The 54,336-nt window shown below is 39.4% G+C and overlaps 1 protein-coding gene across 2 annotated transcripts; it reads left to right on the top strand.

Moving 5' to 3' along the window:
• The first annotated feature begins 1,278 nt into the window (after positions 1 to 1,278).
• Positions 1,279 to 47,764, top strand: ttc12 (tetratricopeptide repeat domain 12). 2 transcript variants are annotated; one of them, XM_063038784.1, is made up of 21 exons: positions 1,279 to 1,991; positions 3,030 to 3,229; positions 4,938 to 4,968; positions 5,475 to 5,552; positions 5,989 to 6,110; positions 8,545 to 8,604; positions 13,349 to 13,420; positions 14,753 to 14,813; positions 15,172 to 15,360; positions 17,725 to 17,794; positions 18,653 to 18,741; positions 19,884 to 20,052; positions 26,297 to 26,389; positions 33,763 to 33,826; positions 34,034 to 34,168; positions 36,820 to 36,924; positions 38,672 to 38,740; positions 38,874 to 38,975; positions 44,501 to 44,600; positions 45,251 to 45,476; positions 46,533 to 47,764. In XM_063038784.1, the coding sequence occupies exons 1-21, from the start codon at positions 1,934 to 1,936 to the stop codon at positions 46,600 to 46,602; spliced, it is 2,163 nt and encodes a 720-aa protein (XP_062894854.1). In that variant the 5' UTR covers positions 1,279 to 1,933; the 3' UTR covers positions 46,603 to 47,764. The 2 variants fall into 2 exon arrangements, with proteins under 2 accessions (XP_062894854.1, XP_062894855.1); XM_063038785.1 differs by lacking the exon at positions 34,034 to 34,168.
• The last annotated feature ends 6,572 nt before the right edge of the window (positions 47,765 to 54,336 follow it).

The following is a 54,336-nucleotide window of genomic DNA, read 5'->3' on the forward strand; positions in this document are numbered from 1 at the left end:
CATTGCTGCTGCTTCATGCACCCATGCTGAGCTCGTCAATTTCATCAACTTCGCCTCCAACTTCCACCCTGACCTTAAATTCACTTGGTCCATTTCTGACACTACCCTCCCCATTTTTGATCTCTCTGTCTCTATCTCTGGAGATAAACTATCTACCAACATCATTTATAAACCTGCTGATTCTCACGGCTATCTTGACTCTACCTCTTTCACCCTGTTCCCTGTAAAAAAAAAAAGCCTCTCCCTTTTCCAAGTTCCTTCATTTCTGCCACATCTGTACCCCGGATGAGACTTTCCTTTCCAGGACATCAGAGATGTCCTCCTCCTTCAAAGAATGGGGTTTCCCTTCCTCCACCATTGATGCTGCCCTCACCTGTATCTCCTCCATTTCCCAGATATCTACCATCACTCCATATTTCTGATGTCTTAACAAGAGTACCTACTACTGTACCCCCTTAGCCTCTGTATCTGGCACGTCGTTCTCTGAAACTTCCGCCCTCATCAACTGGACTCTGGCACCAAACACATCTTTACCTCCCGCCCTTTCTCTGCTTTCCACAGGGATTGCACCCACTGTCATTCTCCTGCCCATTCATCCCTCCCCACTAATCTCCCTCTGCAAGTGGAAAAAGTGGTATACCTGCCATTCACCTCCTCCCTTACCTCTATTCAGGGACCCAAACAGTCTTTCCAGGTGAGACAACACTTCAATTACAAATCTGTTGTGGTCATCTGCTGTATCGCGTGCTCGGTGGGACCCGATGTAGATGGGGGGACTGCTTTGTTCAGTACCTTTGCTCCATCAACAAAAAGTGGTATTTCTCATTGGCCAACCATTTGAATTCTGATTCCCATTCCTGTTCTGATTTGTTGGTCCATGGCATTCTGCATAGGTATGCTCCAATGAGACAGGGAAAGGATGGTAGGGTACAGGAACTGTGGTGCACAAAGGCTGTTGAAAATCTAGTCAAAGAGGAAAAGAAAAGCTTACGAAAGGCTAAAAAAAAACTAGGTAATGATAGAGATTTAGAAGATTATAAGGCTAGCAGGAAGGAGTTTAAGAATGAAATTAGGAATGGGAAAGAAGTACGGAGGCTCCTTACAGAATGGTGCCAGAATTGAACTCTGAACTCTGGAACAACCCAATCTGTAATAGCGTTGTGCTAACCACTATGCAACCGTGGTGCCCAGTAGGATAAACCTTTAACAAAATACTTTGAAATAAAAGCTTAATCCCTCAACTAATTAGACAGCACCTGTGGAGAAACAAAGAAAAAATATAACAAGGCTATTTATTTAACTTTTAGGGCTAAACCTGAAAAAAATTATTTTTTCATCAGTTCTGAAAGATTAACACTAGTTTGTTTCCTCACAGGTGCCGTCTAATCTGCTGAGGGTTTACAGCATTTAAGCTTTTATTTGAAAGTATTTTGTTGTTGTCCTTTTCTGTACCTCCTCTCCCCCGGTTGTAAATCCATCTTGGGCACTAGCCTACAAAGTACTCAGGACATCTTCAGGGAGCGGTGTCTCAGAAAGACAGCATCCATTATTAAGGACCTCCAGCACCCAGGGAATGTCCTTTTCTCACTGTTACTATCAGGTAGGAGATGCATTAGTCTGAAAGCACACACTCAGTAACTCAGGAACAGCTTCTTCCCCTCTGCCATCCCATTCCTAAATGGACATTGAACCCATGAACACTACCTCACTTTTTAAAAATTTTTATTATTTTGCACTACTTATTTTAACGTAACTATTTAAATATTTATGAAAATATCTGGTTCATTGGTACTTGGGGTAACCAGGAGTAATCGCGTGCCCGTTGCTTAGTGACTGCATGCCCAATAGGCGCTGGAAGAACTCCGCGGTGCGTAACAGCGACACGAGCTATTGGCTGACTGTCTGAGGTAGTTTGGTAGCAGTGTTAGGAGACATGGCTGGAAAGGTGGACCCGGAGTTGGAGCGGTTTTTGCAGGAGGTGGATGAGATCAGTAAGTGAGATCTCCGAGTGGTAAACGATGGGCACAGGTTACACATTCCCAGTTATAAAGCCGCACAAGCGGCTAACATAACCTGAAGCATCGATTCCCCCCCCCCCATTTTGTGAAGGGGTGGGTACATCAAATTCAATAGAATTTACATAGGGAAGCGTACTTTCATTCTAAATTTTGACAGGATAAATTCTGTAGTTTATAGTAGGGAACATACATCTAATTATGGAGTTTAGATAAGGGGGTGCAGTTCTAATTTTAAGGAGTTTATAGAAGAAGCACACATTTAATTCTTAAGAGTTTATAAAGGGCAAAACTCATCTGATTTTACACACAAAATACTCTGCAGATGCTGGGGGTCAACGCAACACTCGCAACGTTGACTGATCGTTTCCACTGCTGAGTTCCTTCACAACACGGTGGAAACGATGCGTCGACGTTTCTGGAAAGATCTGGCGTTTCAGTGAAACGACCGGTAATTTGAAAGACAAAGGGGGCGGGGAAGCTCTGACGTCATAGCCCTGAAAACAATGGAGAGGCGGGCCGCGCGGGAGCTGGGGGCGGGGCAGAATGACACCTGGTTGATCGGTGCCGCGACGCCGTCCTCCCGCAACGTCAGTAAACTGGGCCCAGTCCAAAAAAATTATAACTATGAAAGTCTACTTTCTTAAGAGGTTATTTTGCAGTTTGGAGATTGTTTGGGTGTTTCAGCGCTCTGCAGTCTCTGAGGGAATTCTGGGAGACAGGCAGCGGCAGCGTGCGGGAACCTTGTGGAGAAAGCTGTGAGCCGATGTTCCATTCCGTTTTGCTGATTACAGCTTCTGTTGTTTGCCCATTATGCCACTCATGTGTATGTCCTACACTGGTTTGTCCACCCAAAGTGCAACACCTCACACTTGTCTGCATTAAATTCCATCTTTCATTTTTCCAGCTGATCCAGATCCCACTGCAAGCTTTGAGAGCCTTCCTCGCTGTCACTACATGGTACAACCAAGTTGCTTTAACACTCACTTTCTCTACTTGCTCCTTTACGTTTAGCGGATCTAGTTGAAGGAATTAGGTCTGATGATCCTGCAGTAAGAGACGAGGCTTTTCAGAAAGCAGATGAGAAGTTGGTGAAAGACTCTGAACAATCTGACGTCCTAGAAGGGTGCAGAGTAAAGACGAACCGGACACTGATCAGCAAAAACCCTTTCTCCAGTGCACCACCCGGATATTCCAACCTGCCAGGAAAATATGTGAGTCTTCAGTTAGTTTTATCATTTGAAATATCATTAAATGCTTGTTTACTTGTGGCACAGTGCTTCAAAGAATATAAGTCCCTGATATTCAACTATTGGACGATATTACTGCTTGCCTCACTTTGAACATTATAGATATGAGATCAGTATCAGTGTAAAAATACAGTACATTTTGTGAAGTTTAGGGCATAAGATGTCACAAATTGTTATCTTTATGGATACTGAACAACCTGTATTGTGTTTTGTTATTTTTGAATTTTGTAGCTCTTTGTTTTAAACTTAGGGACACTTGTGAAGAATTCATTATGCAGGACATTATGTAAGTCGAATGAGGTGACAGAGACAAAGTTAAAAATATGATGTTAAGTTGGCAGTAAGCTTAGTCTTGAAATCTGATGCAAGTTGGATTAAGAAACACAAGTCTTGCAGTTTGGGAGGTGTTGGGAATCAGCCATGTTCATCTGTGTGAATTCTGGGGACAAAGAGTGTACACAACTACGGGTATGAATGCACATCTGTATATATATATATATCCATGTACTGTATGTGTATTAAGTCGATAAGACATAGGTGCAGATATAGGTTATTAGGCCCATTGAATCTGCTCCACCATTCCATCATGGTTGATTTATTATCCCTCTCAACCCCATGCTCCTGCCTTTTCCCCATAACCTTTAACACCCTGACTAATCAGGAACTTATCAACTTCTGCTTTAAATATACCCAATGACTTAGACTTCACAGCCATCTGTGATAATGAATTCCACAGATCACCATCCTCTGGTTCAATGCATTTCCCCTCATCTCTGTTTTAAATGGATGTTCTTCTACTCTAAGGTTGTGCCCTCTGGTCCTAGACTCCCCCAATATAGGAAACATCCTTGCCATATCCACTCTATCTTGGCCTTTCATTATTTGATAGGTATCAATGAGATTCCCCGTCCCTTTATTCTTCTAAAGTCCAGTAAGTACAGGCTCAAAGCCATCAAACACTGCTCATATGTAAACCCTTTCATTCCCGGAATTTTTCTTGTGAACCTCCTTTGGACCCTCTCCAATGCCAGCATATCTTTTCTTAGACAAGGTGGCCAAAACTGCTCACAATACTCTGAATGTGGTCTGACCACATTAGGCCTTAGTCCATGTAACAAAGCCTGCTTTCCAGTCATCTTGGACATGAATATTGTTGGACAAAAACCTCAAACGACCCATATTGTGGAAGCTACCATGCAATAGCCATCCCACATTCAAAGAATTTTCACACAGCCTCCTGGCCTATGAAAAAACAGGTCATATTTGACTTTGGGAGACTGTCTAATAAGGGAATATATGAAATAGTTTGAGGTTTCAGGTTGTTTTAGGGAAAAGTAAACTGGACAAATATTACATAACAGGAAGTCTGTAGTCATATTAAATCTAAAAATCGCCATAAGGACAGTAGTAATACCTGGGAACATTTTCAATGTTCTATTAAAACTAAGCAAGATATTATTTTAAACCAAGTGTCGTTATGCATTCCTGGATGTTGATTTCAGCAATATCTTTGGTTCATTATGGTTGAATTGAAGCAAATGAGGGACCGGCTACAGTCTAGTTTACCTAAATGGTGACTATGTTACTGGGTTTCAGTTATCTGGCATCACTTAATTATTCTACTGATCGTTGTCTATTCATGGCAGCTAACTTCAAAATCTGTTTCTCATAGGAAATGCAAGGGAATGAAGGAATGAGTCAAGGTAAGATTTATTTTTGTTAAATGTAATTTCTGACAAGTTTTTGTGTAGCTCCAAGGTGGCCTTTTATTATATGCAAATAAGCAGAGTGGTCTGTACTCTATAAAGAACTAGCCCTAGAATTTGATGGTATAGCACTGTCTGTTTGTTATGTATAATGTGATCTTGGTCAAAATTTTGGTTGTAATTTGCAATTGCAGTAATGTGTAGCATGCATTATACTGTTTCTATGTTGGCACCATATGCCTTGCATATTGAAAATGTGGTAAATCAGCACTGAGGAAACTACTCTTCATAACTATGGGCCAGCTATACCACAGCAGATACTATTTTCTGAGTTCGGCAATAGGGGCTTTATCAATTCCAGTGTAGTTGGCACTGTGCCCAAATAGAAAATGTTCATTCATTAATATTAATACTTCAATGTGTCATAAAATCTTGATGTAACCCAGTAAAAGGAAGCTTAAAAATTTTTTTTCATTGCTGAATATCTTTTTGTGGCATTTCAGAGAAATTCTTATCAATTCTTGAGAGGGACGCAGAGGAGAGAGGAAAAAGAAGAAAGGAAAGTGAAAAGCTAGCCAATGGTAAGCAATTTATCCATAAACCCTTGTAGGAGCCATTTGTTCTGTGTTGTGCGTTTATTGTGTTTATTATGGTAACCAGCATTGGAAAAACGAAGGGAATAAGGTACGTATTCTTGCTTATTTCATGGCAGTTTGTGGCTGGGGACCAGAGGAAGTTGTATCTTTTGCTGACTGTTGAGATAACGCTGAACAATGCTAAATATTGTTTAATTTACATTTTGGTATGCTTCAAGATTGTATGTTTGCTAATTGCTAATAAAGGATTGAATAAAGGATTCGACTCAATGGAATAATTCTTTCATTGGAGCTGAGGGCAGTCATGCAAGTATAACAGAGAATGGATTCCAGAAGATAAGTCATAGCATAGATGTATTTTTCCCTCTGTTTCCCCTTTCATCTTTTTTTATGTTTCTATTCTCACTGTAATCTTCTGCAGCATTAAAAGAGAAGGGGAATGCAGCATTCAAAAAGGAGGACTATGTTACTGCTGTGCAATACTACACAGAAGGCCTGGAAAAACTTCGAGATTTTCAAGTCCTGTACACCAATCGAGCACAGGTATGCATATCCATTTATCTACCTCCTTTTCTGATACCCCGGCCAGCTCCTCTCCAACATGCCGGCCGGTCCCTTCAATGACTCGGCTGGTTCTGCCGCTGACACCGGTCCAGCTGCTGTGATCAATGAGCAGCTCACTGATGGAGTAGCCCTGTAGAATACAAAGTTCTTGGAGTAGAATTGTCTTTGGATTGTAAAAAACAAATTTTACAAAGAAAAAAGCACCTTTGGTTGGCCCCCATGAGGCCTCTGAGTTTGCATGTACTGCCATCTTACTGGAAGTTTCAGTTGGCCAGGATATATTCACGAAATAATTTCAAGGATCTTTACGATCAATCAAAATTGTCAAAAGAATAATTTATGGATAGAATTTATATTGTGCAGTACTGTATATTCTAGTATTGGAATATCTGCAGACAGTCCAGTAATTTAACAGTTAAAATTCCTAGTTCTGGCCTTGGCAACTGACTGAACCAAACAGACTAACGTGTACATATTGTGGTAGCTGTCAACCATAATAGAAGTGCTCCCTTAAAGTCAGAGTCATACAGTATGGAAATGAAGTCTACAGTCTATTTGGTCCATGCTAATCAAGATCCCCATTTGCCTGTGTTTAGCTCATATTCCTCTAAATGTTTCCTATCCATGTATCGATCAGAGTAACTTTTAATGTTGTCAATATTCCTCCTTCAACCATATCCTCTGGCAGTCATATACCGACTACTCTCTGGGTGAAAAAGTTGACCATTGGGTTCTGATTTAAATCATTCCCCTTGCACCTAAAATTCATGCTCATTAGTTCTTGATTCTCCAGCCTTGGGGGAAAAGGAAGTGTGTATTGGCTCTGTCTATGCACCACAAGATTTTATACACCTCTATAAACCCACCCTTTATTCTCCTACCCTCCAGTGAAAAATGTACCAATCTGCTCAAACTTGCTTCACAACTCAGTCCCTCAAGTCCTGGGAACATCCTGGTAAATCTTTCTACTCTTTCCAGCATAATGACATCCTTCCTATAGCAGAGTGTTCAAAACTGAATGCAATATTTCCATTGTGGCCTCACCAGTTATCTTGTACAAATGCTATGTAAGATCCCTACTTCTATATAAATGCCCTGACTGATGAAGGCCAATGTGCCAAAAGTCTTCTTCAATTGCCACCTTTTTGACCTGTGATGCCACTTTAAGGAACCTTGTACCTGCATTCCATGGTCCCTTTAACCTACAACATCTTCTTGAAAGTTCTACCTTCACTTATCTTCCCAAGTTGCAACACCTCACACTTATCCAAATTCAGCTCCATTTGCTGTTCTTTAGATCACTTACCCAATTGATCAAGATCCTTCTATAAATCCTAAAAAAACATGATCACTGTCAATGACATCACCTCTTTTAGTGTCATCTACAAAATTACTGACCGTGCCTTATACATTCTCATCAGAATCATTGATACAGATGACAAATAGCAATCGGTCTGGCACCAAGTCCTGGGGATACACTAGTAGTCATGGGCCTCAATCTGAGAATCAACCTTCCATGTTCACCTTCAGCTTCCTATCATTTACTTAGCTAACTCTCCCTGGATCCTATGCAACCTGTCACGTGGAACCTTATCAGAGGTCTTACTGAAATCCAAAAGACTTATGTCTGCCATTCTACCCTCATTGACCTTGTTTACTTCAAAAAAACAATCAAATTTGTGAGATATGATTTTCCTATGCACAAAGCCATAGCGATTATCCGCGATCAACCCCAGTCTTTCCAAATGTATGAATGTCTTAACCATCATAATCCCCTCTATTAATTTAACACAAATATTAGACTTACTTGCCAATAATTCCCAGTGTTCCAAATACTCCCTTTTGCAGCTGGAATTTAGGGTCAAAGCATATTTTGCAGACAGAGTAGAGAAACTGGATTAAAAAAAATAGAAAATGTTAAAATGTCTAACAAAACTCAGGCTCAATAAACTAATTCAGGCAAAACATTAAAAAATTCAGCTTTTGTAAAGATGAAAGGTTGCAGCATGAATTACAAAGGTTAATGGTTTGAGGATTGTTTTCTCTACAGCATCACTGTTGATTGGAAATTGTGGAAGAATATATTATCCATTGTCATTAGTATGTAATGATTTTCTTCTAAAATAGCCTGAGGCGAGTGGTGGTACAGAATACAGATTATCTAGAAAGTAAGAATGTTTACAAATGGAAAATAGAACCCACAATGTCTTTGCTTTGTTTATTTTACTTCTCTATCAAAAAAAGCACTATATAATTTGTTTCATTATCTGTTTTATTGGCTTTTCTGGTGATGTATTTCAGAGCTTTATTTATTTGAATGAAAATGTCTGTCTAGCTTCACTACTGTTGATTTGCCTAATTTCTGATTTTCTGTGGTACATTTGCGACTACCAGACATGTTTTCTATTTCCAGGCTTACAATAAACTAGGAAAATATGAAGAGGCAATCACTGATTGTAAATGGGCCTTAAAGGTGAGGATAATTACATTTAAGGTTATGAACATGACTCTGCATTTCTTAAGTCAAAATATTGGTCAGCTGTATCAATTTTAGCCACTTCCATATCTTTCTTTTCCCCCTGAAAAGATACTGGTCTAAATGCAGGATCTTTTCTCTTTTAAGTCCTTTGAGTATGAAAGGTAACAATTAGAAATCCAAGAAACTGCTGATTCTTACATCTAAAGCAAAAAAACAACTGTTGGAGGAATTCAGTGGGTTAATCAGTAGGAATGTCAACATTTCAAATTAAGATCCTGTATGTGGACTGAGTGGAGAGGGAGGATAGCTGGTATTTAGAAGAGAGGGTAAGGGATGAGATCAGGGCTGGTGGGACCAAGAGGGCAGAGGGATCCAGATGGGAGAGTGGGGAAGTGTGGAATTGGGAGACAGACAGCTGGGTGATAGGTGGAAGCAGACAAGGAGTACAAAAGGCAAATGTAATCAGGTGCACAAGCTAACAGTGCTTGTATGTGATATAAAGAAAGTGATAATGGAAGCTATTAGAGGAGAAATGAAATGCTAGAAACCAGATGGGTGAGGGAATCCAGTGGGTCAAATGTGTGGATGGTAGGTGGGTGCATCTAGGTGGGGAAAGGGGAGCAAAGGAGTGATGGGCTGGAGGGAGTTACAGGAAGGGGAGGACTGAAGATGTTGCTCAGCCTTCTAAGTGCCTCCATCAGTTTGTGTTTTGCCTCTGCAGGCTCTTGTGTCTCAATTGCAAATGAAACATAGCATGCTGTAGGCATGAGCATAGAATGTGCATAGGAATGTGCTCTTCAGCTTACAATGCCTGTGCTGAACATGACACTGAATTAAACTAAATCTCTTATACTTGTACTTGTTCTATATCCTTGCAGCCCTGCATATTCATGGTTATCTAACAGCTTTTTATCTACAACATTGTATCTGCCTTCTCTACTATCACTCACAGTCTGCGTAAAAAAAACATGACTCGCAGATCTTGAAACTCTCCCCTCCTCTCACTTTAAATGCATGTCCTCTAGTACTTTTCTACCCTGGGAGAAAGATTGTGATGTTTACCCCATCCAGGCCTCTCATAATTTTTTAAACTTTCATCAGGTTTCCCCTCAGGCTAGTTTGTCTAACCTCTCCTCATAGCTTTAAGACAGGCAGCATCCTGGTAAATCTTATCTGCACTCTTAAAACTGCCACATCCTTCCTGTAATGGGGTGATCAGAGTTGCATACAATATTCCCAAGGGTTTATACAGCTGCAAGATAACTTCCTTACACTTAAACTCAATGTTGTCTGTAAAGTAAAATAATACATTGGGCACATCCTTTCATAAAATGAAGGTACATTTTCGAGTTCCATGTCAAAAATTATTAAGGCAGGACATTCATTTCAAGATTTTAATATTATTTTGAAAGTAAGTGCTAATAATTTGGAATGAGCTTGAGTCCGTTAATTACCCATGGTTGGAATCATTAATGTTTTGTATATTTGTCTTCCAGTCAAGATGGCGCCAAGCTGTGGTTTCCATCGAGGTTGTGGTTCAGACTTAGTTTTTTTTTTAGGCTTGTAGGAATGGTTTTGACAGAGAGTGGTTAAGGTCAGATTAGGGTTTAGGGGTAGGGATATGGGGGAATTCAAGGTCAAGTTGAGGCCTCTGCTTCACGTTCAAAGGCCAGCGATGTGGACTTGTAATGAAGGACATCCACGGATGGATATTGGACTGGCAACCGCTGTGGAAGAAGACCAGTGAGGATGCAGGCTGGTATCTTCCCAGGTCAGCGAGTCCTCCCAGGTCGGTGGGTACTGGGATCAGAGGTCCATGTGTGCAGGGGGCACAAGGGCCAGTGACCCTCCAAGTATGCGAGTTGGCAAATATGGAGTTCAAGGTCTGGTGTTCAGGGTCCCACCATCAGCAAATCCTGGGGTTGATACCAAAGATCAAACCCTGAAAGTTTGGAGGTTGAGGTCTGATGTTCAAAGCCCTGGGTCTAAGAGTCCACTGGAGGCCCAGAGGTGGCCTGTCCAGGAGTTGGAGGCCCGTCTGCATTTATCTGTGTGAGTGGATGGGTGGGAGGGTGGAAGGGGGTTGTTCTGCTATTGTTGTTTTGTTGCTGTTCTTGCTTGTATTGTTCTTTTGAACATTGTGGGCATGCTATGCTGGCGCCAGAACGTGGGGCAACACCTACAGGGCTGCCCCAACACATTATCAGGTTGTGTTGGTTGTTACACAAACAATGTATTTCACTGTATGTTTTGATGTACATGTAATGAATAAATGAATCTGAATTTGAATATCAAGGGTAAAAGGTTACATAATAACGTTCACTGTGTATCAGAAATATCTTGATGTGGCTTCTGCACAATAATTACTACAAATTGTAATTGCTGATGTTTAACTAAATGAGGTACTCATATTTCACAGAGTCCGACAAGTATTCAAGATGAACAATCGCTACATCTGTTTTTGCATTGTGTTGTTTGAGGGTGGAATGCTGAAATCATACTTAAGTATCTAGAAATCAGATCATGTCTAGACATTAGCCTTTGATTTAGGTGCCATTTATATGGAATTGGGTTTTACTCGCACTCACAAATTTCTAGGCAGCATCATGCCAATTGAGAAGTTGGATTGGCCACTTCCATACTTACGATCTTTATCCAGTAACTCATGTAGCACCTTTTTCCACCTGCACTGACAAAGAAAATTGGTGCTCAGTGTTCTAATCCGCTACTCTGTTGGCATCGGCAGAGTTGCAAGGCCAATTTCAGACTGATTGCAGGCTGCTGAGACACCTGCCAAAGGTCATGTGTGCATCAAATAACGGAGTATAACAAGGTTTACAGTATGTGCTGAGGTAGTTATTCTACAGGTTCCTCAGTGTGACACTGTTGGCAGTACTCCATTACTGGAGGCTTCATAATGGACTTAGTTGTCAAGTTGGATTAGGACACTTGGGTCAGGAAGCATAGATATGCCCATTAGCAGAGAACCTATTCCTACAGTCCTCAGAGATGCTGCATCCTGTCTAGAGCACTCTGATTAATGAACAATGCGTTTTCAAGCTTGTGTTTTCAAAGTCTGGCGTCATTGAGAAATGGGTACTGTACTGTTATACTTTTGCCTGAACTCTCTATGAAAGTTAAAGATACATTAATTCACGACTTCTTTACAATAACATTTTTTTGCAAGCAGCCACATCAGCAGAGAAATAATTTGTCTACTTTGGTTTTAGTTAGGGACAGGTGACACCTGGGTAATGAGGAACTGCAGTTGCTTATATTGCTGCTGTCCTATGAATGCTGACAGGCTTGACTATAGTCCAGACTATCTGTATTCGTAGGAAAGCAACAGTATGGTAGAAATCATCTCTCATCCCTCAGTGTGAAGATCACTGTATTATAAGAAAGCTACTCACTAATGAATGCCTTATTTCCAGCAATTACGCATGAATCTTCCATCTGGAGGAAGATCACACTGCTAGATGTTTTCCATGAGGAATGGATCCAGGAAGACAAGGGTCACTTTCTCTTCTTCGGATGTGAATACTCCAACATGGCAGCTGAATGTAAATGCAATGTTAGCTATAGAAATACCAGAATAGGAATGGGAAATAATGAACTCCTGAAGTACATCCCTTTAGATTCTCAGTCTTCATAATCATATGCAACATTTTAACAGCCTAGCAAATATCAAGAGCTCAAAGAAACCTATACCTTGAGAACCATGAGATGTATCCTAAAGAGCGCAGGATCAAGAAGGTGTAGAGACTGAAGTGTTATTGCAAAGATTTCAGCATCCATAGCCTCAACAATTATTAGAATGGAGATGCATTGTTGCCGTGAACTGTGATATACTCTCTGATAAAGAGGTACTTCTAGGGAATGAGAAAAATCATATTTCCTAATGCAAGCTAAGTGACTCACTCTACACTCCATTTGTTTACCATTTATTACGTGAAGAATTGTAAAAGACACCCAAAAATTAATTGAATGTTGTTTTGCAAGTTTAGATGCACTGATTGCTACATATGAATTCCTTTTCTCTTGCCTTGTGTAGCTAGTTAGCAATGTTTTCTGACAGGTAGCACCTTTAAGAACTCGTATCTTAGCTTGTAATGTACTTTTCATGATGATCTTCACTCTGCACATAAAACATTGGTGTGAAGGTCATGGCATATTTTGTGAGGATATGAATTTTTAGTACTGCTTTGATTTGCAGAGATTGTCACTTGGGGGAGCCTACCGTTCTCATATTGACCATGGCAGGTCTTCTGTTCCTTCCTATCACATAGGTTCTTCTTTGTATGTATTTCATTGACCCTTCGAATATATGGTTTATGATTCTGTTTCAGTAATTGCATCTAACTGCTGTTTCATTGCTTTTATTTAATGTATTTTGCAAGGGAACCAGTTTGGGTATTAATGCTAAGTTGAACAGAAAAAATGTGCAATGCAATTTCTAAGCAAGGCAAGGAAGAATTATTTTCTTTTCTATTTTACTGTGAACTTTAATGTTTGCTACTATTCTGACAATTGAATGGGACCTAATTTGATTGAACCACTGATGGTGCAGCGCACCCTTTATGCTGTACTAGATATCAGTCTAATATTTGTACTTGGATCCTAAAATTTGCTGCAACCTACAATTTATTGGATAACTAGCAATCACGCATGTTTATGTAGAGTACAGTTACGTTAGTTTTGGTCATTTAATTTGCTACTCTTTATTTTATGATTTCAGTGCAATGAAAATTGTGTAAAAGCTTATGTTCATATGGCAAAAGCCAACGTAGGTTTAAAGAAGTATGAGAAGGTAAGATTTCTTTTAGATATTTAGTCTGACGGGTCTGGTTTCAAAAGCTGATTGCTTTAAATTGCTGAAATGTCATATATTACAGTTGGCTGAATAAGCTCTTGAACTAATTAAATGTAAATCATTGCAGATAATGCTAATAATTTGCTATTGCTCTTTCCATTTTCTTCACTTGGTCATGTAGAGTTTGGGTTTGGATAGATTAAAGCTAGTTAGCCATTCATATTCATTTCCACTTTTGAGTTCCTATGAAATCATCATACTTTGCAGAAACAACAGGAATTCTGCAGATGCTGGAAATTCAAGCAACATACATCAAAGTTGCTGGTGAACGCAGCAGGCCAGGCAGCATCTATAGGAAGAGGCGCAGTCGACGTTTCAGGCCGAGACCCTTCGTCAGGACGAAGGGTCTCGGCCTGAAACGTCGACTGCGCCTCTTCCTATAGATGCTGCCTGGCCTGCTGCGTTCACCAGCAACTTTGATGTATGATACTTTGCAGAAGTTTAAATCCTGAATCAAAGAGGTAAAACACAAGAGATTCTGCAGATGCTGGAAATCTTGAGCAATACATAAAATGCTGGAGGAACGCAGCAGGTGTGGTGGTATCTATAGAGGGGAATAAACAGTGGATATTTTGGGCCGAGATCTGATACGTCGACCGTTTATTCCCTTCCCTAGATGCTGCCTGACTTGCTGAGTTGCCCCAGCATTTTATGTCTGTTGCTCAAAGGGATAGAAGTTAGTTTCTAAGCTGAGTTATAAATGAAATCGGGCTTGTAGGGCAAATAAAGTTTTAATTTAAACTACAGATTATTAAAATTTTGTAAAGATTCCAGACGTGATTGAAGTTTCATCCAAGCCTTTGGTGAATGTCTTTATCTTTTTACATCATAGCGTGAGTGACCTTTAATGTCACAACTTTAAAAAAAATGACAGGGAAGGATTTGTGATTGAGGAGCAACCAAATTCAAATGCAAGCAGTGTTTATGTAACAACAGATAGACTTTGCAGTACTTAAAGTGTAACTTCATCTTAATAGCAGAATAGTATATTGTCTACAACACGATATATTATTTCTGCTGTTATAAAACAGAATATTATTTTGCATGAGAAGTACCTGTTTGATTTGCTAATTTTCATACGTGTAAAAAGATGTTTTCAGGGTCATGTGTGATTTTTGAGGTTCGGACAACTGCATTATCCTTGCTATTTTAGTTGCTGATTCTCAGTAAGCTCTTCCACTGGAGTGATCAATGAAGTCATCAGGATAATTAAGTCTGTTTTGCTGAAGTGGGAAAACCTCTGAGCCAAATGTTTATGTTCTCTACCAGGCTCGAAAGTGTTATCAGGAGATAATCACGATCGATCCAAACCTAGAAAAGATGGTTAAAGGTAGGAGAAATATTGGGTTTAAGAAGCACCAAACAATCCAATGTAAAGAATTATACACATGTGCTTACTTGTGTTCTAATTAACCTGTTCTTATTTAAGTTCTGCTTTTGAGTTTCCAGTTAGGGTTTTCCCATGAGTATGTTTATGACTTCTAATACCTGAAGTACTGAATACAATTTTATTCCACTTAGTTAAAATAGAAATTGGGCCTGGCATTTTTTTAGTCTTTCTAAGCTGATGTTGCAATGTGGGAAATGACAGACACAACTATCATTGTGGTTATAATAAGATTCTAATAATGTTTATAATTTATTATACTTTTGTTCTTAATGCTGACAAATGTGTAATTTATATTTAGAATATATAACTTTACTGGAACTAGACCAAAAAAAGGAACAGCAAGAGAAAAGAGTCATGGAAGTACTTGAACTGGGGAATGTGACTACAAAAGCTGCCCGTGAAGCACTAAAGAAATTATCCAGTCCCAATAAGATCCCCTTTTTCTATCTTGGTGGTCTGAAGTTTCTGACTGAACTTATGAAGGAGTGTAAGTAGATTTAACAAAAGCAGTGCTTTTAATCAGAGCTATCAAGAGGTATGAATTTTCGAGATGATATTTTATCACAGTTGTGCTAGTGTTAGATCCAATGGTATGTCTGTGCGTCTAAGTTGAAATAGAAATTTGTTTAAGCAGAAATGCCTAATATACATAACAGACTTAACAGAACTGGACCCTCATGTGTTAAAAGAAGTTTGTTCTAATCTCTCATTGTGCTAATAGGAATACTAGAATCAGCATCTGCTGAACGAGATGCCAAGCTATTCAATTTATGAATAGTTAAAATGACCAGAACTTTATTGTATTATGCAGAGGCATACAGAAAAATAGGAATAAGCTTTTTGGCCCTTTGACTGTACTCCATAATGATTCCATCTCATTAATGTATTCCCACATTTTCCACACTCTTAGATGCCTTATATGTCCAAAAATATTTCCCTCTTAAGCATATGCAGTGGCTTGGCTTCCAAACACATTTTTGATAGTGGACTCTACAGATTCACTATTCTTATAGGCTGGGCATTGGATTGGAGAAGAATATTTGCATCTGTTTTTTTGTGTATATCTAGCATATCAGATACAGTTTTAGGAATATTGATATTTATGATCTTTTCTTATGAAGCCCTTTCCTACTAATCCAGGAAATTACACTGGGTAATTACTTCTTCCCATAGACCATATTAATGCTAATGAATCAGAATCAGGTTTAATATCACTGACATATGTTGTGAAATGTGTTGTTTTGCAGCAGCAGTGCAGTGCAATTCATAAAATATTATAAATTACAATAAGAAATATATTTAAAGTATAAAATTAAATAAGTACTGCAAAAATAGTGAGGTAGTGTTCATGGGTTGGTTTGTTGTCCATTCAGAAATCTGATGGCCAAGGGAAGAAACTGTTCCTAAAATGTTGAGTGTGTATCTGCAGGCTCCTGTACCTCCTCTGTGATGGTAGTAATAAGAGAGCATGTCCTGGGTGATGGGGGTCCTTAATGATGGATGCTGCCTTTTTGAGGCATCGCCTTTTGAAGGTGTCCTCAATTTTGGGAAGGCTAGTGTCCGTGATGAAGCTGGATGAGTTTACAACTTCATGCAGCTTTTTCCAATCCTGTGCAGTAACCCCTCCATATCGGACAGTGATGCAGTTAGAATGCTCTCCATGGTATATCTGTAAAAATTCACAAGAAATGCAAAATTCACAGGAAATTGTATATCTGATGACATCAATAGCATGCATGGCATCCCCTAAACACTGAGAAAATAGATCAAAAGGTCATGACAAATAACCTTCAATATCAACACTCAGTTCAACAAGCCATATCACATTTGAGAGTAATCAGACTTGAATGATGTAAACTGTCTGCAGGGACATGTGATAAAAAGCATCCACTACAATTTGCATATATTTGAAAACTTCTTGGTGTCAGTCTTTTATGTATATTGAGGCTTCTTTGAACTGATAACAACAGTTCATTGTTGTCTTGGTCTTGGCCCAGGTGCTACTGCTGACCAAGGGAATTTGGCATCACCTGCAGCTATAGGGTCATTAATGTTGGGACTCTTAGGAGTTCTACTCAAGTGAGATTATCAATTGATGTAAAAATCAAAAAATGCTGGGGGAAAAAACTCAGCAAGACAGGCAGCATCTGCTGAAAATGAGACACTTAATGTTCCAAGTATGAGACCTTTCATTAGAACAGAGAAAGAGAGATTTTAGTTTAAGTTGCAGAGAAGATTCTCTGCTTGGGTGAAATTATATGGCTGTTGAAAGGCTGCTCATGTAATGTGTTACTAATGTTGTGAAGTTTGTGTAATGTTATTTATGAACAGAGAATTTGTCTCTGTCTCCGTTGCACATGCTCAGATGTTGACAATTCACACAGAGGCCTCTGAAATGTCACTCCTCTTTATCCGTGGCTTTCTCTTTCCATGGATGCTGCCTGACCTGTGAAGTTTTTACAGCATTTTATGTTTTTATTTCAGATTTCCAGCATTTTCAGTTTTATTTTAAATTTTAATAACAGTTTAATTTAGTGGATTAACAACACCCTCACTACTGAATCTGAAGATTGAGGTTTTAAGTCACCTGGGACTTTGTATCTTCCTGAAAACTATTCAGAATCTTTGTTTTTTGTCAGCCTGATTGAACTAGTTTGCTTGTCTCATTGTTTCTGGTGGTTATAAATTTGAAACATTAATTCAACTTTCATTTATGAGCATTGATATATCTATATGGTATTTCTATATGGGATTTCTTTATCGATTTGTTCTGTTATTATCTGTAGTGAAAGCTGATAAGCTGAATATATTTACAAACTTCAACATAATTGACATTTGCCTATTGTTGCAGGTACTGAGCAGACATTATTTAGAATAAATGGTGGATTCAGCATTATCAATGACAATGTGATTCTAAGAAGGTAAGATTGTTTGTTTCAGATGATACCGATTTTGACACCAGCTGAAGGTTTGGAAAACAAGGATAACATACCGATGTATTGAAATGGATTTTGTATCCATTAACCTTTATGGCAGATACTTGAGTAGACACAATAATTCCTGGACAAGCTGGTGTTTCATCCAGGAGTAAATAAATGACAGCTCAAATATACCTGGGTAGTAGTCTGTATCTTGAGTTGCACTGGCAAAAAGCAAAATAAGTATTTATTTGACACAGGGTCACATTCTGCCAGATGTTATAGGCTATCTTGAGAGGTATCTATATGCTTCACAGCAGCCACAGTATAATTGCTACAGGAACAAGAACTTTCCATCTCCAGCAGTCATTGCATCAGGGATACGTACACATTAGATTCGGTTTCCACTAATGGATGGACTAACTGTAAACTACCTAACATGGACAAAAAATATTTCATTACCTGTATGTACTTTACAAGTAAATGCTCATTGACTATCTACAAAAGTTTATTCATAATGTACAAACCTGTTGATAATAGATTTCATAAATACAAGAGGTTTTGCAGATGCAGGAAATCTTGAGCAATGCACACAAAATGATGGAAAGCTCAGCAGATCAGGCAGCATTTTTGGAGTGGAATAAACAGTCACTATTTTGAGCTGAGACCTTTCATCAGGACTGTTAATATATATTTCAAACATCTATTTCTTTAATTAAAACAGTACATTGTTGGATTCTTTATGGAACTATTCCTTTTGGAAAATGTTTGGATAACCACTCTTTTTACAAAGGTGTTTTAATAGTTTGTATAATTTTGCAAGAACCAACAATAATTTATTGACGGGCATGTCTTTAACAGGAGTCTTGTCAAGTCACAGAAGGAACCATGTGAGGTGGAACTTTGTGTCTCTGTCCTTGCGCTATGGAAGGCCGTCTGTCATGAAAACGGTAGATAGATGTATTCTACTTTTTGGTCATTCTTTTATTACTGTTCATTGTAGTTCTTTAATTTGTCTAGTGCGCATGGCAGAGAAGAGAAAATGACAAAAAACTTTTTCAGTTGCAACTATTGGGTAATGTTCTGTGGATGGGCAACCAATTAGTATGAATAAAGTAGGGCTAGAGGATTAAATTAAAAAGTAGGAATAAATTTAAACCTAATGAATCAGATAAATAAGTTTGTGGACAATGCTTTAAACTAATTAGTATGGGGAGGGGCTAGTACTCTAGTGAGAAAATGTTTAAAATATCAAAAAGAAATGAGGATTGTGGGGGAGGGAGGGATAAGACATTGAAAGTAGTAGAAAATATAAGCAGAAGTATGCTGCAGAAATGGAATCTGCAGTAAGAATTGCAAATAAAAATTCAAAGCTTAAGACTTTGAATACATATTAGCATTTGTAATAAGTAGATGATTTGTGAAGTTGACGGCACAAATAGTAATAAGGAGTATAATCTAATAGTTCTTTTGGTGACATGGTTGCAGAATATCCAGGACCATGTGCTCAGTGTTGTGGGTTGTACAATATTCTAAAAGGATTAGCAGGTGGGATAATGTTGTTTATCAAGGAAGATTCAGAACATTGAGGCTATGATGTCCAATATTAACCTGAAATGGTAATTCTGTTTTTCTGTCCACAGGTACTGCCTTATCTGCTTGAATATCTTTAGCGTTTTCCATTTTATTTCACATTGTGATTATTTGCAGGTTTTGTTTTGCTTTTCATTTCCTTCCCTTGGAAGCTGCTAAATATTTGGAATGATTTGCTTGATGATGATATAGAAATTAATGTATTTAGCAAGTAATTGGATACATGACCAGCTGAGTTACGATATGAAATAAATGTTAATAACATTTCAATTCCTTTGTTGGTTTCATATTATGTAATAAACAGCATATTTAAATTGCAGGCCTCTCTGAGGACAAGGTATGATTAGAAATTGATTATTCCAGTAAACAGTGTATGAAAATAAAACCTAGTGCCAATCCTTTATGCAAAAAGAGATCTCAAGTAATTCATCTCAAGAATTTTTATTTGGATCAATAAAATGTCTAATTTGTTTCTTTCTCTAAACTTTTCTGTTTATAGAGGAAAATCAGCGAACTCTTATCACTTCTTCTGATACAAGTGAACTAGTACTGAATCTGTTGTTATGCAAGGAGAGTGAGATCTATAAGGAGTGTCTAGCTCTACTGTCTACTTTCCTTTCGACAGAATATGGCAGAGATCTTCTGCTATGTAATCTCAATTTAACCAGGTAATCTCTCTATCACATATGTAAATAGGAGTCTTACTTTGTGCTAACATTTGAAATAGAGTTTGAAATATCTATATGCAAGCCCAGTTCAGATAAAGTTTAGTGAGAAAACATTGCACTAGAAATAATCAGAAAAAAATATTGTTTACGTAAACATCTACTGTATGGCAAAGCAGATTGATTGGTGTTTTCATTTGTTCTCGAGTCTTCAGAGCATCACAATTAAAGAATTGTGTTGATAAAGTTAGCTGAGCTGCTTTCATTCTGATTGAAGATTTTTATGGAATTTATTGATATTCTTTTTACTACTACTGAAAAGAAATATTAATTTAGCATGCCTTTGCAGCAGATATCAAGAATGTTGGGTGTGGGGATGTGGCTATAGCTCATAAATTTGCCAGATGCTCTCATGGGATAATTTTGTTGTCTTAGAGGGGGTAGAAAGCACAGAAGATAATTTGCCCCATCAACTTCATATTTACTCTGGAATAACAAATCCGCTGTCATAGTTGTCTTTCCTGTCAAGGCACCTTTTCAGCTTTTAAATGCTGTAATTAAATTTTCCCTGGTATCCAGTACTGCACTGCGATCTGACCAGTGTTTTAAAAAGATTCATTAGGATTTCTCTGGGACTTTATTCCCGTCGTCAAGCTCATGGATCTTTATGTTTTTCTTAACTATGTACAGTCACTTCTATGAGCAATAAATAACATTTTAAAATTGCCTGTAGATCCTGAGATCTTCATCTTCTTGTACATTTTATTTAGAATCAGGTCCTCTTGTTGATACTTTACTCATTTCCCTTGCAAAATGGAAATCTTAACATTTCTTTAAATCTGCCATCTAATTATCTATCCTACCTTTGCCATCTCATATCGATGTCAACTGCTGCCTTCCTCACGGTTCATGTTTAGTGTCATTGGTAACTTTGGAAATTATGCCCTGTCTATTAAGAAAGGCAATAGTTATGCATCAACTCCTGTAAGATCTCCACTGTGTCGTGCCTTTCAGGCCAAGAATATTCTCCATTCATGAGTATTCTTAATTCCTATTAATTAACCAATTTTATATCCTTGTCGCTATAGTCTTTTATTCTATGGCCTTTAATCCTGATGACATGCCTATCATTTGGCACTTTATCAGAACTATTTTGGAAGTTTATATGTACAACACCAATTGCATTTTCTTCATTGATTCTGCATAATACACCATCAAATTACTCTATTATCAGTTAGATGTGATTTGTCTTTAGTATGCCTATGTATACTTTCTAATCCACAGTTAATTCTCAAGTAACTGCTAATTCGGCCCTTGATTATTAACTTAGAATTTTTCCTACCACCAAGGTTAGACTGATTGGCCTAAAGTACTGGGTTTATTTCCACAGCCTGTTTTGAACAAGGTTATAATATTTTCATTTTTCCAGTTCTCTGCTACCATCTCTGAATATGTTAAAAAGATATATTAAAAAGATGGTGGCCACTCCTTTTGCTTTTTCCTCCTTTAATTATCTCAGAAACCCATGATGAATCCCATCTGGACCAGGTGATTGAATAACATTAACCGCAAGTGGCCTCATTAGTCCATCTACTATTTTTTATCTGGCACTAAACTCAGTTACATTTATTGAGACTCCAACAACAATATGTCCTTAGTGAAGGCTGATGTAAAGTACTTACTTTGTATATCTGTCTTCATAAGCACTTTTCCTCTTTGATCTCTATTTGGCACCATCTCTCGTCTTATGATTCTCTTTCTGATCACACACCTAAGTAATATTTTTTGGGTTTCATTTTGTATTTCCTATCAATCTTTGTACATGCACTCTTTTTGCTTCCCTCATTTTTTAAAATACTTTCAGTATTTTGTAATCAACCAGTTTTTTATGTGTATTAACAACCTGGCATCTGCCTTATGCCTTTATGTTTCTGCTCCATTTTATTCTCCATCTTTTTAGTCGGCCAGGGAATTGTATGTCTTTATTCCCCTAATCTTCTCCCTCGAGGGAATATACTTCATCTCTAGCTGAAACAGTATATCCTAGGTGCTTCCCTTTATTCAATTTTAATTTTTTCTGCAAGGCTTTGTTTCTGGGACAAACTCGTTTTCATTGAAATTTAGTTCTTCTCCAGTTGACATTTTTTTTTTATCTTAGAGAGGTTCACATATCTTTCCATTGCTGTTTTAAAATTTATGATATGATCACTATTTTCTGAATGTTGATCCATTAATATTTGTTTCACTTAGTATGTTTCATTTCAAAGAGCCAAGTCCAGCCATCCCCATTTAATGGGAAATGTACTGGTCACAACATCTTGAACACATTTTCCCTTTTGGTATTTGCTTTGTTGATCCCCCATTATCATTGCTCTAGAATTTCTGCACATTTCTGCAATTTTTCTATAAATCTTCTCCACAATATACCGCTCACTAGGTGATAACCTATAGTATAATCCTAATCAGATAATAGGACATTTATTGTTTCTTAACTCTAAAGAGATTGATTCTGTCTTCAATTTTGTTTTTCAGGAAATCACTTTTCAGCACTACAGTATTCCCCTTAATTAATTCAGCCAGTCCACTTTCCTTTCCCATGTTTCCTAAATGCATTGAATGCAATGATATTTAGAGCCTGTTTAACCCCTTTTCTTTAAAGTCAGTTTTCTCATATTGCTAAAGCATCATACTTCCATGTGATTCATTGCACCTGGATTTTACTAACCTTAATACAATACCTTGCTTACATACATGTATTGGAGGTGTGGGACAAGTTGAGAGTTTTGTATGTATTCTAGTGACACATGGATTGCAAATACGTGTGGTTAGGTAATTAAAGTAGGATGTACTGTACTGTTTTGTATTTTCAGAACCAAGCTAGGACCTGCTCAGGGAGAAGGCCTTTAAATCATGCTGCTCCAGAGAAAGCAATGCTATCAAAATCTTTCTACTCCAAGACTACCAAACAACAGGGGTGCAGTAACTAAGTTAAAAAAAATCACAAGAATAGAATAATTATGTTGATATCTAATCTGGAAATGAGTTTGGTAGTGCAAGTACAATTTGTGATCAGATATACCTGATCAAATTTCTGGAGTGACATGATATGGCAGAGAAATTACACTAATCAGATTCCACTTAGAACAAATGTCGACTTCCCTATTCTGCACATCTGAATTTTTTGGCCACAGTATTATTAATTATAAGGGCTAAGAGAGTTGTAAAAGAGCGCCTGAAGGCTTTATGTGTCAATGCAAGGAGCATTCGTAATAAGGTGGATGAATTGAAAGTGCAGATTGTTATTAATGATTATGATATAGTTGGGATCACAGAGACATGGCTCCAGGGTGACCAGAGATGGGAGCTCAACGTTCAGGGATATTCAATATTCAGGAGGGATAGACATGAAGGAAGGGGAGGTGGGGTGGCGTTGCTGGTTAAAGAAGAGATTAACGCAATAGAAAGGAAGGACATAAGCCGGGAAGATGTGGAATCGATATGGGTGGAGCTGCGTAACACTAAGGGGCAGAAGACGCTGGTGGGAGTTGTGTACAGGCCACCTAACAGTAGTAGTGAGGTCGGAGACGGTATTAAACAGGAAATTAGAAATGTGTGCAATAAAGGAACAGCAGTTATAATGGGTGACTTCAATCTACATGTAGATTGGGTGAACCAAATTGGTAAAGGTGCTGAGGAAGAGGATTTCTTGGAATGTATGCGGGATGGTTTTTTGAACCAACATGTCGAGGAACCAACTAGAGAGCAGGCTATTCTGGACTGGGTTTTGAGCAATGAGGAAGGGTTAATTAGCAATCTTGTCGTGAGAGGCCCCTTGGGTAAGAGTGACCATAATATGGTGGAATTCTTCATTAAGATGGAGAGTGACATAGTTAATTCAGAAACAAAGGTTCTGAACTTAAAGAGGGGTAACTTTGAAGTTATGAGACGTGAATTAGCTAAGATAGACTGGCAAATGACACTTAAAGGATTGACGGTGGATATGCAATGGCAAGCATTTAAAGGTTGCATGGATGAACTACAACAATTGTTCATCCCAGTTTGGCAAAAGAATAAATCAAGGAAGGTAGTGCACCCGTGGCTGACAAGAGAAATTAGGGATAGTATCAATTCCAAAGAAGAAGCATACAAATTAGCCAGGGAAAGTGGCTCACCTGAGGACTGGGAGAAATTCAGAGTTCAGCAGAGGAGGACAAAAGGCTTAATTAGGAAGGGGAAAAAAGATTATGAGAGAAAACCGGCAGGGAACATAAAAACGGACTGTAAAAGCTTTTATAGATATGTAAAAAGGAAAAGACTGGTAAAGACAAATGTAGGTCCCCTGCAGACAGAAACAGGTGAATTGATTATGGGGAGCAAGGACATGGCAGACCAATTGAATAATTACTTTGGTTCTGTCTTCACTAAGGAGGACATAAATAATCTTCCAGAAATATTAGGGGACAGAGGGTCCAGTGAGATGGAGGAACTGAGCGAAATACATGTTAGTAGGGAAGTGGTGTTAGGTAAATTGAAGGGACTGAAGGCAGATAAATCCCCAGGGCCAGATGGTCTGCATCCTAGAGTGCTTAAGGAAGTAGCCCAAGAAATAGTGGATGCATTAGTGATAATTTTTCAAAACTCATTAGATTCTGGACTAGTTCCTGAGGATTGGAGGGTGGCTAATGTAACTCCACTTTTTAAAAAAGGAGGGAAAGAGAAACCAGGGAATTATAGACCGGTTAGCCTAACGTCGGTGGTGGGGAAACTGCTAGAGTCAGTTATCAAAGATGTGATAACAGCACATTTGGAAAGTGGTGAAATCATTGGACAAAGTCAGCATGGATTTGTGAAAGGAAAATCATGTCTGATGAATCTCATAGAATTTTTTGAGGATGTAACTAGTGGAGTGGATAGGGGAGAACCAGTGGATGTGGTATATTTGGATTTTCAAAAGGCTTTTGACAAGGTCCCACACAGGAGATTAGTGTGCAAACTTAAAGCACACGGTATTGGGGGTAAGGTATTGATGTGGATAGAGAATTGGTTAGCAGACAGGAAGCAAAGAGTGGGAATAAACGGGACCTTTTCAGAATGGCAGGCAATGACTAGTGGGGTACCGCAAGGCTCAGTGCTGGGACCCCAGTTGTTTACAATATATATTAATGACTTGGATGAGGGAATTAAATGCAGCATCTCCAAGTTTGCGGATGACACGAAGCTGGGTGGCAGTGTTAGCTGTGAGGAGGATGCTAAGAGGATGCAGGGTGACTTGGATAGGTTGGGTGAGTGGACAAATTCATGGCAGATGCAATTTAATGTGGATAAATGTGAAGTTATCCACTTTGGTGGCAAAAATAGGAAAACAGATTATTATCTGAATGGTGGCCGATTAGGAAAAGGGGAGGTGCAACGAGACCTGGGTGTCATTATACACCAGTCATTGAAAGTGGGCATGCAGGTACAGCAGGCGGTGAAAAAGGCGAATGGTATGCTGGCATTTATAGCGAGAGGATTCGAGTACAGGAGCAGGGAGGTACTACTGCAGTTGTACAAAGCCTTGGTGAGACCACACCTGGAGTATTGTGTGCAGTTTTGGTCCCCTAATCTGAGGAAAGACATCCTTGCCATAGAGGGAGTACAAAGAAGGTTCACCAGATTGATTTCTGGGATGGCAGGACTTTCATATGAAGAAAGACTGGATGAACTGGGCTTGTACTCGTTGGAATTTAGAAGATTGAGGGGGGATCTGATTGAAACGTATAAGATCCCAAAGGGATTGGACAGGCTAGATGCAGGAAGATTGTTCCCGATGTTGGGGAAGTCCAGAACGAGGGGCCACAGTTTGAGGATAGAGGGGAAGCCTTTTAGGACCGAGATTAGGAAAAACTTCTTCACACAGAGAGTGGTGAATCTGTGGAATTCTCTGCCACAGGAAACAGTTGAGGCCAGTTCATTGGCTATATTTAAGAGGGAGTTAGATATGGCCCTTGTGGCTACGGGGGTCAGGGGGTATGGAGGGAAGGCTGGGGCGGGGTTCTGAGTTGGAGGATCAGCCATGATCATAATAAATGGCGGTGCAGGCTCGAAGGGCTGAATGGCCTACTCCTGCACCTATTTTCTATGTTTCTATGCTTCTATATTATGCTTCTATCAGTTGCAAGTGAGGTGACAGCAACTTCCTTGTTTTTGAAGCGCATAAGGTTTCTGAGTTGTTTCTTGAAAATTAACATGGCTTCTTTTTGTACAGATTTATGAAGATTCTGATAGGATTCGCTGATTACTCTGATGAAGCCAGTGATAGTGCCATGAAAATGCTCACCAACCTAATTCCAGAGAAAAAGTAATCTATTTTATCACTTAAAGCTTTATGTGATGTATTCCAAGCTTTGTATTTGCACTATTTAGTATTACCATGCTGTTATAAATTAGTTCAAAGGGGGATACCATTCGTCTTCCATCAGCTACCTAGTGTTTAACAATGTCTATCAGCAGAATGTTCATCCTTTGTCTCAAGTTGAACATGAGGCTTGTCATCTCCAAGCACCATGAAAAATCCACTACTAACATTAAATGATACAGAATGAAAATTAGCTCTTCAGCCCAATGGATCAGTGCATCTAATTACTCCATACAAGCATCCTCCCACCAGACTTAATTTAATATTACTAGCATATCCCATTTTCTTCTTCCTTCACTTAGATACTTAATCTTCCACGCTGTTTGCTACAACCACTTCAACCAGTAAAAAAAAGTTTCTTCCAAGTTCTTTGGTAGATTTTTTATTATTTTCTTTCGTCCTTGGTTTGTACTCCCTGCTTGCAGAAATAGCTTCACAGCAATTTACCTTATTAAATGCTTTCAAAATCTTATTTTTTTTATCAAGTCCCTTCTCATTTTATTGAGAGAAAGGGCCAAACGTGGTCAATTCATTTGCAATCATTATAATTTTTCAGACCTGTATTGTACTGCAATCTATTTTAGACTTTCTTATCTCTATATTCTATTTATTAATATGGAGTTCTGAACTGTGCAGATATTCCGTATCATCGACTTCAATGGCAAAGCTGGCTGACAATCTTTCAATTATTACACACAAAATGCTGGAGGAACTCAGCAGGTCTGGCAGTATTTATGGAGAGGAATGAAAATTGGCATTTTGAGCCAAGACCCTTCATCAGGACTGGAAAGGAAGGGGGCAGAAGCTGGAATTTAAAAAAAAATGGGGGCTGGGAGAGGAACATGAGCTAGCAGGTGATAGGTGAGACTGGGTGAGGGGGAAGGTAGGTGGGGGATGAAAGGAATGATGTGAAAAGCTAGGAAGTGATAGGTAGAAGAAATAAAGGGTGGAAGAAGGAATCTGATAGGAAAGGATACTAGACCATGGAATAAATAGAAGGAGGTGGGAAACTAGAGGGAGGTGATAGGCAGATCATGAGGGAATTTCAATTTCATTTCCCCTTCCCACATCGACATTTCTGTCCATGACTACCTCTACGCCATAATAAGGCCAAATGGAGGTTGGAGGAGCAACACCTCGTTCCTTCTTGATAGTCTCAAACCTGACGGGGACTTCCGGTAGTGCTCATGGAGTGAAGTCGCGTTCTTGACTCGCTCCATTACCTCTGAGTTTTTTTTTCTATGATCAGCTATACTTTAATTAACCATTAAGGTATCAACTCTTACAATACTTTGAATTAAATTGAACTCTCTGATAACTGGATGGAACTTAGATCTGCTATGTCTAAGAACGGGAAAGACGGCAAGGATGGTAAACCTCCGGTTAACCCGAAAGGCATGGATTTTCCTCCGACTGAATCACTGGTGACTTTGAAAGCTATATCGGAGTTAATTCAGAGGGAAATTTCAACCTCTGTTAGGGAGATGATTCGTACGGCAATTGCAGGTTCTGTTATGGACTTGATTCATACGGAGATCTCAATTAATCTCCAGAAAATTGCCGATTCAATCGATAAGATGCAAACATCCATTGCGGAACATCAGTCGGCTATATCTGATCTTCAAAAATCTGCGCAACAAAGTGAGCTTAAGATGGGGAAAATCGAAGAAATAATTAATGTAATGAAGAAGAAACTTGACTTTCTGACTTTTAAAAACTCTGACTTGGAATCTAGGATGCGTCGGCAGAATTTACGAATGATTGGGGTGCGTGAAGCTGTTGAATCTAACAACCCCATGAAGTTTTTTTCTCAACTTTTAAAAGATGCATTCCCTACTGTATTTCCTGACCAACCACCGCTACTGGATCGTGTTCACAGAATCCCATCACACTCGTCTAGGTCAGATAGACCTAGGCATGTTATTTTACGTTTTCATTACTTTCAAGATAAGGAGAGACTGTTTCGATTCGCTCGATCTAAAGGTTTTATTGATTTTTCGGATCTTAAGTTCCGATTCGTGGAAGATTTCAGTAAACCAATCTGGGACCAACGGGTTCGCTACAGATCTGTGATGTCGGAATTCTATAAGATGGATTTAAGACCAGCGCTGCTGTACCCTGCACGTCTAAGGATTCGCATGTCAGATGGAGTCCTTCGTTTTTTTGATTCTCCATCGGATGCCCAGAGTTATCTGGATCAATTGTCACCTTCAACATCTTAATTGCTATTTTTTTTAATTATCTCCGTTGATCGGAGGCTGTGAATTGGTTGGTTTTAACTTTTTCGTGCCCTATTTGGGCAGAAAAGTTTATTTTTTTGATTTCTTAATATGGTTGCTAAACTTTCTTTTTAACTGCGTCATTTCTTTCTTTTCCCAGGGGATTTTGGGTGGTTACTTTTTTTGTCATCTTACGTATTTCCTGTGTGGCCTTAAATTTTGTAGTTTTTTTTAAAATTTTATTTTGTTTTGCTTTTTATAACTAGTTTATGTTAATAATCTTATTTTTTCTTGTTGTTTTTTTGTTTATTCATGGGTTTGGGGTTTATTGTGGTTTTTTTTAATATATATTTTCTGGCTTTTGTTCTGTTGTGTGTGTATTTTAATTGAGTTACCTTTTATTTACTTTTTTACTGTTTTACAATTAGCTGATCTTTTTCATATTTATACCTTTTTTTTAGGGAGCGTATACCGGAAGTCATGGGGGTAGTTTTAGCGCTTGCTTCTTTCCGGCGGGTCTGCTTTAGATTTTGCCTTGGGGTCTTGGGGCGGAGGGTGGTGGGAGGGGCTTCACGTTTTAGTTTTTTTCTCTTTGGGCTATATACATTATTGAAGTACTGGTTGCGTCCTTTTTCCCGGTATCTTTTGTATGTTCTGTTTCCTCTCCGGGTTCGTGGGTCGAGCCTATCGTCAATCCCCCTTGATGTTGGTTGACTTTAGGATTTATGGAGTCTATTATTAATTTTGTCTCCTGGAATACTAACGGTCTTAATCATCCTATTAAAAGGAAAAAAGTTTTTAAAGTGTTCCGGAGACTTAAAGCACAAATTTTATTTTTACAAGAGACCCATGTACGGAGGGGGGACAGACTACGTTTTTTTAAATTCTGGAAGGGTCAACAATTTCATTCGAACTCCAATGCTAAGATTCGAGGCGTCTCTATTTTTATAGATTCCTCAGTTACTTTTATACAACAGGATATTATTTCTGATCCGAATGGTAGATTTTTATTGGTTAGTGGTTTACTATTTAATAAAAAAGTAGTTTTGGTTAATGTTTATGCTCCTAATATGGATTGTCCGGAATTTTATAAATCATTGTTTAATCAGTTTCCGAATTTGAACGAGTTTTCATTGATCTGGGGCGGAGATCTTAATACCTGTTTGTCTCCAGCTTTGGATCGTTCGGCTCCTTTACGGACCTTACCTAATAAATCTGCAACTTTGATTAACTTTTTCCTTTCTGATTCTGGGTCGACGGACATTTGGCGTTTTCTGCATCCTCAGGAAAAAGATTTTTCCTTCTTTTCACATGTTCATCATTCCTATTCAAGAATTGATTATTTTTTTATTGATTCTCGTCTTATTCCTTCAGTGATTAAATGTGATTATGATTCTATAACCATTTCGGATCATGCTCCACTTAAGCTTTCTATTAAAATTATGGCCAATATACAAAATAACAGACAATGGCGTTTTAATTCACTGTTGCTTCAGGATTCGGACTTTGTTAACTTTATGAATGAACAGATTGAGCTTTTTTTTACAATTAATCATACCGAGGATATCTCGGTTAACACTCTTTGGGACACTTTTAAAGCCTATATTCGTGGTCAGATTATTTCGTATTCTGCTGCTTTGAGGAAGAAACAGAAGCAGGAGGAGATGGCAATTGTGGACAAGATTAAAGAAATTGATAAGAAATATGTTATGGCTCCTTCTGAGGAGTTATACAAACAAAGAACTGAACTTCAAATGGAACACAGTTTATCAATATCGTCCTCGATTGTAAACCAATTAAAGAAAACAAGAAGTGAATTTTATGTTCACAGTGACAAAATTGGCAAGCTGCTGGCTAATCAATTGAAATCTAATTATGTTAAATCTCAAATCAATCAGATTTATGACCAAAATGATCGATTGATACTGGATCATGTGGGGATTAATCAAACCTTTTGTGATTTTTATTCTTCTTTATATCAATCAGAGTCTCCTCGAGATTCTAAATATATGAATGATTTTTTAGATAAGTTAGACTTCCCTAAGATTTCACAGGATATGTCTTCTATATTAGATACTTCCATTACTATGGATGAGATTAAGAATGTTATTTTTTCTATGAATCTGGGGAAAGCTCCTGGCCCGGATGGGTTTACCGTTGAATTTTATAAATGTTTTGCTTCTTTATTGATCCCTTGGCTCTGTAGGGTCTTTGAGGCTTCTCTGAAACTTGGTAAACTTCCTGAATCTTTTAATAGAGCGTCAATTTCTTTAATACTAAAGAAGGATAAAGACCCTGCTCAATGTGCATCTTATAGACCAATATCTTTATTAAATGTTGATTCTAAAGTTTTCTCTAAGTTATTAGCAAATAGACTAGAAAAAGTACTTCCTTCTATTATTTCGGAAGACCAAACGGGTTTTATTAAAGGTCGTTACTCTTTTTATAATATTCGTACATTGTTAAATATTGTTTATACTCCCTCACAAAATGTTCCTGAGTGTGTTATTTCTTTAGACGCCGAGAAAGCTTTTGATAGAGTAGAATGGCCCTATTTATTTAAGGTGCTTGAAATGTTTAATTTTAGCTTGAAATTTATATCCTGGATTAAACTGTTATATCATTCCCCTGTAGCCTCGGTCCGTACTAACTCTTTAAACTCACCTTTTTTTCCTCTCTTTCGAGGTACTCGACAAGGCTGTCCTCTTAGTCCCCTATTATTTGATATTGCATTAGAACCTCTTGCAATTGCTATTCGAGAATCTTCAAATATTACTGGGATAACTCGGGGATTAAAGTCCCATAAATTATCACTCTATGCTGATGATTTACTGTTATATATTTCTAATCCTGAGAAATCCATTCCTGCTGTTTTAGAGTTATTAGCACAATTTGGTTTTTTTTCAGGTTATAAATTAAATCTTAGTAAGAGTGAACTCTTTCCGATTAATAAACATCTTCCCTTATATTATAAATTTCCATTTAAATTGATTGATAATTATTTTTCTTATCTTGGGATTAAAATTACTTGTAAATATAAAGATTTATTTAAGATTAACTTTTTACCATTAATAGACCATATTACTCAACTTTCATCTAAATGGTTTCCCTTATATTTAACTTTGATTGGTCGTATTAATGCAGTTAAGATGTTTTTTTTGCCAAAATTTTTATATGTGTTTCAGGCATTACCAATTTTTGTTCCAAAATCTTTCTTTGATAAAGTTGACTCTAAAATTTCTTCATTTATTTGGCAGAATAAGAATCCGAGACTGGGTAAAATACATTTACAGAAAGCTAAGAGAGATGGAGGTTTAGCATTACCTAACTTTAGATTCTATTACTGGGCTATTAATATTCGACATATGAAATTTTGGTTACTTGATCAGGATATACTATCTATTCCTAAATGGGTAGCATTGGAACTACAATCTGTTCAGGGTTATACACTTGGCTCTATTTTAGGCTCCTCTCTCCCTTTTGATTCGAAACGCCTTAAGCAGGTCTCTAACCCGATAGTTAAATATGCTTTGCGCATTTGGTTTCAATTCAGAAAATTTTTTGATCTTAATCAATTCGGGTTAGCGATTCCTATTTTAGGTAACATATTTTTTCCTCCCTCTTTTACGGATCGCGCTTTTCAAACCTGGAAGACTAAGGGTATTTTACGGTTTTTGGATTTATTTTTAGATGGTTCCCTTATGTCTTTTGAACAATTATCTAATAAATATAATTTATCAAGAATACATTTTTTTAGATACTTACAAGTTAGAAATTTCCTAAGTACTATACTTTCTTCCTTTCCAATGCTTCCTCCTACATATATTTTAGATTCGATAATTAACCTCAATCCATGTCAGAAAGGTGCATCGGCTATGATTTATAATATTATTATGAAACTTAGGAAAGCTCCATTTGATAAGATTAGGGTAGATTGGGAACAGGAATTGGGGCTTACCATTTCTGTGGATGATTGGGGGCAGATTTTACAATTAGTTAATACTTCCTCTATTTGTGCTAAACATTCCCTAATTCAATTTAAAGTGGTTCATAGAGCACATATGTCCAAAGATAAGTTAGCGCGTTTTTACTCGCATATTAATCCTTTTTGTGATAGATGTTCGGGGCAGATAGCCTCTTTAACTCATATGTTTTGGTCTTGTCCTACTTTGGAAACTTTTTGGAGAGATATTTTTAATATTATTTCTAAGGTATTAAATATAGATATCTCTCCTCACCCTATTACTGCTATCTTTGGACTTCCTAAAATTTCTAGTAATCTTTCCCCTTCAGCCCGTAGAATGATCGCATTTCTTACTTTAATGGCGAAAAGGTGTATTTTACAACATTGGAAAGAGCTTAATGCTCCAACTACCTTTTTTTGGTTCTCTCAGACGATTTTATGTTTGAATCTGGAGAAAATTAGAAGCAACCTTTATGATTCTTCATTTAAATTTGAACAGATTTGGGGACCTTTTATTCGATACTTTCATTTAATGTAATACATACCCTTCTTGTTTTTTTTCACTGTTTTTAAAGGAGGTCGGGATTGAGGACGTGATTTTAAGTTTAACTCTGTTTGGTTTCAAGTTAGCCCATTGCTTTGCTTTGCTTTTAGTTAGTTGCACGGTGGGTTTTTTTTTGGGATTCTTTTTTCTTTTTTTTTCCATTGATATATATATAAAATTTAGTATACTATTATGTTATCTTGGTTTTTTATGTTTAAATTACATTGTTTGTAGTATTTTTTTTGGTATTGATACCTTCTGGAATTCTATTATATTTTAACATTGTATTAATGTTTATATGGTTTACCTTTTTGTATACTTATTCAATAAAAAGATTTAAAAAGAAAGAAAGATAGTCTCAAACCTGATGGCATGGACATTGATTTTTCCAACTTATAGTAGTCACTCCCCTCTGTTTTCCCCCTTCCTCCTTTATTTTTCTCAAAAGCCATTAAATTGGGATCATTAAAAATAAGTCTGATCTACTGTCCAGATTTGAAAAACATATATAAGCATAAACATTCAAATTTGTTCACTAAAATTGTGAATATTTTTATGATTTTAACATCTTTATTTTCTTCCCCATTAGGTTTAGGAAACATATTCAGGAAGATTTTGCAACTCATGTAATACCGTCATTTGAAATTCTCCTGGTAAGGAACTGATTCGTACCCAAGTGTTCTCTGCATCTGTGGAAGTGGGTGGTTTGAAAGGATTGTATGGCCTATGCATGCGTCTTTATCTTACATTGCATGTTATTATTAAAGCTTGGCATAATAACATCTTCTATTTTTATATTTCAAATATTTAGTTTGATACTTCTAATGCATATTTTAACTTTGCTGCTTGAAACATTGCAGAAAAACTTGAAGTTGGCGAATAGGCAGATCCTTCCACAGTGCATTTCAATCATAGGAAACATCGCGTCTGATAAGATCATTTCAGGGAGAGTAGCAGGAAGAGTTGAGTTTTGGGAGTCTTGTCTAATTTGCATTGTAAGTTGCTGAAGAATATGCTTCCTTTCTTTTGCACTCACCATTGTGTATACCATTTACTTTGTGAGTTTCATTGCACACTGTGTATATGACAAACTAACTTAACCCAATATAATTTACTTGCAATATACAATTTCCAGTGCCAGTGTCTGTTTAGTAAGTACAGGTGCACATTCCTTTATCCGAAATTCTGAAATCCAAAAAGCTCCGAAAACAGAAGTTTTTTTTCGCCAACAGCTGACGTCACTCAGGTGTGATGTGGCAGCACTAGCAGAGGCCATCAGACGTCAGATGTGGCTCAGCGCTCGTACTGGTTACACGTGCATTTGCTGTTCGCTGATATTTTGTGTTCACTGTTGACTTTGTGTTTAATTTCACTGTGAAAATGTCAAAAAGAGCTGCAGATACCCCTATGGGTAACAATGAGAAAAAAAGAAGGAATCTTCTTCATCAATAACGCAGAAAGTGGAGTTATTGCAGAAGCTTGATCGTCCTGTGTCTTACTGAAGAAAATAGTGTTGGAACTACCACTGTATATGATTTAAATAAACAGAAAGACAAGTTACTGAAGTTTTATAGTGACAGTGACGTTCTACATTTATTCCAATAAGTCATTTACCATGTGTTTGATTCGGTTCGTTTGAAGCTGTATATTTTTGTTTTTTTGAATGTTTTTGTTGGAAATAAAATTTCTTCTTGTCATTATTCCCTAAACAATACAGTATAACAACTATTTACATAGCATTTACATTGTATTAGGTATTATAAGTAATCTAGAGATGATTTAAAGTATACAGGAGGATGTGCGTAGGTTTGGTGTGCCGCAGGGTCCTAAAGCCCCTATGCAATGAGGTTAAATAAGATAAGGGATTTGAGCATACGTGATTTTTGGTATGGAGTGGTGGGGGGGGGGGTCTGAAACCCGAAAAATTTTGAATTCCGAAATGCAACTGGCCCCAAGGATTTCAGATAAGGGATTGTGGACCTGTACCCCTTTTCAGGAAACAACTTTTCTCATCATCAGACATAAACAGTGAGCTGTTTTCAGTGACTTTGTATTTTGTATTTATTTTACATGGGGAAATCAGTCAGTGGAATATTTCATATGATCTTTATTTGTACCCATTTGTAATGATTTGCTTCGTACACTTATCCCTCATTATTCACGAGGGATAATGGGCCAGTCTTCACATGGATGATTTAAAGAAAAACATAAGCTCCCTCTCATTCGGTACACTTAGAAAGTGTGTTTTGAGAACCTGGTGGTTGTCCTTTGTATCTGACGATGACAGGAAACCTATGCGGGAGAGTTTTTAAAGTGGAAAAGCCATTGCACTGGGTAGTTCCACTCTCTTGACCTCAGAAGTCCAGATCCAGTGTCCCAACTGGGATCTTCCTTGGTTGCAGTGGATGACCATGACTTCTGTGCCTCATAACGCCCTTCGTTTCCAACGAAGCTTTGCAGAACAGCCTTCCTTGCTGATGGATCTCACTGTAGATCTCATCCGTTCAGTCCGCTGGGGCTGACCTTGCATGCTAGGACAGGCATGTCCCTGTCTCTCTGGGATATAAGCCCCTCCGGCTACCCTCACCTTGTTTAGCCCACCTGTCGAAGCGGTGTGCTAGGGTGGGGTTACTGTCGCACGCATCAGCTACTTGGAACCACAGATGAGAGCCGAGTGTCCAGTGGGGACTAAAGGTGAGTGAGCTGCCCCAGAATGGACACAACATGTCCTTTCATCAGAGGTGCTACCCCTCTGTGGACACCCCATGCAGCCCATTAAGTGCTGATAAGCATTTTAAAACTTTTATCATTAGAAAGAAAATACTTGTTGATTCATTTTCAGCATTATTATTGGTGGATTAGCATTTTACGATGCTAAACTTGGAATGTGAAGGGCCACACAATGTTTACTGAGGCAGATTGCATGTAGAATACACAAAGCAATGGAAAGTGGATGCTCACCATGTCTACACACCTCCGTCAAATTGTGTGATACATCTGAATCTGGGAATGCACCTATATGTATACCATTCTTTTAGGAGGTCTCCCCCCCCCAAGTGGACCTTATTGCCTCTGGAAAATATTTTGGATGGGGTCTGGGGATGACCCAGATAGTAAATCAATGTATAACAAGGACTGAATGTAGCAACAGTATTAAATGGATCACAGGCAGCTGGTTAGTTTATAGGAATTATGTAGTGAATGTCAGCCTTGCAGCCTTTTAATATGGTTCTAGTGAAAATATGGCAGAACCTAATGTGCCACACTGGATCTATGGCTGATGTAAGTGATTGTTTGGATACACTAGTTTTTTGGGTGGGCTAGCCACCTAAAATCAGAAACAACATTGAAGGTTCAGGAGAATTTTATGAAATGTGTTGCAAGAAAGTTCAGAAATCTTAGGTATTATTGCATAAAGTCGGTGATTGGTCCAGTTAAAAGAATGGTTTTGAGATCCAGTGATCCTTATTCAGTCATGGTAATTCTTCAAGTTATATGGTTATACAAGGACACATGGGATTTCATATTGCTCTGACATTATACTGCATTGACTTCTAAACCTATATTTTATGTATTGATTTCTGTTGCATCTCAAGAATTTAATGATCACCCAATATTTAGTAAGAATGTCTTTCAATTCACATAGGATGAGTCTATAATGCTAATTGCCATGGCCGAGTACAGAGAAATCCTATATACTCTTCTGGGCCTGATGATAAACTTATCGATGGAACAATGCACCACCATTCAGGTAGGAAATTAATGACGTTAATTGCAAGAGTTCTTCTTTGAAGCACCATTTATATCTTTAATTTTTCCCTTTGATTTAGAAGGTCTTTCAGCCCATCAAGTCCTCATTGTTGGAGCAATCCCATGAGTCCCATTATCTTATTTATTATAACCTATTATCTCACATTAAAAACCCTTGAACCTCCTGCCACACATCAATACAAGGGGCAATTCACAGTAGTCAGTTAACTTGGGAGGAGCCCAGAGTCCCCAAAGATAATTGGTGTTCACAGGAAGAAAGTGCATATTGCACCTGAGGTCAGAATTGAAACTGGGTTGGTGGAATTGTGAGATAGCAGCTCTTCTGGCTGTGCCAACATGCAGCACCGCTATGTTCTGCCGCACCAGATTTTCTCTGAAGGCAGTAGTAGTATGGTTCCTGTTCCTACTCTATGCCTCTGCACTTATAGTCTTGGCAAACCTTTCAGCCCAAAAGAGTCAAGAGTGGCCATATCTATCAACGTCTAATAGTCACTTAATATAATTTCTTGCAAGAATTATTATACAGTGGTGCATAATGAGAATAAGCTGAGAATTGCACATTCACCATTTATTAGAAATTGAATGAGTGGTTACTTTGATGATTATTGGAGTCTTTAAATTTTACTTACAGCAAAACTAACAGCTTATTGCCCAGTGATTAGATAGTAAATAAGCCTTAATTTTGATATAACTACCAGAACGAAAAATCTGTAGATGTAAAAGAAAATCTGTAAAATTTACTATGGAAAACCTTTAAATCATTACCATATATTGACAAAAGCACTAATTGTAAAGCTACAGCCTGACTAAGTTAATACATTAAGAAACAATGTTGGAAATTGGAAATGTGGAAAACATTTCCACATTTCATCTAAATATCACATTGCTTCTTAATATTCTGTGGCTATAAAAAGTATTCACCCCACCTTGGGAGTTTTCATATTTTATTGTTTTACAACATTTAATCACAGTGGATTTAATTTGGCTCTTTTTGGCACTGATCAACAGAAAAAGTCTCTTTTGTGTCAGAGTGAAAACAAATCTCTACAAAGTGATTTAAATAAATTACAAATATAAAACACAAAATAATTGATTGCATAAGTATTCACCCCCTTTAATATGACACACCAAATAATCATTGGTGCAAGCAATTGGTTTGAGAAATCACATAATTAGTTAAATAGAGTTCACCGTGGATGTTGAGCCAGCTGTCTATGTGATATGTAAGCCAGTACACAAGCTAGGACAGTATGATATGGAGAGCAAACTGTCCCTCATGTAGCAGGTTCCCCCTCTCCATGCAGTTGATGAATCCAAAGGAACAGAGAGATCGATACAGTTTGGTACCAACGGCGTCACAAGAGTTACAGTCGGTGTTGAACTCAACGTAGGACTGCCTTAGGGACTCCAGCTCCAGATTTTTTCTTCGAGATTTACTCCCGAAGCCTTTCCCTTGAGTGGGTATAGCCACATGGCAGCAGAGGTACTGTACTAATAAGAACTAGCAGCATTCATGGAGAGAGAAACAGAATTAACATTTTGAGTTGATAAATTCCTTTAATTTAATATTTTAAATCATGGAAAGTAGGAAGTAGTCGTTTATATTTGTGATATTATTCTGTGATCACAGCTCAACTGGTTGGAGGGGAATCTGAAAATTGGGGCAAAGCTGTATAGTTTATCATGTCTCATTTTTCCAACCTTATTTTCTGTCCATGTATCGTAAGGTAAAAGCTCCAGATATTACAGAAAGATGCATCTCCCTACTTGCCAGCACGGATGGAGGGATTCTAACAGTAAGTGTCATCACCAAGTAACTGTTTAAACGAATTTATGTCTGTGAGGTCTAGGTGACTCGAGATTTGGTCTAATGTATAATTTGTTTCATGCTACGATGCTTTGCAATTCAATCACTTTTGTATTTTTCAGAGAGCAGCAGGGCTTCTGAGTCATGTGCTCCCTCAGTCTGATGAAGTAGTAGAAACAGCAGTGAAAGCAGGAATGGTGAAGAAAATGCTCACATTTATAAAAGTAAGAAGCACGGATGTTCAGCATTTAGTGTACTGCATAACTCTTTAATAATACTGCATTGGGGTAGGAATATAAACTAGGCCACTTGTACTAATTGTGCAACATAGTACCTACTGCAAATTTCAATTGAGCAGAATGAGGAGCTGTTATTATAATGCACATTTACCACATGTAATTGAGCACCAGTTCCTGCTTCATTAACCCCTGGTCTGTATCAGTGCCTTAATTCTTCTTCAGCTGAGCATGTGCTTTTCTTGGTAATGGGAGACAAATTAAAATAAAGTAAGCACCACATAGGAGAACTCATAGGAACTCAGCAGGTCAGGCAGCATCTTTGGAAGGAAATAGATGTGGAAGTTTCATGTTGAGTCCCTTCAACAAGACTAGAAAGAAAAAGGGGGAAATAGCCAGTATAAAAAGGGGTGGAGCAAGAGCTGGTGAGTGATAGGTGGATTTAGGTGTGGGGTGTGATAGGCAGGTGAGGGAGGGAGGAGAGTGGAGATGATACAAGAAGCTGGGAGGTGGTAGGTGGAAGTGACAAAGGGCTGGATAAATTGGAATCCGATCGGAAAGGACGGTGAGCTATGGAATAAAGGGAAGCAGATGAGGAGGGGTAATGTGTGGGTGATGGCTAAATTGAAAAGGTGGGGAAGGAAAGTGATGGGGTGAAAGGGGCTGGAGATATGTGAAAAAGGAGCAGAGGGGAGTGATTACTTGAAGTCAAATAAATAGATGTTTATGCCAGTAGGATGGAGACTACCAAGATGGAATATGAGGTACAGTTCCTCTAATCTACATCTAGCCTCAGCTTGACAGCCATGTCAGTGTGGGAATGGGAAATTGAATAAGAATAACTGACCAATTTTATTCCATTTACTGTTCCAGCTAGGATCTCCTGGTGTCCAGCCAATATCCTGTGCTGGTGAGAAGTGCCGATGTAGTCAGTGGAGGAAAAACTTGTTTTTGTGATAGACTGAGTTGTATACACAATTCTTTTTGTAGTTTCTTGTGGTATTGTGTTGACATATGTTTTTTGCAGTTGCCATATCAAGCTGTGATGCATTAGGATAGGTTGTTTTCTGTGGTGTATCTGTAAAAATTAGTGAGGGTCTTCAGGGACATGTCAAATTTCCTTAGTCTTCTGAGGAAATAGAGACATTACTGTGCTTTTTTGACCATAGTTTCTATGGGGTTGGTCCAGGGCAAGCTATTACACTTACGATATTTACACTTAGGAACCATCTCCACCTCAGTACCATTAATAGAGACAGGTGCACATGCTCTGCCTTGCTTCCTGAAGACAATGACAAGCTATTTGGTTTTGTTGACACTGAGGGAATGCCTGGTGACTTGACACCATGCCCCTAGCCTGTCAATCTCCTATTCTTCCTGTACTCTTGTCTCTGGCGGTTTGATTGAGGGACGACTCCGCAAGTGTGTGGACGTCAGCAAGTTAGACTGGCGCGAAGAGTTTAAAAGGAGCCAGATTTTTCTTCAGCGGTTTGATCGAGGGACGACTGCGCAAGCGCGTGGACGTCAGTGAGTTAGATGAGCGGGAAGATTTATAAAGAAGACAGCTTTACAGAGCAGGTGTCAGAGAGGAGGGAGACAGAGTAGAGGGGCTTTGGTAGTAACTGGTCGAGGACGTAGGTTATCTGTGAAGAACAGAAACAGGAAGTATGTTCTGTACTGGGTGTCAGATGTGGGAAGTCTGGGAGACTCCCAGCCTCCCAGAAGGCCACATCTGCTCCAAGTGCGTCAAGCTCCAGCTCCTTAGGGACCAGGTTCGGCTGTCACCCTTAACAATAAGTACTCCTGTTTGAATACTGTTGGGGGGGACGGCTTACCTAGGGGAAACAACGGTGGCCGCGCCTCTGACACAGAGTCTGGCCCTGTGGCTCAGAAGGGTAGGGAAAGAAAGAAGGCAGTGGTAATAGGGGACTCTATAGTTAGGGGGTCAGAGAGGCAATTCTGTGGACACAAGAAAGAAACGTGGATGGTAGTTTGCCTCTCAGGTGCCAGCGTCCAGGATGTTTCTGATCGCGTCCATGATATCCTGAAGTGGGATGGTGAACAGCCAGAGGTCGTGGTACATATTGGTACCAATGACATAGGTAGGAAAAGGGAGGGGGTCCTGAAAACAGGCTACAGGGAGTTAGGAAGGAAGTTGAGAAGCAGGACCTCAAAGATAGTAATCTCGAGATTACTGCCTGTGCCACGCGACAGTGAGTATAGGAATAGAATGAGCTGCAGGATAGATGCGTGGCTGAGGGATTGGAGTGGGGGCAGGGATTCAGATTTCTGGATCATTGGGACCTCTTTTAGGGCAGGCGTGATCTGTACAAAAAGGACAGGTTGCACTTGAATCAATTGGCAGGGAGGTTTGCTAAGGCTATTGGGGAAAGTTTAAACTAGAATTGCTGGGGGGGCGTGGGAACCAAACTGAAGAGGTGGAGGAAGGGGCTGTGGCTCACAAATAGAGAAAGCTTAAAGACAGTGTGAGAGGAAGGATAGACAAGTGATAGAGAAGGGATGCGCTCAGACTGATGGTTTGAGATGTGTCTATTTTAATGCAAGAAGCATGATGAACAAAGCGGATGAGCTTAGGGTGTGGATCAGTACTTGGAGCTGTGATGATGTGGCAATTACAGAGACTTGGATGGCTCAGGGGCAGGAATGGTTACTTCGAGTGCCAGGCTTTAGATGTTTCAGAAAGGACAGGGAGGGCGGCAAAAGAGGTGGGGGTGGGTCATGGCTGCAGAATAGGAGTAAGTCATAGGATTGTCTACTGAGTCTCTGAGGATGGAAGTTAGAAACAGGAAGGGGTCAATAACTCTACTGGGTGTCTTTTATAGATCACCCAATAATACAGGGACATCAAGGAGCAGATAGGGAGACAGATTCTGGAAAGGTGTGATAATAACAGGGCTGTCACGGTGGGAGATTTTAATTTCCCAAATATTGATTGGCATCTCCCTAGAGCAAGGGTTTAGATGGGGTGGAGTTCGTTTGGTGTGTTCACGAAGGTTTCCTGACACAATATGTAAATAAGCCTACAAGAGGAGAGGCTGTACTTGATCTGGTATTGGGAAATGAATCTGGTCAGGTGTCAGGTCTCTCAGTGGGAGAGCATTTTAGAGAGAGTGATCACAATTCTATCTCCTTTACCATAGCGTTGGAGAGGGATAGAAAGCATTTAATTGGAGTAAGGGGAAATATGAAGCTATCAGGCAGGAACTTGGAAGCGTAAATTGGGAACAGATGTTCTCAGAGAAATGTATGGCAGAAATGTGGCAAGTATTCATGGGATATTTGCATGGCGTTCTGCATAGGTACATTCCAAAGGAAAGGATGGTAGGGTACAGGAACCGTGGTGTACAAAGGCTGTTGAAAATCTATTCAAGAAAAGAAAAGCTTACAAAAGGTTCAAAAAAACTAGGTAATGATAGAGATCTATAAGATTATAAGGCCAGCAGGAAGGAGCTTAAGAATGAAATTAGGAGAGCCAGAAGGGGCCATGAGAAGGCCTTAGCAGAGAATATTAAGGAAAACCCCAAGGCATTCTACAAGTATGTGAAGAGCAAGAGGATAAGACGTGAGAGAATAGGACCAATCAAGTGCGACAGTGGAAAAGTGTGTATGGAACTGGATGAGATAGCAGAGATACTTAATACTTTGCTTCAATATTCAGCACAGAAAAGGATCTTGGTGATTGTAGGGATGACTTACAGAGGATTGAAAAGATTGAGCATATAGGCATTAAGAAAGAGGATGTGCTGGAGCCTTTGGAAAACATCAAGTTGGATAAGTCACCGGGACCGGATGAGATGTACCCCCAGACTAGTGTGGGATGCGAGAGAGAAGATTGCTAAACCTCTGGCAATGATCTTTGCATCATCAATGGGGACGGGAGAGGTTCCAGAGGATTGGAGGGTTGCAGATGTTGTTCCCTTATTCAAGAAAGGGAGTAGAGATAGCCCAGGAAATTATAGACCAGTGAATCTTACTTCAGTAGTTGGAAAGTTGATGGAGAAGATCCTGAGAGGCAGGATTTATGAACATTTGGAGAGGCATAATATGATTAGGAATAGACAGCATGGCTTTGTCAAAGGCAGGTTGTGCCTTACGAGCCTGATTAAATTTCTTGAGGATGTGACTGAACACGTTGATGAAGATAGAGCAGTAGTTGTAGTGTATACGGATTTCAGCAAGGCATTTGTTAAGGTACCCCATGCAAGGCTTAACTGAGAAAGTAAGAAGGCATGGGATCCAAGGGGACCTTGCTTTGTGGATCCAGAATTGGTTTGCCCGCAGAAGATAAAGAGTGGTTGTAGACGGGTCATATTCTGCATGGAGGTCAGTGACCAGTGGTGTGCCTCAGGGATCTGTTCTGGGGACCCCTTCTCTTCATGATTTTTATAAATGACCTGGATGAGGAAGTGGAGGGATGGGTTAGTAAATTTGCTGATGACACAAAGGTTGGAGGTGTTGTGGATAGTGTGGAGGGCTGTCAGAGGTCAGCGGGACATTGATAGGATGCAAAACCAGGCTGAGAAGTGGCAGATGGAGTTCAACCCAGATAAGTGTGAGGTGGTTCATTTTGGTAGGTCAAATATGATGGCAGAATATAGTATTAATGGTAAGACTCTTGGCAGTGTGGAGGATCAGAGGGATCTTGGGGTCCGAGTCCATAGGACACTCAAAGCTGCTGTGCAGGTTGATTCTGTGGCGAAGAAGGCATATGGTGCATTGGCCTTCATCAACCACGGGATTGAGTTTAAGAGCCAAGAGGTAATGTTACAGCTATATAGGACTCTGTGCTTAGTTCTGGTCACCTCACTACAGGAAGGATGTGGAAACTATAGAAAGGCTGCAGAGGAGATTTACAAGGATGTTGCATGAATTGGGGAGCATGCCTTACGAGAATAGGTTGAGTGAATTCGGCCTTTTCTCCATGGAGTGACGGAGGATGAGAGGTGACCTGATAGAGTTGTATAAGATGATGAGGGGCATTGATCATGTGGATAGTCAGAGGCTTTTTCCCAGGGCTGAAATGGCTAACATAAGAGGGCACAGTTTTAAGGTGCTTGGAAGTAGGTACAGAGGAGATGTCAGGGGTAAGTTTTTTATGCAGAGAGTGGTGAGTGTGTGGATGGGCTGCCAGCAACGGTGGTGAAGGCGGATATGATAGGGTCTTTTAAGAGACTCCTGAATAGGTACATGGAGCTTAGAAAAATAGAGGGCTATGGGTAACCTTAGGTAATTTCTAAAGTAAGTACATGTTTGGCACAGCATTGTGGGCCAAGGGCCTGTATTGTGCTGTAGGTTTTCTGTGTTTCTATGTTTTTATGTCTCATCTTTATCAATGCCCCTGATTTCACAGACACTGACACTTGGGGGATATGACAAAGAACTGGTATCATGATGAAATATACTTTCAATACGAAATGGAAATAAGACACAAATTTTTGGTCATCTTCTTTAATTTCCATTGTAAATATGTTTATATTTTATTTTTGTTTCAGACAGGGGAGAAGACAACCATACGATATGCCGCAAAGATCTTGGCAATCTGCAGTACTAGAAGTGAAGAAGCTCGAGAAGAGATTGTCAAAAGTGATAAAAGTTGTGATGATTAACTTCTTGTTTCATCAATTATTTAGAATTAATTTTTCTAGATAGTTGCTCAGTAGAATGATGACATAGGACTGAAATGTAGTGGAATCTATTTAAATTCATTAATAATTATGCTCTATATCTGATATTTTTCATCATTATTAACAGTTCATGATAATTGATGATAAGCAGTTACTATTCATAAATTATTGCCTGACTGTTTTTAATAACTACCTCTGTCTCTCAAGAAAACTGAAATGAAAACAATGTGCAGGGCAGGGAAAATTAACACCTAAAAGATAAGTACGGCTCAGTATTCAGAATAATATAATTTGTTGTCTAGTAATATTTGGTGATTACAAAATTTATAATTAAGGCCCATGAAAACCATCAATGTCTTTGCTAGCATTGCCACTATGGCAGTGTGCTGTGTAGTAATGATGCTTCCTCGATCTTGAATCCGAAAAGCAGTTGCTCTGTAGTTCCCTGTGTATTATATTGTTTTGAGTCAAGACTTGTCTTCACTGCTGGAGCTGATTTAAAATATGTTAGCTTTGGAATGGAGCTGATGATTTTGTTTAATTCTACTGATTTGTTGGTAGTTTTTTTAAAAACGCAGATTTTCTGATTTCTCTCTTCTTCCATTATTCCTTGCCCAGAGTTCAGTGTTCTGATGAAGCTGCTGTCTTTGGATGATGAGCAAGTAGTGGGCAATACTGCTGTGTGCCTTTCGTACTGTTTCGAGATCCCAGGAGCTGCTGCATCTCTGCTCAGAACTGACATTGTCAGATTGTTGTTAAAACATGCTGGTGGCGATGCAAAAGAAAACTCCCTCCAACAGAATGCTGCGATTGCCCTAGGTAAACTCTGCTTGGCAGAACCCAGGTAAGATATAACCTTAACTCTCAACAGAAAGACATCAATGGGATTTGTAGTTTAATGCAGTCTGTAGAATAAATGAAATCAGTAGGAGGTGGCGTCAGAAAACTCTGAGTAACTATTTAAACCTTTCATATTAGATAATGTAATATGCTTTATTAGTGTCAACTATCCTTTGAATCCAGTAAGTGGAACTTTGCAATTCCATCACGAAAAGTTTACTTTGCGTTAGCAATCACAGGAAGAGGCCATTTACCAAAATGGTTTATTATTGACAGGTATTTCCTCCTCTCTTGCTTTAAACTATAGTACACTCTTTAACGGTGCCTCACAGAGCACTAATCTATTATATTGCTACCCTCCAGTGCAAACACTTGTACTTCAACAAAGATAGCCATTCAACCTGCCCCACACTCAAGCCCTCACAACGATGAATTGCCTGTGACTCAGTGTGGAAAGGGTTCTGTGAGGGTTGGTGCTGGAGGAGGGATGCAGCCGCTCAGTGCTGAAGTGTGGGGTTTAGGCCTGTACCTTGACTGGCACAGTGAGTGTGGGCAGCACACCCTCCTTGTGTTACCCACTCTCCTTATCCCTCAGTTTTTCTCAACGCCTCCCATGGGCATGTTTTTAGTTGCTGTCTCCCCTTCTCTTTGTCAGGCCACATAGCCCCTTTAAATTCAGAGTTAATTATGATGATGACTCGGTGGTGCTCCATTTGCTGAAATTCCTCGATTAGGAAGAATTTTGCAGCCAAAGAAGGAGAGGTGGCGGCAGCAGCTTCTGTCACCTCTTTTAGCTCTGATAGCTATTGTTTCTGATAATGCATTCTCAGTACTAAATAAGATACCAGTGTATGGAGAGAGTACTGAAGGTTAGAGGTATATGTGTCTGTATTGCTTGAGATGAGCGTCATCTTAAAACTTTTGCTTTTAATCTAACTTTACTAAAAGAGTATAAAAATCCCAGAATTGCTGTTTTCTCGTGAGAAATGCCTGTGATTGAAAATTGGAAAATGAGATTTCTTTCTGCATGTGTGTCTAAAAATTTTCTTATTATACTTAGGCATAAGATTCAGCTTAGCGAGCTACATGGATTGGAAATTCTGATGTCCTGCATGAAGTACATAAAATGAGATAAGAAACCATAGAAGCTGGAATCCAGACCAAAAATTAACTGCTGGAAGAACTGAATGGGTCAAACATCTACTACAGAGGCAGAGTAATGGTCAGCGCTTTGGGTTGAGAGGGAAGACAGCTAGTATATAGAAGTGAGAGAGAGAGATGATAAAGGTTATATACTGGCTCTTTTCCCTCTACTCTCTTAGTCCTAATGTAATACCTCAACGTGAAACGCTGATCATCCCCATGAAATGCTACTAGCCACGGCTTGGAGATAAAGTAATCAGTAGTCATTCCTCGTGTGAATTACCTGAAGAGATTTGTCTAAAACATTTACACAAAAAATACAACATTTCAATTCCACAATTTCTAAGAAGAATTTTAAAACTAATTTATTTCTGATATATTTTATCCCATTTATTATATTCTAGCCCTATGCTTCATTCTCTTTCCCTACAGCTGGCTTTAATGATATATTGAATTTATTTGTGCTGTTTATTTCAATCTTTCTTGATAATTTAATTCCACAAATCTCGCTAAATGTTTAATGCTATTTTACCACTTAAGTTAATCCATTTAAAATAAGATTTACAGTTCCATCAGAAAGAAAAAAAAATTATATATTCAGAATAGCATGTTAGGATTTGAAATACTGTTGAAACGAAGTGCCGAGGTCCAGATCTGTATAGATTAATGGCCTCTGACTGGTTCTAAGTCCTCTACTCTCAGGATTTTTTAAGGTTATAAAGGTTGTGCATGTGAAGTTGAATCTTTGTGTTTCTTAGCTTTTACATATTGGAAGACATTTTGCAAACTATTTGTCATTTCTTTTGGTTTTCATCTCAATTCAAAAGTTGATATTTTTCCCTCAGGGGTAACTGTTCAGACAAAAAAAAATTCTTTGTGTAACTAGCTAATTCAATAAATGTTCTGAAACTAATTTTAATTGTTTTTGCTATTTGAGATCGTTTGTATGTGCACAAGTATATGGTCTATAGTTCATGTTCAAAAATACCGCAGGTGATAAAGTGTTCCTCTGCTGTGATTACTTTAAAAAAAAAATCGTCACAGTTGTTATGTAGGCAAACAAGGCCATTCTTTTTCCTCAGAAAAATCCCAAAAAAACCAAACAAACATTAAATGACCGTTGATTTTTGGTGATGACACTGAAAGGAGTATAGTTAGCTAGGACCACAAAAGCACTCAGTACAATTTTCAAATAATGGCTTTTATGAGCTTTATTTCACCTCTCTGAATTGGCTTGAAGGCATTGGTTTGACATTGGATGTGAAGGGCTGCAGCTGGGGTAGCTCCCCCCAGTACCATCCTGCCCTCCAGAGGTAACTTGGCACAGAGCTTCATTCAAGCAGTTTGGAGTAGATCAGGAATGTTCTTGCTTTATCTCCTACTTGTATAACCAAGTATGCTAGTGAGGATGGTGTGTTTGTAACAAGACACAGAATTAAAAATCAGAATTTTAAAGGTTGGATCGTCCTTGATAGTAAATAATGATCTGCCAAAGTAAATCAAACCATTTGTTGATTGTCTGTAGTCTGCCTTGCTGCTGTTGAATATGAGCCCAACACTGATTGCTGCAATCATCATATCAGTTCATTCTCAGCAAAACACAAGGGCCTTGAATATGCAATTATAGAATTATGTGTTTGCTTGTTATATAAAAATGAGGAAAATCTTCAAATTCAAAGTCCCCTTTGAAGCTAATAATATAATTGTAATGCATCAAGCTGATTAGCTGCAGTTTATGCTGGTAGGAAACATACTAGGATTTGCCTCAGCGACTGTACATTTTACCCGTGGCACCTCAATCCCAGACAGACAAGGTATTCATTTCTGTGACTGGTGAATTAGGTTGAGACCGTTTCAGCCAAATAGTTCAGCACCAAGAAACTCATTACTGTTTTTCAAATTGCCAGCATGTAAATTTGCATCTCCACCCTGATGAGAATTAATTGCTCTTAACTTGGAAGTAAAGGCTACACAAAAAATTGTCTCTGTTTCTTTAAAAGGTTTTAACTTTCACTTGATTTCTTTGAGACTTTCAGTGATGCTTCCACCTCGTATCTGCCCATTTTTATGCACAAACTGGTGCTGAATTGAACATTTGAAGTAGCCCCCAGGAACAAAGGTCCTGGAGTCATAAATTCACAATTATACAGCAGGGAAGTGGATCGTTCTTGTTCACTGTCTCCAAGATGACTGTCAAGTAGCTATCTATACTAGCACTGCTTACCAGTATTTGGTCTGGAATAATCTAGTGATTCAAGTACTCCTTCTGAGATTTTCTTCTAAACTCGCAAATTTCTACAGATGTACTGTGGAGAGCATTGTAATTGGCTGCATCACTGTCTGGTATGGGTGAGGGAGGGGGCTACTACATAGGATCAAAGTAAGCTGCAGAGAGTTCTAAACTTCGTTAGCTCCATTGTGGGCACTAGTCTCCATGGTATCCAGGGCACTTCCAGTCAACATGGCATCTGTGTACAACACTCCTTTGGTCGACATCTTCTGTATAAACTACAAAACTGTTTTTCATCTTGAATGTGTTTTTGGAACTGTTAGGGCCTGCATTTTCCACTTTGAAGATCGATTGAGTGATCCAGCACTTTGCTGTCTCCAAGAAGATTCTGGGAAGCAGCGAGCGCGAACCTTGAGGCGAACAAACCAATATTTTGACTCCATTTCGTTAATCAAAGCTTCCATTATTAACCAATTAAAGTGACAAGGAAGACTGAAACATTGAGGTAAATGCAGAGAGTGAGTACCGATGGTCTTCTGGTCATTGGTGGGATCACTCTGCTGCCACAGAGGAAGCCTGTGTGGCCTATAGATGTGCCCGAAGTTTCCCTCGATTGACAATGCTTGTGAATAAGACCAAAAGCCCATAAGACATAGGAGTAGAATTAGGCTATTCAGCCCATCAGGTCTGCTCTGCCATTCCATCATGGCTGATCCTGGATCCCACTCAACCCATACAACTGTCTTCTCACCATATCCTTTGATGCCCTGACCGATCAGAAAACTATCAACTTCCACCTTCGATATATGCATGGACTTGGCCTCCACCGCAGTCTGTGGCAGAACTCTACAGATTTACTACTCTGGCTAAAATAAGATTCTCCTTACCTTTGTTCTAAAGGGTCACCCCCTCAATTTTGAGGCTGTGCCCTCGAGTACTGTATACCCCCACCATAGGAAACATCCTCTCCACATCCACCCTATCTAGTCCTTTCAACAGTCAGTAGGTTTCAATGAGATCCCCACGCTTTCTTCTAAATTCCAGTGAGCACAGGCCCAAAGCTGCCGAAGGATCCTCATATGTTAACCCCTTCATTCCCAGCATCACACTCGTGAACCTCCTCTGCCCTCTCCAATGACAACATATCTGTTCCGAGATATGGGGGCTAAAACTGTTGACAATATTCCAAGTGTGGCCTGACTAGTGTCTTATAAAGGCTCAGCATTATCTCCTTGCTTTTATATAATATTCCCCCTGAAATAAATGCCAACATTGCATTTGCCTTCTTTACTACAAACTCAACCTGTAAATGAACCTTCTGGGAGTCTTGTATGAGGACTCCTAAGTCCCTCTCCACCTCTGATGTTTGAATCTTCTCCCCATTTAGGTAATAGTCCACACTATTGTTCCTTTTACCAAAATGCATTATCATACATTTCCCAGCACTGTATTCCATCTGCCACTTTTTGCCCATTCTTCCAATTTGTCTAAGTCCTGTTGCAATCACATTGCTTCCTCAGCACTATCTACCCCTCCATCTTTCTTTGTATCATCTGCAAACTTTGCCACAAAGCCATCAATTCCATCATCCAAATCATTGTGAAAAGTAGCAATCCCTGTACTGACCCCTGAGGAACACCACTAGTCACCGGCAGCCAACCAGAAAAGGCCCCTTTTATTCCCACTTGTTACCTCCAGCTTGTCAGCCATTCCGCTAACCATGCCAGGATCTTTCCTGTAGTGCCATAAGATTTTATCCTGTTAAGCACCGTCATGTGTGGCACCTTATCAAATGCCTTCTGAAAATCCAAGTAAATGACAACCACTACCTCTCCTTTGATCGCCCTGCTTGTTACTTCCTCGAAGAACTCTAACAGATTTGTTAGGGAAGATTTCCCTTTACAAAAACCATACTGACTTTGACTGACTTTACCTTTGATCTCCAAATACCTCGAAACCTCATCCTTAATAATGGACTCCAACACTTTCCCAACCACTGAGATTGGGCTAACCGGCCTATAATTTCCTTTCTTTTGCCTTCCTCCCTTCTAAAGAGTAGAGTGACATTTGCAATGTTTCAGTCCTTCAGAACCATGCCAGAATCAAGTGATTCATGAAAGATCATGACCAATGCATCTGCTATCTCTTCAGCAACCTCTCTCAGGACTCTGGGATGTAGTCCATCTGGCCAAGATGACTTATCTGCCTTAATTAAGAACACTGAGTTTGCCTCGCACTTCTTCCTTTGTAATAGCAATGGCACTCACTCCTACTCCCTGACACTCACCGACCTCTGGCAGACTGTTGATGTCTTCCACAGTGAAGACAGATGCAAAGTACCCATTAGGTTCATCTGCCATTTCTTTGTCCCCCATTACTACCTCAGCAGCATCAATTTCCAGTGGTCCAATATCAACTTTCACCTCCCTTTTAACTGAAAAAATCTTTTGGTATCCTGGTTTATATTATTGGCTAGTCTGCCGTCATATTTCATCTTTTCCACTTCTTATAGCTTTTGTAGTTGCCTTTTGTTGGATTTTAAAAGCTTCCCAATCTTCCAACTTCTTACTCACTTTTGCTACCTTATATGCCCTTTCCTTGGCTTTTATGCAGTCCTTAACTTCCCTTGTCAGCCACAGTTGCCTATCCCTGCCATTTGAGAACTTCTTCCTCTGTGGGCCATATCTATACTGCGCCTTGTGAACTATTCCCAGAAACTTCAGCCATCTCTGCTCTGCCAGTATCCTCCTCCATTCCACCCTGGCAAGCTCCTCTCTCATGCCTCTGTAATCCCCTTTATTCCATTGCTATACAGATATATGTGACTTGTGCTTCTCCCTCTCAAATTGCAGTAAGAATTCAATGATATTATGATCACTGTTTCCTAAGGGTTCCTTTACGTTAAGCTCCCGAATAAGATCTGGGTTATTACACAACACCCACTCTAAGATAGCCTTTTCTCGAGTAGGCTCAAATACAAACTGCTCTAAAAAGCCATCTCATAGGCAGTCCACAAATTCCCTTTCTTGCAATCCAACACCAACCTGATTTTCCCAATTCCCTTGCATATTGAATTCCCCCATTACAATTGTGTCATTACCCTTATTACATGGCTTTTTCAGCTCCCTTTGGAATCTCAGCCCCACATCTTGGTTACTATTTGGAGGCCTATATATGATTCCCAGGTCAGGTCACTGGTCTGAGTGCTACTGGTACCATGTAACCCAGTACTACCTGTCGCATGTTCGGGTGGTCGGCAACTAAACTGGCTCCCCCACCAGGTTTGCCTGGTGAGCAGGATGGCTAGACGCCCTGCAGGATGGAAAACAAGACTTGTCAAAGGGCGGATGAACCCTCTCATCGGGTCAACGGCCATCTAGCAAACACGTGCCGTGAAGCGCGGAAAGGGCATCCCTTGCATCGAAGCTTGGTCTGGCCATTCACTACAACAGAACTTCCCCCAGCCGTCTTGGACCCCACCATGCCACTGGATCCGGGAGGGGATGTCGAGAGGGTGGGTCTGGACCTGTGCAACCCCCCTGCTCACCAAAAATCCACTTACACACACGCTGTTCCCTTCTGGGGAGTGGGGACCCACTAACTGACTGAAAGGGAGAGAGGGAGAGAAGGAGAGAGGGATCCCAAAATGGCTTGTTTACCTTTGCAGTTTAGTAACTCCACCCACAAAGATTCAACATTTTCTGACCCTATGTCACCTCTATTCCATCTCTTACCAACAGAGCCTCACCAGCTTGATGTTAAGCTCCCAACTATGGCTGCCGTTCAGCCACAACTCAGTGATACTCACAATGTCATACCGACCAATTTCTAATTACGCCACGAGTTCGTCCACCTTATTCCAAATGCTACGTGTATTTTAATAACAGCTCCTTCAGTCCTACACTCATTCCCCTTTAGAATATTGCCTCTGTGGTACAATTTAACTATTTGCTTTGTCTGCATTTGTCCCGAATCATTGGCTTTTCCTTCCTTATATTCACGTTACACCCGTCATCCACTTGTAAACCTGCTGGCTCATCCTCAGCTCTATCATACTGGTTCCCATCCCCCTGTCATGTTAGTTTAAACCACTCCCAACAGCTCTAGTAAATCTGCTCACAGGAATATTGGTGCCACTCAGATTCGGTGCAACCTATCCCTTTTGTACAGGTCCCAACTGCTTCAGAAAAGGTCCCAATGATCCAGAAATTTGAATCCCTGCCCCCTGCTTCAATTATTCGGGCATGCATTTACCTGCCACCTCATTCTATTCTTGTCCTCACGGTCACATACCACCGGCAGCAATCCTGAGAATACTACCCTTGAGGTCCTGCTTCTCAGCTTCCTTCCTAACTCCCTATATTCTTTTTTCAGGACCTCCTCCCTTTTTCTTCCTATGCTGTTGGTACCAATATGTATCATGACTTCTGGCTGCTCACCCTCCCTTTTCAGGATACTGTGAACGCATCCAGAAACATCTTGGACCTTGGCACCTGGGAGACGGACTACCATCCGTGTTTCCTTTTTGAAACCTCAGAATTGTCTATCTGTCCCCCTGACTATAGAGTCCCCTATAACAGCTGCCACCCTCTTTAGTTCCCTACCCTTCTGAGCCACAGGGCCAGACTCAGTGTCAGGCACAGCTGCTGTTGCTTCCCCAGGTAGGTCATTTCCCCAGCCCCCCAACAGTCCTCAAGATGGAGTACTTATTGTTGAGGTGGACAGCCACAGAGGTGCTCTCCACTAACAGATGTTTCCCCTTCCCCCTCCTGACAGTCACCCAATTATCTGTCTCCTGTAGCCTTGGGGTGACTACCTCCCTGTAGCTCCTGTCTATCACTGCTTCACATTCCCTAACAAGCTGAAGGTCATCAAGCTGCAGCTCCAGTTCCCTAATACGGTCTCTAAGGAGCTGCATCTCAATGCACCTGGTGCAGATGTGGCCATCGGGGAGGCTGGGAGTCTCCTGGAAATCCCACATCTGACACCCAGAACAGAACCCCGGCTCTGTAGCCATACCCCCTATTCTTTCTAGGTTAAATAAGAAATAAGGAATGAACTTACCTAGACTCTGCCTGTTCTCATTGAAGCCTGTTTGAGCCAAAGACTTCCTACTCTGACTCAGACTACTTCAACAACGACCACTCCCATGATGATGGCTCTGCTCCGCTAGGTGGTACTTCTCTTTGATAGAGACGGTTACTGAGGTTCAATGTATGGTTCTTGGATTATGGTGGGGACTTTTTTTTCCCAGTCTTGCAGTTTCTATATTCTGTGTTTTCACCATTCTTTCTCGTTGTTTTACTGTGTGGGGGAGGGTGTTTGGCGGTCGATGTTCTTGTTGTATTTCGTGCAGGGGAGGGGGCTTTGGGGGACTGTTAATCAAGTTGGTGGGTTTGCTGTTTCTCTCTGAGCTGATGGCCATGGTTTTTCTTTGTTTCATGGCTATCTGGAGAAGAAGAATCTCAGAATTTTATATTGCATATATACT

Source organism: Mobula hypostoma, chromosome X2 (assembly GCF_963921235.1).
Source record: "Mobula hypostoma chromosome X2, sMobHyp1.1, whole genome shotgun sequence".
Taxonomy (NCBI): Eukaryota; Metazoa; Chordata; class Chondrichthyes; order Myliobatiformes; family Myliobatidae; genus Mobula; species Mobula hypostoma.

Excerpts from the sequence above, each read along its gene's own strand:
- ttc12 (XM_063038784.1), top strand. The coding sequence starts at position 1,934 with ATGGCTGGAAAGGTGGACCCGGAGTTGGAGCGGTTTTTGCAGGAGGTG. Across the intron at positions 26,390-33,762 it reads AACCTAATTCCAGAGAAAAA|GTTTAGGAAACATATTCAGG; the intron begins GTAATCTATTTT and ends CTTCCCCATTAG. Across the intron at positions 38,741-38,873 it reads CGGATGGAGGGATTCTAACA|AGAGCAGCAGGGCTTCTGAG; the intron begins GTAAGTGTCATC and ends TGTATTTTTCAG.